This window comes from Falco rusticolus, chromosome 17 (genome assembly GCF_015220075.1).
Source record: "Falco rusticolus isolate bFalRus1 chromosome 17, bFalRus1.pri, whole genome shotgun sequence".
NCBI classification, from domain to species: domain Eukaryota; kingdom Metazoa; phylum Chordata; class Aves; order Falconiformes; family Falconidae; genus Falco; species Falco rusticolus.
This window is the reverse complement of record NC_051203.1, coordinates 6,848,279-6,899,759: the sequence shown is the minus strand read 5'-3', so window position 1 is coordinate 6,899,759 and position 51,481 is coordinate 6,848,279. Positions and strand designations below refer to the sequence as shown.

At 50.8% G+C, this 51,481-nt stretch overlaps 1 protein-coding gene across 2 annotated transcripts; it reads right to left on the bottom strand.

Moving 5' to 3' along the window:
- Positions 1-5,763: 5,763 nt before the first annotated feature.
- LRIG2 (leucine rich repeats and immunoglobulin like domains 2) lies at positions 5,764-31,305 on the bottom strand. 2 transcript variants are annotated; one of them, XM_037410282.1, is made up of 18 exons: positions 31,074-31,305; positions 24,601-24,672; positions 24,058-24,132; positions 23,414-23,548; positions 22,758-22,901; positions 22,485-22,628; positions 21,736-21,879; positions 21,334-21,477; positions 18,499-18,579; positions 17,571-17,642; positions 17,371-17,439; positions 15,869-16,032; positions 14,346-14,666; positions 13,148-13,429; positions 12,074-12,523; positions 11,437-11,586; positions 9,863-10,144; positions 5,764-9,207 (listed from the first exon to the last, which is right to left on the bottom strand). In XM_037410282.1, the coding sequence occupies exons 3-18, from the start codon at positions 24,126-24,128 to the stop codon at positions 8,978-8,980; spliced, it is 2,883 nt and encodes a 960-aa protein (XP_037266179.1). In that variant the 5' UTR covers positions 24,129-24,132; positions 24,601-24,672; positions 31,074-31,305; the 3' UTR covers positions 5,764-8,977. The 2 variants fall into 2 exon arrangements, with proteins under 2 accessions (XP_037266179.1, XP_037266180.1); XM_037410283.1 differs by lacking the exon at positions 21,334-21,477.
- Positions 31,306-51,481: the final 20,176 nt, after the last annotated feature.

Below are 51,481 nucleotides of genomic sequence, written 5' to 3'. Positions count from 1 at the left end.
AGTTCAAATCCCATAAATGCCGCTGGCAGGGAGAAACCTGTCCAGCACAGCCGAAGCTCCCAGCTCCTCACTGGAGGGGAGCCGGGCAGCACTGGTGCCATTCGGGGGAATGCCAGTGCGTGGGCACCAGCGGCACAGAGCACAGCGCGGGTCTCTTTAACAGTCTGTTCTGCTTCAACACTTACAATTAAAAAATGCGGGTAAGACAGAGGCCCCAGTGAAGACCAGATCCCCTTCTGAATATAGGCTGCATGCTATGAACCACATTAATACAAGGAACAGAAACATGGCTCGGAGCCCCTGGGTACGGGCTTGCCCGGGAAGAGGCAGCGCTGCCGCAGCGTTTCCACACGCTATGGGCCTCTGCCGAGCGAAGGGTTCCCAGCGACCAGCACCGGCGCTAGAAATGCTTCCGTCCCCATCCCCTCGCAAGGACCCTCACCTCCAGAGCAGGCACTCCCGTGCCGCGCGAAAGCCCTGCCAGGGCCTGGCAGCCGTCGGGCTGAGGGTCTCACCAACAGCGGGGAGGGGGGTGTTGTCCTTCGGGGCACTGGGGCGGTGGGAAATGGCTCGCCACGAGGTGCTGGGGGTGTGCTGTGCGAAGCCCCTGTACCCAGCACCTCCTCACCAGGAAAGGCACTGTGAAGCGTGCGGGAACAACACGTCCTGCTGTCCGTCCGAGGACCCCCACGGCATCCCTGCTGTGCTGAGGCCCACAGGATGGCGTGTGCATCGTGCAAACACACGAAACCCCTGCCCTTGTGCAACCAGGCCCCTGCAGAGATGCTGCTGCTCTGCAGGACGGACAGACAGACCGTCCTCCTCCCGCTTCCTCCAGCTGCGGGCACTCGGTTTAGCATAATTCACTGCCGGGCCATGACACCTGTTACCCAACCTTCTCCTTACGTTGCAGCAGCAGGCCAGGCAAGGCTTGGGACAGCCACAGTGGCCAGGCGGGCGCCACATTCTGGGAGCAGTGGAGGGAAAAACCTCCCTGTAAAATCACTGGTGCAGCCACAGCCCTAGCACCACGAGGGAAGTGCAGCCTCTGCGGCTGGTGCTGCTCCTGTAGGTAACGACACCACAGCGAGGAAAAACACCAGTGTCCTGGTGGGAAGTAGCCGAGAGCCCCTCACCGCCCGAAGCACCATCCCAAGGATGAACAGCCCAGATGGGGACGCCGGGGCAGAGCTCATCACATGGCGTGAGAGCAGAGGCTCCACCAAAAACTCCTCCGGACTGGGCCACGTCAGAGCATTGAAGGGCAGAGAGGACAGGGAGGGCCTGCACCCACCTGTGCCACCCTCGAGCTGCTGCCAGTCCAAAAGCCCGTCCATAAAAATCAGTGAAGGGTTTGACAACGTGTGCACCTGGAAAGACAAACAGACAGGGCTTAACGAAACCTTTATTTTAAAAATATGTTTTTTAATTTAAATGCAAATTGGATGCTGTGTTATCTGTAGGTCACTTGCACTGACACACTGCTTAATTAGCAGGGATGAGTCTCAGGAAGCAAAGGCAGCTAATGGCTGGCCCTTTCCTGTGCATTTGTTTTACGTTAATTAAAATTTTTCAGAAAGGGATCTGTCCTGCTCTGCAGAACAGCTCCTTACTCTGTTCAGCCAGTCCTTTCCTAAGCCAAGCATGCTGCCAGGGACGCTCTCAGCAGGCTATTAGCTATTAGTCGAGTAGGGCACATTTATTTCTGCATCCTGAAATCCCCTTTGGCGAGTCACAAATCACAGCCCACTGTTCAATAGATGTGCCTGCAACATTCAGCATCAGGTAAAATGGTACCAACAATAAATCTGAGCAAGGACGTGCGAGATTTTTCTAAACTCTGGGGTGAATTACATATATAAGTCTTCCAACGAGACATTAAACCTAATGTGAAATTGAACCTTCAAAGTGATGAGCGGAGCAGTTATCCCCTCTGTTACATGCAAGTTATGCGCAAGAGCGTCTCATTTAGAGAAAATCTGCCTTTGCCAGGAGAGATGAGCCGGAATAGAGCTCTGTGATCCGTGTCTGGGGATGGAGCTTTAACCCTTCCCTCGGCCCAGCTCTGCCTCATGCTGCTGCCACCCACAGCATGCAGACCCCCAGCCCAGGCACCCCACTGCATGCAGACCCCCAGCCTGGGCATGGAGCCGGTCCCTGCCAGCCGCAGGCAGCTGCAGGTCACTGAACCAGGGCTCGGCCGCCTGGACTTGCGCTCATGCAGGGGGTGACATCCCCGGGACAGTGAGAGCAGCGGGGGGACAGTGCCAGCTCAGAGGCCACAGTGCTGCTCGCCTCCCCCAGCCCAGTGCAGCGCCAGGGTCTCACCCCAGGACACGGTGTGGTGCCAGGGGGGAGGAAGGCTCTCCCAGCCCTGCTCGGGGGGGGACAGGCTGCGCTTCCCCACTACAGGGTGGAGCAGCTGCCGGCTGGCGAGATAAACCCCGAGACGTTATTGGGGGGGGGGGGGGCAGCAGAAGCAGAGCAGGGATGACCCTGCAGCAGCTGCCCGGACCCATCAGGGGCTGTCAATAAACACTCACAGTTTAATCAGCCTGCGTCCCTCCACAAAGCAAATCGATGCCATCTATTCGGGAGAAAATGAGATAAACAGTAGCTTTAATAGTGCTCCATTTCCCTGCAAATCGGAACCCCAACCCTGGCGTGCCTCCCAGATGCAGGAGGAAAAGGCCCTCGATTAAAGGACACGCTCCGAGGTTGCCCCTTCTCTGCTGTGCTGCGTTCGTCCCGTGTCCCAGCCAGACCGGCTCAGTGCAGCGAGGACGAGCAGACCCAGAAAGAGCCAGGCCAGCCCCGGGAAGGAAAAGTGGCAGCAGCTACATGGGATGGCAGGAGGCCAGGGCCCAGCTCTGCCCAGCGTGTGCCAGGTCTCCGGGGGCTGTTCCCCTCCTCCCTCGGTACCTGTAACCTGGAGGGTACGAGCTTCACCCACCTTCCTAAAAAGCGTGGGAACCCCCACCTCCTGCACGCAGGCAGGCACACAAGGGGAGTCAGGAGCCACCTCGCTCACCTGGGGATGGATGCACAGGCAGCCAAGGCACGTCCACACGCTCGAGCCTGCCCACACCGGCAGGTGCCCACGCGTGGCCTGTGCCATCCAGCTCCGGTACACCCACACCGCAGCGCCTGGGCTCTCCAGGGGGAGGTGACCGGCTCCCTGCCGCCAGCTCTCCTGGTTAGCTACTTCAGGGCAAGAGCCATAAAAATTAGGGTTTGGATGTATTTGTCCCTTATGCTTCGGTCTGCCTACAAATGCCTAGTTTCATTCTGAAAAATGATCCTGTGTCCCTTCCAGCTTCCTCCGTGTGGGGAACATCCAAGTTTTCAGGGTGCAGGTGACAGCCGCGACCACCCTGGCACGGGAGCCTGCCCGGCCACGGCTGGCGCTCCCGCAGGCCGCAGGGATCCTTCTCCTTCCGCCTCCGCTACCCGCCCGCTCCCTCGCTAAGCCCCTCCATACCCGGCAGGACTTGAAACGCTGGGCTCCATTTGGCAGAGGGTGAAGCTGTCACCCCACGAGGAGAGGCGGTGACTTTTCCAAGCAGGAGCCTGGAGAGACCCCAGGGGCAGATGAAGCTGCTGCCGAGGGGGAGCCCCTCACCGGTGCCGCACCCAGGCACAGCCCCCTGCCCACATCCCGGGACACACACCCTGACTGCCACGCCGGGTCACCGGAGCCGTCACATCCACGTGCCCATCGGCTCAGATGCTCCGAGGTGCCCGGAGGGACATGTGCGGGGCAGGCACTCAGGGCACCGGCCAGTGCCGCCACACCTGAGCCCGGAGCCTCATCTGAAGGGGCAGCAAACTCCTGCGGGACGGGAGGAGGAAAGGAGAACCTAGCAGGCAGGAGGTGGTTTAACGAAGTATCCAGTATTTTAAACCACTGAAGGATTGAAGTAAGGAAGAGATAGGACCTTCCACGAAAACGCAGTCATTAGCGAAGCCCGAGGGTAGATGCAATTGTTTTCTGGTTTTTTTCCTCTCTTTGATGACCCATTTTTTAATCTCATCAGCACCAGGCTTGTGTTAATTTTTAAATATGCTTGGGTAACTGAGAACATTAACTATTCATGATCTTATCTTCAATAGCTGGTTCCCTGACACTGTGCCAGGGTTGAGATGTACATAATGAACCGGGGCGAGCTGAACTTACCAGGGAAGGCAATAGCCGTTTTTTCCTGAGCCTCTTGTTGAAATGATCACAGGACAGGGCAGGGTTTCACAACACTTGTGCTTCTGAATAAATCAAGGCTCGCGGGGCAGGCTCGTGTCACTGAGGCCATCCCCCCACAACTGCGGCGGCTTGAAAAGATTTAAGAGCATGAAAAAGGCTGGGGTCTGGGAAACACTGCGGACACTCAGCGAATGCTCCAGCTCCGGTCCCAGCACAATTTATGAACAGGAGGGAAGCCTCCGGAGCTGGCTGGAGGCTCTGCTGTGCCCTGCCCAGCCAGGTATCGGCACCAGGAACCCCTGGTTTTCAGGCACATAGCTGACAAATACGGAAGTCGAGAGCCTGCACGCAGAGGAAGGGCAGCCCTTTAGCCCGTGCTACGAAGGGAGGTAACAGCAGCAGTGACATTTACTTACAGCCTGGCTTTGCTTTCTGGATGCTTCAGCGTAGGTCCTGCGGACAGGACACGCTCCCCTGCGCATGGGAGCAGACGCAGGCCATGAGGAATTGGGCAGCGCTGCCAAGCGCATCGCATGTTGCCACATAAAACCGGGCAGGGACCCAACGCGAGGCTGCCAGCGGCTGCCCTGGCCTCCGCTGCAGAGCCTGCTCCTACAGCTGCCGGCAAGGCCGGAGCCCCTGCGCGGGCTGCCTGGCGCTCCTGGGAGCTGCATCTGGGGATGCTCCCTGCCAAACTGGTCCCTGGGCAGGCCATAGTGGCCGGGAGAGGAGAGCCCTGCACCGCAGGCTGCCACGCGCTGTGCTGCAGCAGCAGCGTGCCAAGCCGGCTGACTAACTCTCACTTGTCAGGCTGCGCGTGCACCCAGCTCTTGCGGACACTTTCCTTGGGTGCAAACTTCACTTGGCAGCAAGAACCCAGGATGAGGCAGCTACAGGAGCTCGGGTTAACTTGGTAAAAGCTACACAGTGTCGAGAGCTGTGAACAGGTAAAATGGCGAGGCATACCAAACAGAGCACAGGAGAGCAAAGGTGGTTAATTAGCAGAACATGAACCAGCACAAGAACACAGTGATAGAAACAGAGTAAGTTATTCAAAGGAATAAAAAACTTACCCTGGATTTTATGAGGGAGGGTGGCAAGTAGGGTGGGAGGCACACACCCCTCCCCTCCTGCAGCAGGGATGTGGCGGCACACTCTCACCAACGAGTTTATGCTGACAGTTTGTTGCTGGAAAGAAAATCTCTTATTACTTCAAAGGATCCGAATAGCAGGATGACAGCGTTGGGAGCACAGTGATCTGCGAGTCTCCTGGCCCAGAGTCAACAGCGCCACGGAAGAAGTACCTGCACATTTTCAGAAAAGGGTACAGGGTGTTTCCTACTAGAAAACTGAAATAAAAATCACAGAATCAGATAATGGCCGAGGCAGGAAGGGACCTCTGGAGGTCACCTCCAAAGCCTCTGCTCAAGCAGGGGCACCTGGAGCCAGCTGCCCAGGAACACCTCCAGATGGCAGTTTACTGTACTTTTTTCCCTTGGAAAATTAAGTATCACAGAACAAAAATAAATTACTTGATTTGCAAACTAACAAAGCTACACCGGATGCTCAATGTATATAGCATTTTATTGAATGAAGGTATATTACAATAGACAAACATATATTACACATGCTATACAAAATATACATTCTTATGTGAAAAAAATATAAATAGACACTAGGAAATAGCAACAGAGAACAAGAGCAGCTTTGCTCACGCTCTTATGAACCCCCAGTTCCTGCACTGTTAATACTTTGGCATTGATTGTGTTTTGTGAAAACAGAATGGCCACTCTGTCCTGTCTGCACCTCCTGGAGGAAAGGGCAAAGAAAAGAGACTTGATTTTTTCTGCAAGTCTACCTAGGAAGTTGTTCCACAATGCTAAGCACAGCAAGGTGTTCACCTACTTACAAGCTTCAGCTATTTCCAACCAGCTTACGGACTTTAACAAGATACCGTTGCTCACGGAAGGATGCAAGTGTCCTAATTCATATCAGCAGCTTTTCTAGGCCACTATCTCACAGAAATCAGTGCAGCTTGAGCTCCTAAATGGCTTCAAGAGCTAGCACTTCAGTTTGCTCTGGTGCAGATGGCATTACTTTTAAAGCCTTGGTCCTGGCCGAGCACGTCTTGCCTACCTAAAGGGAATTCAATCGCACTAGGGAGTTGTGCTCAAAGTACACCTGAGATCTGGACATCCACAACTGTATGGCGGCAGATCTCTATTAGCTCAACTCCACAGGAGAGAGGGATGAAAGAAAAAGTAAGAGGCATTTGCCAAACAGCGATGGGAGGCAGAGCAGCAAGGGGGCTGTTTTCCCACTATTGGGAAATGGTGGCCCCACACATGCCAAGCAGCACTCCGCCACAGCAGCCTCTGCGAGGATCTGGAGAAAGCAGCAAGCTGCCCAAAAGAATGAGGCTTCTCTGCTGCTGTAGTTTCATGACATGACCTTTCTCATCTGGATTTAAACTGACAGTACTGGGCTCCTGCAACAGAGAGAACTCTGGATTGAAAACAGGCACCATGTCTTAAATTCAGTCTGGAGAGGAAAAGCCTGGAGGAAGTTAAGTTCATTCCTTTCTGGTTTTAAGATTCTTCTTTTAGCATGTATGTTATTAAAACATTTTGGATGTCAGCACCCAGAAGAGTTTAACACACCTGTGTTTCTCTCTACTTTATCCAAAGGTCAAGGACAATCGGATCATCTTCCTACTACAGCTACTGACTATCAAAGCAACCACAGCTGCTTTGAGAGTGTGCAAAGAGCGCTTGATAATATTTGCTCATTTCCATAGGTCTGAGTATTATTCATGTCCAAAGAGCTGTGAGAAAATAATAGTTATTCTCAGTGTTTCCTCACTTGTTTACTCAAGTAATCCAGTCTCAAAAGTTTCAGCTGTGATTCTGCATCACTGCATCCGATACTTCAGTCACACACCCTTCTATCCAGGAATGGATCAATGGGAAGTCTTACATGCCTCCCTTGGGCTGGTCCAGAAAGGTTTTCCTGTCTTTATAAAAATACACTGCGCACCTGTTTTCATTTTAGTATACATCCTATGGCTTGGAAAAAAATGCAACAATGACTAGGAAAAAAGCCCCTTGGCTCTTCAGGCATGAGTATACAGGATGACGCTGAAGCACTCTTAGCACTGAGCACAACATACTTGCTGAAAACTCACCACTGACGAGCCTTCAACAAAAAGATGCATCTTCCCAGAAGAACGAACTTGTCAGGAATGTCCTTCCTTTAATTTTGTCAGGCACATGCCACTGTAACTAATGAAGTCTGCGCTTCCTCTGTCTCAGCAAGTACTGGACTTTCAATATCGAGTGGTTCCCTGCATATTGTTTCATTTCTTACCTGCCAAATATTTAAACATTGTGGCCACACTGAAGTCTAGGGAATTTAATTAGAGAGTTCAACAGGGCAAAAATTTTGCCCGATACTTTACAACAGAAAAGGATACAAGTGTTTTAAGCTACATATGCCCCTTGGCTGTGCTGAGGAAACCGAAAATCCACCGTATAGTTCACTAAGTATTTATCAAATGCTCTCCCAATCTTTCTGATGCTTTTCATCACAACATTCTCTTCAAAAGCTCACTTAACTGTCAAGCTATAAAAAAATACACGAAGACCTCTCTGCAACATACACAACAGAAAGGCTTTTTTTAAAGATAAAAGGTTACATAAACTTCTGAAACAAACCACTGAAAACTCTCATCTTATAGCTGTTTTACCAGATGACCAGAAAGAAACATTCTGTTTACTGTTCTTTTTGTTTGCTATTTACAGAAACTTGTGGGAAGTTAGATACTACAGCATGGAACGCAGGTTAATACCACTCGTTAATGCAGGGCCTGCTGGGTTTATGCTGTAACGGACAAGATGGTGCCTGATAGAGAGATCTAAGGACTCTCTCAACACTCACGTGGGTGAAACTTGGCATTTTTCTCATGTCATGAAATGGATCAGCTTGCAGTCAGGTCAGCCCAGCTTAAGGCATATAGAACTGTACGTACAACGAAATTCATTAATATCACAGTTTCACCACATACCTATAGTAAATTCACCTCTTTCCGAAACGAAGACAGCCCTATCTTCTCAGAAACAAGCTTTCAGTCCCACCAAAAACACCCCATCCATATGGCTTGATATGCAGCTGTCAAGGCTAACAGTATGATACATACCTTTGGCATAATAGAAAATATATTTACATTACAGCCAACACATTTATATGCTTAGTGTATACAAAATATTTATAAATGCAAATTTATTTACAACTAGAGTCCATTATTCATAGGAGAAAAGAAGCTCCAAAGTTAGACTGGTAACAGACACCTGCCAACAGTCTAAGGAACAAAAAGCTGGCCAAGAGTTTTATGTTTACAGTTACTGGGGAATTCCACGAGGAGACCCTGAACATTTGTTTTCAAGCAGACAATGCAGCGTGAAATAGCTATGCATTCTTGAGAGATTTTCAAAGCATGCACCAACACAAAGGCTGCTTCCAACATCAGAAAATCCATGTTTTAATGCTATTCTTGTAGACATCACTAATCATCACCTGTTGCACATTCCCATTTTCCAATACACAGAAATCTAAGGAAAAAGGGCATGTGCCACCTCCTCCTAGAGAGTCCAACTCTACTTAGTCAGCCTGTAATTGCAGACACACATACACAAGCATCTTTGGCCTTGGGGTTAGTCCTGAGGTAGTAAATACAAAAAGTCAGTTGATAAGGATTTGCTTTCAAGACTTCATTTTAGTGTCTTACGTGGTTTCACTATAGTCATGAATGTTCCGTGTCCTATTAAAATCAAAGTTATGTTCACATAATCTGTGGCAAGGTCTGGGTGAAGCAGCTTGTTCCCGGTCACTGTCAATAATGCCCTCGCTTCGAAGAGGTCGTGGGGTCTCATGGGCTGACTGCTGATGCAGAAAGTGCGAGTGAGAGCACGCTAGGTCTTTGTTTATTCCCCATAAAGGAAGCTGAAAGGGTTCTGAGGAAGAAAAATTGGAAGAGGAACAGGACTGAGTTAATGATAAACACACTCAAATTTTAGACAGATTTTTTGAGTTGTGTGACTCAGCAATAACAGTCTTTCTGAGGTTATTTTTTCTATTTTTGCGAGCATATTTTACTGGACGCTGTCCCTTTTCAGCAGTCTGTTACAGTAACCAGAAAACAACACGCAGAGTTTCAGTGTGACTGTTTAAAAAGGCTACCTGGAAGAAAGTCAACATAAACCCAATCAATTTACAAAACCAAAATATTAAAAAAACCCAACTTTTGGAGTTCTTGGAAACTCAGGCCAGCTTAAACAGAAGGGCTATTGGAATTTTATTATATGAAGCTTTAACTCTTGGCTAATAGAGGTCCTTGGGAGTACATGCAAAGGATCACACTGCACAAGATTTAAGAGATGAACTGCAGATTAAGAAGCATCGTACTTTTAACATCACCCTCTTCGACTCTTGGGTACTGGATGCAAATCGAGGGCTAGTTCCGAGAACAGGTGGGTGGTAATGAACAGATGAGTTACCCCACAAACTACAGTCACTTGAAGAATTAGCTGTGTGTCAGCAACGAAGGGCAGCACAAGGAAGAACAGAGTTATCAGGGAATACAAAGCAACAAAAGGGGAAAGAGCTCACCATTAATCTGCTGGGAGGAGATTTTCTTTTCACTTATTTTGTCATGGTTGGTGAGGAAGACAGACATGTCTCTGTCTGCTAGGAGACTATCAAGAGCACTGGTTTCACGCTGGGTGCGTGCTGCATATGTTTCCTTAGGGATCTGCACCATGAGATTAGGGAGAGTTTGATCCAGGGGGTCCTCTTCTGTGATGTAGGCATAGGGACAGTACTCTCGTGTCCTGGAGTAGATGTTTGCATTGTCGTAACAGTCTGAGCAGATCACCAATGGCGTTGCACCACCTGGTAAATGCAAGGGAAAACAGAAACGCTCTCAAAGAGGATAAGGATGCTTCACTTCAATAGACTCTTTCCTGTCTCAGTATGATCAGATACTACAGTGGCACGGTTGGGAGGGCCTTTATGTAGTTAATGTGGTAACAGAGTACCCAGCTTAACGGTTTACTGAAGCAATGACATGAGCAATGCTCTAGGCTTCCCACCATCCAAATTCTCAATAGCACTGCCCTTCTGAGGCTGACCAGGGGAAAACCATGGACATGAGCAAAACAAAATCTCATGTTTGCTCTCCTGTTTCAAGGGCAAAAGGGTTCCATGCAGGTTCAATCAGCTTGGGCAGTGGGCTGAAACAGCCCTGGAATCAATCTGGGATACCTATCCATACTGGCTTATGCTCTTGTACCAGACTTGTACCCTGCAGGCCCACACGCCTCAAACCAGATGATAAAGTGGTCACTGATCTCAACTCCTTCTCCATACACACTCTAGTGTAGCAGGACTACAGACTAGAGGGAATGGATCATGGGAGAGATGTGAAAAACTTACACTGAAGGATCACTTTTGAAAGCCAGCCTATTTAAGGATTGGATGGCTTCTCGGCACTTGGATGGTAAAAAATAGCCTCCCTGTAGACTCAATGATGCAAATATCCTGAAAAGCATCCAAACAAGGCAGGGAAACAGTGCAGACCCTTTAGTTATGATTGTAGCAAGCAGACTATACGTCTGGCAGAGGCAGTAATTTTATGCCAAGGATGAAAGGTACAGCAAGTCACCTTCCAAGCAAAATATTTCCACCTCTATTGCCTGGCCTTTTGAGATGCCAAATGAAAGAAACAGCATAAAAATCTACCTTGGCATGTAACTTAGGAATTCTCTAATGGCATCCCCGCCTTGCTGAACAGATCACAAACCCTGAAGCAATGAGCCTCTGGAGGGACCTGTACTACTCTGGCACCTGAAGGACAGCAGTCACATCATCTACATGCAAAGGCACTCACAGAAGATGTGAGCCCAGACACTGTTGGACCAAAGATTAAACAACACGCACAGAAGGCAAAAACCTTGATAGCAGAATGTAAACAAACACTAGAAGAAAAACAGGGGATGCCTAAAACTCAGAATGATCAATGGAAATTTTCCGATCAGCACGAACTCTCACGTAGGAAAAGTCACCTTTGATGTTAATACACAGTACTGCGCTGCATTATGCAATACTGCTGCCAGTTATGAGGACTAGACTGCGCACTGGCATCCTGCTGAAACACAAGTAATACACGTGAGGGCTTTGCTTACCATCTGTGCCTTTATGCACGTAGCTACCGGCTGGAGGCATAAGCTGCTGATGGCTTCCCGCCTCCGAGTTACTGTAGCCTTCCTGAGGCTCCGACAGAGTTCCTTGGGAGGATAGATAGCTGGGAATGTCTGCAGGTAGGTTCATCTCCTCTGCAAGGCAGAATTAACATTGATGACATTAACAGCAAAGTCTGAAGATTTCAAGGTAGTACCAATAGTATTACCCACATTAACAAAAATGTTATCCAGAATTTCAACTCACATATAGTTATCTTTTTTTCTACCTCAGTGATTAGAAGTCCATATAGCTAGTTCAAAAGTAACAGGGCCTGAACAGAAATTTATACAGATTATTCCAGATCCTGAAAATGTTTGTATGTCTATTCAAATATTTATTTCCAAACTTTACTGTTTTCCCTCAATATAGAGCAAATCTAGTGCATAAGGGATAAAATTAATGCTTTTGATGTTTTAGAAAAAACTCTAAATTGAAGGAGTTTGAGCAAATCCCTGAAGAGCTTTTAGGAGGAAATATTCAGTGCTTCAATCTTACACACCTGTAATGAATCCAGAAATTTTACCACTCTTAAGTGTTTTGGATTAAAAACAGGGATGAGGACTTGCTTTTGCAGTTTACCTGTATTAGTGATGCTGTAATCTTCACTCTTCCTTCTCATGTGGTAGATCACGATAACCCACACCAGGGATGTTCCCACAACACAGCACACGACGACAATAATCACAATGCCTACTGTTGTCCAGCCATCCTCCTCATGGACAATGCCATTCTGGGAAGAATCACAATTTGGGGAAGCCAGGACATTCAGGTAAATATGGCCACGCTCGGTGCCCAGTGTGTTGGACATAATGCACGTGTACTTCCCAGCATCCTCCAGTCCAGCATCCACAATGATAAGGAGTTGATTTGCCGCAGCAAAAAAATGCCGTTCTGTGACTGTCAAAGGACCATCATCTTTAGTCCAGTTGAGGCGAGGGGCAGGACTGCCACCAGCTATGCACTGCAGGACAGCAGTTTCACCTCGGGTTACAGTTCTGTCTTCCAGGGGCCTAACAAAGGAAGGAGTTTCTGTGACAGTGGAGGAAAAAGAAAGGAAATTGTAAGATAATTTCACTGTGCAATACCAGAGCGTACTCCGTGGTATTTAAAAATCTGATCTTAAAACCCAAACCTAAAACTCCAGCAATGAAACACAGGATTCAGGAAATCCTATGAGTTCAGCTCTTCTATGGATCACTGCAGCAAATGCAGGTACAGCAAACATCCCCAGAATTACACTAGCCACAGTCTGCTTTAAGCATTCAGATTCTAAATTTGCCTATGACCATCATGTTAAAAGTCAGGGTCTTCAAAAAATACCACACTCTAGAAGGAACAAGCCTTCCATTACCACTCACCACAGTTCATGTTACCTGTGACTAAGTATGTTCTAAGGCAACAGAAATTACCTAGTCTACACTGCTGGATGGAGATACGCCCCTCAGTTCTCTCCTGCAAAGATCATACTAACTTCACAGGTCAGCGCTGTCGCTTAGCTTCTAAAGCTTCACTGTTCAAAAATCACTGCACGTGCCACTCTTTGTATTTTAACTTCTTTCTTCAGCACTTAAACTTGCTGCTTACAGATAAGCTACACTACCCCTGCAAAAGTGAAGGGATGCGTATGCAAGCATGTATTAGCACACCACTTACCTAACACAGTCAGCGTGGCATTTGCTGACAACCCCCCCGCAGTGTTTTGTGCCATACAGCTATAGATTCCCATGTCTTCTATTTTTACATTTGCAATAAAGAACACATCATCCTCAGGCATGACATGCATCCTCCTCTCTCTTGCAGCAGGGAAGTCTGTGCCACCATCTTTCTGCCAGGAGATCTGTGGAGTAGGGTGGCCCTCTGCAGCACACTCCAGCCGGGCCATTGCCCCAGTGCGGATAGTAAGATCCATGGGGGTTTTCAGGAAAGAAGGTAGCTCTGGATCAAAGGAGACAGTTTCAGTACCAGGGAAAAAGGTGCAAAAGCTCCACAGCACAGAGAGTATCTAAAACCAAAGAAATCTGAAACACACCTGCAGCTCTCCTTAAGAGAGAGGGACAGATTATTCTGAAGAATCGCACAGATTCTCAGGGATCATTTCTAAGAGCTTATCCGCGAAGTGTCAATACAGTATCTACAGTGCTTATTTAAGATGATCTGAAGGACATCGTTTCTCATGGGGAAAAGACAGGGAAAAGGTTTCGCCTTCTTCATAATCCCTTTGTCACACTTTTTCTTCCCTGGTAACAGGGAAGGTGAACTTCCATCTCATCAGTCCAGGTCTGATTATCTGTTCTGGACAAGCACAAGCAACACAGGCACCTCTGCTCTCAGATACAACAGGAATCAGTGGTTTACCGATGTGAACACTCTTCTTACCTCCCTTCCCTCAAGCCAAAATAAAGAGAGCCATGATGGATAAAAGCAAAGGACTTCACAATTGATTTTTCAGACTTTGCTTCCAGACCTACCTACTTTTAGCCGAGTCTTCCCAGCACTACAAACACATGGGAAGGTGCTTAGCTCTGAAGAAACAGCAGAGGGAGCTTTTAGTTTAAGACACTTCTACCTCCATTTAACTAGATGAACAACTAATTGTGTTTTAATGAAAGCATGGGAGATACCTGCCCCTTTTGGAAAGTGAGCAGAAGGCTCTTCACCCACAAAAAAACCCCATCAACAAACACCAAAAAACCCAAAACACTTCCTTCTGGCTTTATAAAAAGATGCTTGATACCAGTAAGACAGTCTTGCAACACTATTTTGGACCAGCTCTAGTGAAAAATAGACTTGTAGCTACTTAAATAAAGCTTTAGGTTAAAGGTGATTTTCCTTAATTATCATTATTGCTTACCATTGACAGTCAGCTTGGCTTTGTCAGAATAATTGGAACCAAAGTGATTGGTGACAATGCACTGATACTTTCCTTCATCAGTGAAATTCACATTGAAAAGATGCAGGACAGTGGTGTACTCAACCACCTCGCCACTTTGCTGCTGGTATCTGGCAAAATTCTTAATCTCTGCATCATACAATACTTCACTGTCTTTACGCCAGGCAGTGGACATGGGTGAATCACTGCTGCTCACAGCAGTGCAAGTCAGAGTCACGTTCATGCCTCGCAGAGCAACTGTGGTCTCAGGATGCACTCTTATCTGTGGTTTAGGGAAATTATCTGAAAATAAAAGCATCAAGATCAGTTACTTTCCTCTTCAACTTGCTAGTAATATTGCAAGAAAACTCACTGAAAAGACAATGTAAGCAGAAAGAAAGCTTTGGGAACAGATGTCCTGCTTGAGGTGCACATATTCAGCTGTTTTCAGTTGGAAATCAAGCTATGAAAGAGGATTAGAACCACAGGTAGGCATACAGAAAAAGCATTGAAAACAGTTCATGTAGAAGCATGGTCCTGAGCAGCGCCCTGCATTTTGTACAACTGTCTGGAACTTGCTATATTTAGATCACACACAAAAGTCATGCTAGCTGAAGAGCTAGGCTATTTAACGAAGGACTGAGACTTACTTTCAGATAGCATAAACATCTTGAAGAGCCTTTAAGCTCTACAAATACAAAGCATAGCAAGCTGGCAGTTCACTCTATCTCATCCCACTTGATGAGAGTTATTTCAATACCCGTTATTTCAGCAAAGACATTCTTGTAGGCACAGAGAACGTTCGGTATCAGGCTCCACAGTGGTGGTATTAGAATGGAGAAGTGGGTGCTTGCATCTACATGATGATTATTGTAGCCTTTACCACCAAAAGAATGAAAGAATTGCATACGCACAAGTAACACTTATCAGATTGCTCATCCAGAAAATGGAACACCAGACTATTTCCAGGCCTGCCACAGAATTCACACGTGACTCTGGACAAAGAACGTCTCAGTTTTCCATCTCACAGTTCAGTTACAAAAATAAACAGGCTTATGTCTGAAACCGTGGTGGCAGAGACCAGATAAACATTACAGATCCAGAGTGTCAGAATACGTGCCAGAGTATTAACTACTCTAGCCTTGCTGGTACGGACAAGAATTGGTAAGGAAGTGTCAAACAGTCCTTCCAAAGCTAAAGTCATTTATCAGCAGGGAGAAGGGAAGCATAACCAGTTTTTAACAGTAACCTACATGAAAAACAATGCAGTCTCACAGAATAACTCACTCAGGTTAACTTCAGTGCTCAAATACAACAAAACAAAGCAAAGAGAAACAGAATTAAATCCCAAACTCCAAAGCAGACCCAGTGATGTACACAGGCCCATGTGCGCATCATAGCCAAGACCGAGTATTTCCAGCAGTGCTTCAGCTTGATTTCCGAAAGGTACCTGCACAGATCTGTGTTACCATGTTTTTATATCAAAAGTCATTAAAAATACAAACCACAGACAAAGTCATCAGGGTCCACACTGAGAAGGCTTTGTCCTGCTAACCACTCAGGATGAGCACAGCTAACATTTACAGCCTGCTGTAAATGGCTGTCAGTGAGCCACTGGGGCAGCCATTTCAACTGGCAATCACAAAGCAAGCTGCTAGTGTTCAAAATTCTGCAGAAACAAGGCAAAACAAAAGCGTGATTAAAGTTTATGTATTTCACATACTTACATGTGATTTCATGCAACAGAACAAAGCATATAGACTCAGAAGTGTCAAGACTTACAGTATTCTTTTACGCCTATGGGTATTTATTATAAAATGTTAGCTATATACATGCTATAAACAATCTCGAAAAACCTTCCCTCTGTGTCAGCGTTAAAACCTTAGACTTCTTTTCAATTCTGAAGGAGACAGCCTCAGATTTTCAACTTTAAAAAAAGTTAAGCCTGTCTTTACAATTATCCCATCCCTCTTTAAAGCAATTAAAAGGAACATAACACTGCAGAGCAGCCCTATGTCTCAAACTAAACATACTTGCCATTATGAAATGAATGTAAGCCTCAACGCTCATTTTTGTGCCAGCTAATAAATATTTAAGAATGGAAGTGATTTGTTTCATACAGGTATCTACTGTAGCTTGTTTTCTCTGCTCCACAGAGAAAACTGCCAACAGGAAACAATAATGTGTCACTTTTCCCCCACCACCTGCTTTCAAAGTTTCCTAAATATTATGCATGACTATGACTGATGAGAGAAAGTCCACCACTTCAACAAGAAGTGATCTGCCACTAGATTAATCTAGTGATGAGAGAGGAGAGGTATGCCAACAAGCCAGGATTCATCCTACTGTTTTGCCCATACATACCAACAATTCCTCACTTTTAAGGTACATTAAAGAAGGCAATGAGCCTTCATCTTTAACACCTAAAACGTGTCTCCTCAAACTGGTAGAACTTGCAGACTAAGTCCATTTAGCCAAGATTAACCAATTGAATAACAGTTTTAAAACAGATTACATGATATTCAGAGGCTTTATCTCATAGAGATGACTGTGTTACATTAGGATTAGTCTTGGGTGTGAAGGTCACTTTACATTGTTATACTTTGAATGTCTGAAGATCACAAGAAGCTCTAGCAGCTTAAGCATCTGCTGAGCAAGTAAGAATTCTTGTCTAGCTGTGAATTTTAAAGCTCTTCCCTAGTCCCAAAAATGGGAAGACAAAATACAGGGTTTGCTAACTCCCCTGAAAAATTCCTGATAAATTATATAATTTTTCTTCTGTTCGCTGTCTACATGCTAGTGTGTGCCGAGCTTGCTGCAAAATCATCAGATATGAAAGACTTAACAGTTCAGCACTGCATGAAGAAATTATTTTTTACTAACTGCAACTAAGAAATGCAAAAAATGGAGGCACAGGTTTTATCAAACCTTAAATCTAAGTATACTGCTGCCAACTGTGAGTTGGTAGCACTTGTAAAGAATCTGTAAATAATTGTCATAAACTTACAGCTCCTTCAGGTGAGCCTGGGCAAATGCATTTTCTTGGATGGACATTACTGCATTGTTGCTTAAATCTCTGTAAGTTAAGCAAAGAGAACAATTATGGGCAAATATGATTTCATATGCTACCTTCAGTTAAATTATTGAAAATTTGACAGAGAATAGAAGACTGAAGTTGACAAATAGTAAGTTCTACAAAGCACTTACAGGTGTTCAAGTCCTTCAAGACCAGAGAATGCTTTCTTGGTAATTGACTTAATCTGGTTTCCTTGCAAGATTCTGAAAGACAAAGCCCCACAAACTCAGAAACCAGTCTGAATGTCAATGGGAGTGCACAAATAAGACCTAAAAGACTAGGGTTTTTCTAATTCTAGCTAAGCTAAAAGATCAAACAGAATTTTTTTGAGCTTAGAGGCTCAACTAATTTTCCCAAGAACAGTTCCTTTTCCATTCTTAACCCAGAGATTTGGGTTAGAGATGTGTCAGGAGGTAATTTAAGTCAGCAGAATAAGACATTGATAAGTAGAACTTGGGAGTGGAGCAATAACTTCCTCATACCAGTCTGCCACAATCACATCAGTTCCCAAGACTGCACCTTTATACCAAGCTATTCATTATAAGCAATGCCTGTAGCTCCAGAGGATGGAGCTTTCTACAAAGCACATGGCTCTGGATGAATCAAGTGTACAGTTTAACTACTGAAAAACTGTTAATTCTAGTGTTTCATGTTTGCTCAAAAATACTTTGTGGTGTGGTTTTGGTTCTGGGGTTTTTGTTGGTTTTTTTCTTCCAAGTGGTAACTTTTACCCAAACTAAAGCAGCACAAAAAGTGACAATCATCACACAGCAGGACTGGGCTATTCAATAATACGTACAGCCAAATACTTATGCTTAATTTCTTCAAATTGGTGCTGCAAGGTGATCTAGTGCTACACAGATCAAATGCTCCTGAACATGGAGCCCAAACCTGTATCAAGAGGTTGTAGCACACAAGTGGAAACACACCGAATACAGCTGCCAACTAGAAAGGCTTTCTGCCTTGTGTCATTGATTTACAATCACTTAATATTTTGCACTCTCCCTCTACTCTGTGTGCCTGGGAAGTACTGTCATTTTGATGGTTTCTAATACATACAGTTTATCCAGCCTGCCGAGTCCCACAAATGCTTCATTTGCATCTTCTATGGCCCAGGAGATCTCATTGTTCCGCAAGTCCCTGCAGAAGAAGAGCTTTCTTATACAGAAGCCTTGTAACATCATCATGACCACTGCTAGTGGCAAGCTGGGGATGAGAACTTTCTGTTGTACAGGCCAGCAACAGCGTTCTGGCACAGTGTCACCTGGAAGGTCTCAAATCTTTTAAAACAGTTTGTCAGAAGATGAATATCCCATTTCAGAGATGCCAGGGAAAATGGAATCGTTCAAGATCAGTGCCACAGACAGCACCACAAACAAATTCTGCAGTAAACTTCTTGATGTGGTATTTAAGCAAAGACCCAGTCTGACTAGCACTTGTCATGTGATGGACTATTTGCCAGAAGCTGGGAGAGGCTCCTGAAGCAAGTTGGTTCATGTAAGCGAATTAACCAATACACTAGCAGCATTAATCTTCCTGAGTAACAGGCTTATAATAGCATTAGCATATTAAGAGATTACACATAGGTTACAGTGTAAGGCTGCCAGGCACAAAGTAGTAGATTTTCAGAATGAAGTTGATACACTGCTCACAAATCTCGTTACCAGCTAATGGGATTTGTTTGACCTCTGCACAGCACTTTGGCCCCTCACATAGAAGAACCGACTAAACAGCAAAAGGAACAGAGCAATATGGTTCAGAGAGGATTACATGCTGTTTAGTGAGAAGGAGAAATAAATTCAGTTGCATTGTTAGCCTGAATGGCATGGACTGAGCCAAGAGTTTCCATCAAAGCCACGGTTTTTGTCTGTTTTGATACCACCATGCACAGAAGTCCCTGCAGGAAGGAGTGTGTTTAAAGGAAAATGCACCAATGAAAAAACAGTCTTTACTGCATTTTACCAGATACTTGCTTGATGGAGCTTCCAAACAAGTCAACTGACACAGATAGCTAGCTACTTATACAGGTAATTGTATACATCACCTCACACAAACACTTCCTTTCTTTCCTCACCTTAATGGTGGGAAAACAAAGTATCTACTTTCCCTTGGGTGAGACAGTAAATTGCATAGAATACCATCCTGGAAGAAAGAGTGATCAACCTCCAGGACGCTATCTGTGATAATACATTATTTTCTTACTTTTCCTACTTTGAAATATGGAAGCCTTGTTCTTAACACCACGCAGCAGTCATTTCCACAATAAATATATACACTTTAACATTTGGGACGAAAAGCAAAGAATTCCATGATTCACACATCAGAGGATCTTAACAAATATGGCCCTGATACTTCCTCACATTAAGTATTTTCCGCTTTGAAAATTATTCAGGCTAAGGCACTCAACATGGATGTGATCTAATGAGAAGAATGACTGATGAATAATATGCCAAATTTATTTCCAAGTTTCTAATTCCTGTGATCTGAAACTTGTTTCTAGAATTACCTCGCTGTCTGCTTTGGAATTTTAGATTGTGAATGCTGGAGGGGTATCAATGCCAAGCTACTCGCAGTATTATGAAGTAAATAATGTGTTAAGATGTAAAATTCCAGTGCTATTCTTCAATATACCTTTAATCCTACCTTGCTCTTATTACCTCGTAGTTAATATACCGTTTTACAGTTTATTCTTGTCAATTAAAGCTACATTGCAGAATAGTGACAGAGGCTGAACATACAGAGAAATATTAACGTCAGCCTTAGCACTGAAACAACCAGTATACAAACAATGGACAGTGACACGGTATCTCCTGTTGTTTGAAGTATTTTTACACTCCACTACTCAGACCATTTAGCAAAATGAGTGAGCAACGCAAAAGAAAAGCCCCTCATTGTGCGAGCTGAGGAGCTGCCTCCTCATGCTTGGCTGGCCACGAATGCTTGGAGCCTTGTTAATCACCACTGCCCTCTGTCCTGCACATTCCAACCCCGAAGCAAATGGCCAGCCTCTCAGCTGTTGACGCCCCTGAGGAGCCCAGGAAAACCTACTAATTAATCTGCTCTTGTTCTTTTTCATGCTACTCTAAATCTAAGAAATTAGTTTTAATTATTTCATTAAAAGGTTGCATTAAGGTTAACAGAATATGACTGCTTACATAAATCTCTCTGGTGAGTTTGCTTATTTAAGCATTTATTTAATGAACTGACAGAGGGGTTACAAACTTTCACTCCTTTCTCAACTACCATTGTTTAAGATGATTACAACTGTTCAGATCTACTTGGGACTTTTTTCCTTTTTTTTTTTTTTTATTAAGAGGCAAGATTGAGTCTTTTCTTGTCAGAGATACCAAACAGCTGCAGCTGCTACGAAAGGTCCTGGTGAGTGCAGAGCTGTGCCTCTACAACAGCAAGAAGTAACCCTACACCCTCCTATGCACTGTGCCTGCCTTCAGCACACAAGCAGGGTGGGCTTAAACCGTACCTTCTGCAACCAAAAGGGTTCACCGCTTGGTTTCTGAGGCTCCAACCCTAACAAAATGCTCTGGAATTAGGAGAGGTCCAGGCTGACCATTCATTCCACAACTGGCATTTATACAAGCTGACTATCCACACCTTCTTAGAACCAGTACGACATGCAGCTTGCACTCGAGGTCACCAAGCCACTGTTTCTTACCACCTCTAAACTGAAGTGGTTGGTTTGTTTTAGCTGCGGCAGAATTCTGTATCTCAACAGACCAAAAGATTATCAACTGCAGCACACCTGCAGGCAGGACAGCATGCAACAATGCCAACACGCTGATCTCAGGCTTGCATGGTGCAATATTCATTGTCTTTATTTCCAAAAGCTTCACTGCATTAAACTGAAATTTCGACTAGAAGTTTTTCTGTACTTACAAGGTTCGAAGATTTGTCAGACCTTTAAATACACCATCAGCAATGTGACTAATGCGATTGTCACCCAGGTTTAGTTTCTCCAATAAACCAAGTCCCACAAAGGCAGACTCCTTAAGGCGAGTTAGCTGGTTGTACGACAAGTCTCTAGAAACATTGAACATACACTTTAAAGGCAAGTAGGGGGGATTAATTATGAAGATACTATTGAACTTGATTAATTCTTCAGTTCTGCTTAATTTCTCTAACAGAACACTTGAAATATAAGTAAAATACACAGCATTACTATGGGCCTAACAAGAAAATGGAGTACTGCCTCGGCAATTCATTCTTGCTACATACCTGCTATCCAATCTGTTATTGCAACATTACAAAACCCCCAATGAAAAGCAGCCCAGGACTTACAGCTCAGAAAGTCTTTGGCAGAACTCCCATGCATCTGGACTGATCCTGTTAATGGCATTCTGGCTAACATAGAGTTGTTGCAATGTCCGCAGACCATACAACCAGCCCTTGTTTACTTCTGTTAAGTTATTATGTTCCAGTTCTCTGAGGAATTAAAAAGAAAAGCATTTGCCAAATAGATAATCAATGAAAAATATGTTTACAAAATTTGACCTTGTGGATCTCAAAATCATTTACTCACATTAAGCCTCAGGCAACCTGAAATGCATGATTATATTCATTCCATTGAAACCAGAAGAGCAAACTGAAGTACATGAAAACTGAGTAACTCAACAGCTGCACTGACCCAGTGGCAGAAACAAAACTATTCTCTGTTCTCAAAGATTACTTCTTTTTAAAAAAGTTTTTGCTAGCACTGCATGGCACACTCTTGTGCTATCTCTGCCAAACAGTCACACAGCAAAAAAACATTCCATGTTATGGGGAGTGCAAATGAAAACCAGCAAAAAGCAGCCTAAAGGGTCAAAGCACTCTTGATCAAGTGGGAGGAAGTTGGGGAGAGCCAAGATCCTTCCACCTCTGAAGTAACTGGACACGATATCAAAACAATGGGAAAATACAGATCTGAACTCATTTCCTGTGATGCTCACCAGTACCTCAGCACCACCCTGACGTAAGGCAAGCCATACAGGACACAACCCTCCACAGCTAGAGCCCCTAGAAGAAGTTCCACAACTAGGCGTACTCACAATTCTTCTATATTACCCAGGCCAAAGAATGCTCCATCCATTAGTCTGTTAATCCCATTGCGCTGCATTTTCAAGGATTTTAAGGATTCCAGTCCTTGGAATGTAAGGCTTTCCACTATTTTAATCCGGTTCCTTTTCAGCTCCCTTTCATAAAGATGACATCCAAATATTAAGACATCTTTCGAAAAGCACCACTTTGTTGAAAGTCAAGAACACAGATGAACACCACAGCTGTAAATGCCATGTTTTTAAGTTTTCAAGACTGCTACTTACAGAAACTGCACGTGAGGCAATTTGAAGATCTTTGGTGGAATCACACTAATCCTATTTCTATTCAGCTTTACCACCATCAGTGAGCTAGATAAGTTATCAAGACAGCCTGCTTCTAGAGTAGTAATTCTGTTGTTGCTCAGATTCCTAGGAAAGAAACAGGGAAAGAGGCCTTTCAAAGCATTTTATGAACACAACTGCACAAGCAATTCAGAGTGACCACTTATTTTTAGAACTCACGTTCCTTGTAAAGTCACATCACATCTGAATTCTGGCATACCAAACTAATTTTTTTCCAAAGAACTGGTGCTAGGAGCTGATTTTTACTGCATGCACATGCTTCAGTTAAACATAGTTAAGACAATGTCAACAGTCATCTACTCAAAATGGGCAGGAATCATTCCATGTCCCTGCTGGCTGAAGTACCTGCACTTTGACAACAGCAGTTATTGTTTTCCCTACTATTTGAGAAAACACAATACAGATTGGTATGAAAAGTGTTTTATTTCAAGCACATTTTTAGCTACGTTAAACGCTGCTACCAGTTCACAGCCATGCAAGGCTGCCTGCTTTAAGACAGTAACTTAAGAGTAGATGAGCTACTCAACGTTACTGTGCAGAGTCAGGAATCTCAGACATAACAGATCACTCATACTTACAGATACTTCAGTTGCATCCGAGGAAAAGAAGAAGCTTTAATTTCTGAGATCAGATTAGAACTAAGATCTAGATTTTCCAATGAAAGGTAAACTTGGAGTTGCTCAGCATTTATTTCTGGAATAGTATTGTGTACCCTGGAAAAAAAACCAACCAGCAACCAATATGGTTATCAAAACATCCTATTCTTCAAGTTGTACAGCTAAACCAGCTAAAGGATTCTTTCTGTATAGAAATATTATTAGCAAGCCTCTTAAATGGGACATGTACCACACACTTCAGAGTGTTAATTCCCAACGCAATACTGAAAATCCAAGAGCTATTTGCCACCTTGACATATGAATAGATTCAAATTCTGGGGCCTGTATTTGGGCTGCTCCTTGTGGGAACTGTCATTCCTAGACTGAATCCCTCCCCTTCAAAGCTGCCTGCCTTGGCTGACTGCATTTTATTGGTAATTTAGGGCGACTTGATTGCCTAACTGATTTGTATTTCTTTAAAGAGTGCTTACCACATTCCCTAAAGCACTTCAGATGAGCAGTATTCAAGACAAAAGAAGCTATGTTTTCCTGCAACTTGATAGCAGAACTCTAATACAATTCTCTCATTTGTTAAACAAGAAAAAGGCAGACAAGCTATTACTTACAATGAAAGAAGAGTTATATTAGAAGTTGTTTCTCCAAAATACGGAATTTCACTTAGCTCATTGTAATTCATTTTCCTTAAAAACAAAACAAAACACATTATTGGCACTGCAAAGAGAAGAAAAACCATTCTGTTTGCAGTGGAACTAACTTCTATCACAGAATGAATTTAACAATTTTGTTATCTTAATAGTACTTAGTAGTTGACAAAAAAGGTTCCCTAGCAGCTTAAATACTAATAATTTGAATAATTTAATAGTGGAGCATGCTAGTTTTTACCATTTTCATGGACACTATAACTTAGAACCACCTACAGTCAAAACAAACACATCTAATTTCTTTTTTGAAAATAATGGTCTTCTAATCTCTTATGAAAAAGTCTTCTGCTCACAAAGGATCACTTCTGTGCAAAATGTGCCACCATTTTTAATTAACTGGCAATGAATATTTCTACAAGTCAGACCAGACATCTAGACATGCAATGAAATGTACTAATTAGAATTAGGTACGATATCTTTAGTTTATCCTCATAAAAAACAACTTACACTTCTTGTAGTGTATGAACAGACAAATCAATGCTCCAGTTGGATGACAATAAGTGATTATGACTCAAATCCCTAGAGAACAGACAGAAAAGTTATTCTAGCTCCTGGAATAATAATTAAAAAACCCCAAAACACCATCATGTATCCTTTATGCAACCTAAAAGTTTTAAACCATATTTATGCTACATACAATTCTTCCTAGCTCATTCTAGTGGTCACTCACAATAGAAGTCTACAGTTCTATTTCTCTGCTTGAATCAAGTAACTTTTTTTCAAAAAGGTTTCTTGAAGGAAAGATCATACCTGACCTGAGCATTTTCCCCTCAAATCATAGCTTTATAGATCATACATGCCTATCACAAAAGAGAAAAACCTTCCAGGGACATGAAAATAATTTCTTACAAAACACCTGTTATTGAACTGATTTCTGTAGCAGCTACAAGCCCCATTTTCTCAGCGTGCCCAGCTTTTCAAAGATGTTGACTAGTCAAGGCGGGCTTGTTTTGGAGGAACAATGTACACACAATTACCAGACAAGCTGGAGGGGAGAGAAACATGAGGCTGGGAAGCTTATAGAAGGCATGCTTTAGTGCCAGCTGGTTTTGCTTATAAGAAACAAATGCAGGAATTGGATTGTTTCAATGGGCAGGAGAGTAATTAAATCTGTTTTTAATGCACATACTGGATGTTGATACTGTTCCCATTGCTTTTTAACTTTAAAGCAGTAATTTTTGCCTTGGACTTGGTGCAAAAAATGTTACTTGGGGAAAAAAAGCCCACAGGTCCGCTTTGGAGAGCTAACTCCTTGGACAGAAACTATCTCTATTTTGCGACATGAATCAAAGCATGACCAGAAAACGTCAGGTTTTGATGGAAGCCTAGTTCTAGCTATACCAGTGAGGACAGACATCGCTCCACATGGTGAAACCAACTCATCTTTTTGACGCCTTTCTGGCACAAGTCCAGAACGAAGATGAATCCCTGAAGCTTGTGCCAACAGCCCGAGTCGTTGTGCAAAGGAACAGGATTGGCACTGATGCCAAGCTCGTGAAACATAACTGACACCCCTGCCACAGTTGGAAAACTGTTGATAGGTGCATATATTATAACTGGACACTGCCTATTAATCAAGAAGTCTGTCTCTGCTGGCTAGTTGTGCCTGCCTGTCAGCAAGGTAAGATGCTTCTCACTCCATTTCCAATTCTGACACCGAAGACAGAGCTATAATGAAGTATCTTCAGCAGAAGCTGTTCACCTCCTGATGAATTCCTCTATTAAGGTCCTGTATCACTGATTCTCTTTCATGATTACAGAAGTAACACAGTATATATTTATTACAGCCAGTTTTAAGATTATCAGGCAGGCTGCAGCTATGCTGACACAGGAGACAAAATTATCCTTTACAAACAAAACTATCTGTTAAAAAGCTTATTGAAGTGTCACAGTTAAAAATAATTCCATTGACAACCAGGCTCAGGCAGTCACTGCACCCACATGCTCGTCTACTCCTGCAATAGCTTTGGGCTTGTGGTCAACTGAACTACACTGAGGGTCGAACTTGTACAGACACGAAGCTGCCCAAAAACACATGACTAGGGGAAGACAAGAAATTGTACTGGTGCTGCTGCTGAAGAAGGTGTTGCAGTACACATTTAACCCTCGCTGAGGACCTGTAAGCATCTGTCAGTGGGTGTTAATGCTGACACAAGAACCCTCCATGCAGGAGGGAAGACTTGCAGCTAACCAGAAGACAACCTGAGCAGGACCTGGTTTTTTTCACCCCAGCACGCATGTACCTATGTATTTTTGATCTGTAAGACCAGAACCTTCTGGGAGAGAGCAAGGACTTCACAGACTATTTGCTGTTAACGTCCACTCAGGCTCAGCAACAAAGATACCGTTCTAACAATGAATTATTAAAATCCTGGGTGTCGTGGCAAGTCAGACAGTTGTTAATGCATTCTTTTAATTACATCAAGATGTAAATTATACAGATACAGCAGCAGTCAGGTTTGCAAACAATTATTCATTCCTACAATTAAAAGAAAAAGAACCTGGAGAAAGAAAACAATGCACATGCAGCCACTGAACACTACTCTACAGGCCTGCTCCCTTGATATAAGCAGTAATTAAGCCAATCCTAAATGCCAATAACACATGAAAACAATCAAGTGTGAACTGCTCCAGGTCAGGGGAGGCTGAGCACTCAGGACACCCTCTCAGGCTGTCGGGATCCACCCTGCCCACCACTGCCGGAGCCTGGCTCAGCCTGGGGGCTCTGGCTGGACTTGGCAGAGGAGCCCAGCATGACCCGCAGGAGCCACCAGCCACGCTCGCAGAGTGGGCAGCACGGATCCCAACTCCCAGAGGCAGGCTCTTTCCTGGATCTTTCCAACACTCAGGCACCCAGCCAGCACTGAGGAGACTAATCTTGGTAGCAGTGGGTTTAACCAGAGCGGGGAGTACTAAGCCACGCTGTTTCCAAAGGACATAAGCGCAACCCATGGAGGAAGAATGAGACAATGGACACAGAAGATAACAACACACTCCTCAAGGTGGCCAGATACTACAATGATGAGCAAAACCATGCCACAGGTGCTGAGCCAGACCAACCTGTGTGTCAGGCATGGTTAGTGGGCACTGACAAAGATCTCACGAGTCAGATTAAAATGCAAAGAAAACAGAAACTTGATTTTCCTAAGGCTTTCAGGAAGAATATCATAGAATAGAATATTTCAGTTGGAAAGGACATACAATGATCAGCTAGCCCAACTGCCTAACCACTTCAGGACTGGCCAAAAGTTAAAGCAAATTATTAAGGGCATTGTCCAAACGCCTCTTAAACACTGACAGGCATGGGGCCTGGGTGATGAGGATTTGCTAACATGCAGGTCTCCCCCCCCCCGGAGACAGAAGCCTACTGTCTTACTAAATTAAGATTTTAATTTAGAAAGCCCAAAAAAGTTTTTTCTATTATTACTCAGATTTGGACTACAACACAGTTTTGATCAACAGTAACTCCTCTTTCAAGAAGTTGGTTATAGTTCATACTTAAAACAGTTCTGACATTACTTATGCCTAGTTACTGTTACTGACTTTTCTTTTGAAATAGAAGTGACCGATCACTAAATCCAAAGTGAAATATATTGGTCTGGTTTTCTATGTTTATAGATCATTCCATCACACAGCTTAGAGACTTCTGACTATTATGCAGAACCAGATATTACCCCTTGCTCTGAAAAAGCCAAACCAAGAAAATCCATTCATTTTAAAAGCACTTGCATTTTACTGTGAGGCCCATGTTATGCCAGATACAGAGCAACACACAAATTTGTATTTGGGAGTTTATTATCTGGTATTGTATGTAAAAATCATCTAAACATTCATTTTGAGCAGAAGTGGTATTCATCTCAAACAGAACACAAAGCACACACCAAACTGATTACTGTATACTGAGTCCTGGAGATGATCTTAATTCATCCCCAGCTGAGCGTACCAGCTCCCTCCCCACGGCACTGTGCTGGTACAGGTGCTGATGCAGCAATGCAGCCAGCCATGTGAGCTGAAAACACATAAGCTCACCCAAAAAACTGTTGCAAATGGAACCAGCTGAACTAATTAACTTCTATTCATTGTCTTCCTATTTACCAGGATATATAAACAAACTTTCAGGCCACTTGCGTAGGACTGAAAGGCAGCGACCACCAGCATCGTGCTTCCCTTTCCCACTACAAATGACTGCCCTACAAAACAGGGCTTGCATTCCTTGCTCTAAAGAACATAATGTTGAGATGCAGACATATAAAAAAATATTCACTACTTCTTGACTTCCCTACCCTTTCATCACCTGCCAAGTTACCCACAAAACATATGTAATTTAGCAGGGAAAAAATGAGATACAGTTGCCTGAATACTTCTGTCATGAAAACAAGTTCTGAAGGCGTCTCCTGGCCTTATTAAAAATGAAACCCAAAACAAAACCAAAAACCCCCTACACTGGAAGCATCACCTGCAAGTAGTTTGAAAGGGGATCGGAAAAACAAGAAATTTTAGTTCTCAAAGTTAGGTGAAATGTGTATCACAGAACTAAGAAGGAAAAGCATATCTGGGACTTCTTCATGCGAGAAAACTTAAGCTTTGATAATTTAAACAGCTTGTATGCATTATAGCTTGTTTAGATTGAGAGCTGCTAGAGTAGTCCTAGTGAAGAAAAAACGTCACCCACACACACACCACTTTGTGTGCCAAAATCCATGAAAGCCACAAGAGAGAACATATGCAGAATGAATTGGGAGCAGCCCTCAGAAGGACTGGGGATGGCTGGTTGACAAGAAGCTCAACAGGGCCAGCAACATGTGTTTCCAGCCAGAAAGCCAACTGTATCCTGGGCTGTATCAAAGAAGTGTGACCAGCGGGGTCAAGGGAGGAGATTCTCTTCTACTCTGCTGTGGTGAAATCCCACCTGCAGTACTGCATTCAGCTCTGGGGCCCCCAACACAAGAAGGACATGAACCTGTTGGAGTGAAACCCAGAGGCCATGAAGATGCTCAGGGGGCTGGAGCACCTCTCCTGTGGGAACAGGCTGAGAGTTAGTCTTCAGCCTAGAGAAGGCTCCAGGGAGACCTAGAGGAGCTTCCAGTACCTGAAGGGGCTGACAAGAAAGCTGGGGAGGGGCTTTTCACAAGAGCATGCAGCGACAGACAAGGGAATGGCTTTAAAACTGAAAGAGGGGAGATTTAGATTAGATATAGGGAAGAAATTCTTCACCATGAGGGCAGCGTGGTGCTGGCACAGGGTGCCCAGAGCAGCTGTTGATGCCCCATCCCTGGAAGGGTTCAAGGCCAGGTTGGACGGGGCTGGGAGCAAGCTGGGCTGGCGGAAGGTGTCCCTGCCCATGGCAGAGGGGTGGGAACTACATGATCTTTAATGTCCCCTTCCAACCCAAACCATCCTATGATACACTTATTTATTGCTTGCAGCATATGTCAGATTGCATAATGTAGTACAGTGCCAGCACTGCTTTTTCCCATTCCATTTTGTGCCAAGTAATTTTAAACACACCCTCTATCAGCTTGCAGAAAGATGCAAGTATATGTTGAAGCTTGAAAACTTGCTCTCCAAACAGCATGGATATCGTTTTGCTTATTAGCTACCTGATGAACTGCCAACTCACTGTTCCAAGCACTGACACCCTCCCTGGCAAGTGCTAAAGTTAAGATATCCTTGTACTTTTCTAAACACAAAAGGTTTCACAGACAACAATTTCTGTACTGAAATACACATTTACTCTTAAACATTTCCAATTGCTTACCATGCAGGGAAAGAAAACTACAGAACCACAAAGGGGTGAGAAGGTGACAAGCTTCCTCAGATATGCCCAGTTTTTAACACAGATCAGACTCTTTCAGTCCTGCTGGAGGAACTCCTGTAGTGAACTGAACAGTGGTTTGCATGTTTATACTATCTTCCAAACAGGCTTTTTTTCCCCCTTGGCCTGAAATAACGTTATTTCTATCAACTAGGAAACAGAATCACTCCAAGAGGGCTTGAAAACTGTTGCTTGAGCACAAAACTGGGTTTTGATATCCCTCATACTTCAGCAGCTCTTCCACCTGACTACACTGGAGCCAAAGGTGACAAATGCAACAGTGACTATTATGACAGTAATAGCCAAGGAAGAATAAAGGTGTACTGGGCTCAGCCCCACCTGAACACTGTTTCGCCCACTGTCTAATTAAACTCTTGGGGGCAGAGACTAAAGGTGCATTGTAAAATGTTCTGAGGGTTGCGTTTTTTTGAAAAACAATGGCAGCAAATGTTTAGGGGAGCCCACAGCGGTTTTCCTAGGGGAAAAGGAAGTCACTGAGTCGGCAAGGCAGCAAAGGGATGCAGGGGAAACCAGAAGCAGTAGGAGCTGCCACAGCACATAGCTGAAGCTGGGGCTGGAAAGAATATTTCCAAGCACAACTGTGAGGGACTGTGTCCTACAGCCTGACCCGAAAAAACGTTAAATCCTGGCTGGACGGGCATTACCATTCCAGCCTGCTTCTGCTTCACACTGCTCTCAAATGTTATCATCATGTAGCAAGCTAAGAAAAGCGTGACATCTGTGCCCTAGCGACCGCGAAGCACCAAGCTTCCTCCGGGCGGCTGCTGGAGCAGCGGGGCGCGACCGCCCCCCGGCCCAGCGGTGGCTCAGCCGCTGCCCCTGCCAGCCGCTGCCCCCCACCCCCCGCAGCACTGACCGCCCCGGGCCCGCGGCAACAACCCACGGGCCCCGGGGCCCAGCATCGCCGGGCCTCCCGCCGCTCCCACCCGAGAGCCACGCTGCGGCGGCCAGGAGGCCCGCCAGGCCCCGGCTCGTACCACCCTCCGCCGCCGGTACGCCGCTAGGCCCCGCACAACCGCCGCCCCGCCGCCCGTTAGGCCCCGCGGCCTCACGGCCGCCCGCCCGCCCGCCGCGCATCACTCACAGGCCCGTGGTGCCGGCGGGCAGCGGCGGGATCCTCCACGGGCCCGCCCGCCGGGCAGGCGGTGCCGGCTGCAGTCCAGCAGGCCGCGGCGGCAGGAGCAGGGCGCGGCGCAGGGCTCGGCGGCGGCGGCCCGCAGCCACGGCCACCCGCGCCCACAGCAGCGTCAGCAGCAGCACCACCGCCAGCAGCGCCAGCAGGGCCCGCGGCAGCGCCCCGCGGGCGGCCCGCACACCCGGCCCCGCTCCCCGCATGCCCCCGGCCCAGCGCGGCCCGGCCCGGCCCCGCCGCCCGCCCAGCCGCCGCGCCCCGCCCGCCCCGCCGCGCCACCCTCAGCGCGCAGGCGGCGCTGCGCGGGGTGGGGCCGCGCCCCCTGCCTGCCCTCAGCCTGCCGGCGGTGGGGCGGCTCCTCTGTCGCCTCACGCCCGCCGGCCCGGCCCCCCCAGCCCCGCCGGGGGGTCCCTGCGCCGGGGGGCAGCGCGGCTCGGGGCCTGCCGGCCTCCTCCGCGGGCCGTGGGGCTCTCGGAGCGCGCGGTGAGGGCCACGCTGTGTCACCCGTCGCCGGGTGCGGGCGCGCCCCCCGCACGCCGAGCTCGCCGGGGCTGGTGGGGCGATGAGGACTTAATTACACACGGCGCTGATCGCGCTCGGCGGAGGAGAGGTTGGTGTCTCACCGGGGTCTGTCAGCGGCTCCCGGGGCCTCCGCTCGGCGGCTGCTCGGCCGCGGTATGCTGGGCGGGGGGGGCGCTGCATGGAGACCCCCAGGCCCGCTCCGCGCCCGCGGCCCGGCGTGACCCCGAGTGCCGGAGCCGCTGGCACCCGGCCGAGCACCACCCAGCCCTGTCAACCGACGCCTGGGCGCAGCCTGCAGCACCCGAAACCCCCGGCCCCCGCAGGCCTGCTGCTGCGAGCCCTCCGCAACCCACCCATCCCGCGCGTCCTGCTGACGGGTGCGGGCGGCCCGCAGCCCCTACGCCAGGTCCCCGAGGGTGGCTCTGGGGAGCAGCGCTGCTGGCCCCCAGCCCTGCACCCCGAGAAGCCGCTTGGCTGCTGCGGGGAGGTCGCAGGGGTCTCTGTCAGGGCGGGAGCCCCCAGTGCCGCTCATGCTGTTCACGCACTGCCACCTCGTGGTCCCGGCCCCGAGTGGGAAGGGACACGGGTGGAGGACGGCCACGCTCCCCCAGGACCCGGCTGCCCACCGGGCCTGGCGTGGGCACCTGCGGCCACAGGGCTGGGGCGTGGGGCTGGTAGCTGGTGGCAAGGCCAGCCCGCCCTGTCAGCATGGGGCTGCCGGAGGCCCAGTCCCGAGCGGGCTCAAGAGAAAACACCCCCCTTCCCCTCGGGCCGGCATCTGCGGCTCAGTGGTACCCGCCAGCAGAGCAAGCCAGGGCTGGCACCTGCAGCACCTGCGGTCCTGGTGCAGCCCCAGCCTCCCCAGGCGGCTTGCAGGGAGGCTGGGCCGCAGCCAGGTCCTGCTGCCCGCGGTCTGGCTGCATGGCAAGGCGTGCTCTCCCCGGCTGAGGCAGCTGCACATATCCCTGCTCCCCAGAGCAGCTCAAGGCACGGCTTCTGCCGCAGAAACTGGAATCGGTTGCCAGTGGCAGGTGCAGTGAGGCCCAAGTGCCCTGCCTGTTGCTGCTGGTACATCAGCATCTGTGCAAATGGGGCCATGCTCTGTGTGGGGACAGGGCACGGCAGCGGTGCTGCCAGCTGGAGAACCTGCTGCCAATGTCACGGTGGCCGCTGGCAGTGCTGTCCCCGGCTGCCCAGGGCCACAGGCTGTGGGAAGAGCTCAGCTAGGAGCATCTGTGCTGCTCAGACAAAGTCCAGGGCCCAGCACCAATCTCTCCAACAATGGTTCCCACTGTAATTTGCATTTACAAGAATATTGCCATGGCAGCAGAAATTTGCATATTAATAGAAGCCAGTCCTAATTGTTGAGTTACTCCCAATGTCTGGAAGCAGAAGGAAGCCTGCTGTGTTTTACCAAGCTGCAACTGTGGCTGTTGGAGGCCCTGCCTTCCCAGCCAAGTTCCTTAAAGCTCTCCCTGCTGCCCGCCCCCGCCCAGCACAGCTCTCCTGAGGTCCTCGCAGTCACCCGCTGTGTCAATTTTGCGGTGCAAGCTGGGGCTGCCACCCTGCCTGCCGGCAGCCACCCATGCACACAGGACAGATGCTGTACGTGGTGCGTGTCCTGCGTGCCTGGTACTGCCGGTGCTTCCCTCCGGGCACCTCGAGCCCCAGCCCCGCTGAACTGGGCACAAACCCTTGCAGAGTTGGTAGAAGTGGCACGTGTGGGACCACCTGACACGGTCCCACTGTCATCGAAATCAGGAATATGAAACTCCTTAACAACAATGTAGTTAAGAAGCAGGCACGCTTTATTGCAGTGATGGATAAGCAATGGAGCGATCCGTGCATCCATCTCTGCAATAAAGCATGCCTGCTTCCTAGCGCTACTTGGTGTTAAGGAGTTCCATATTCCCGATGTCGGTGATGCCAGGAGGTACCACCAGCCCGACCAGCAGAGCCAGCGTGGTTTCTCATGGTGGGGGCACTGGGTGCTGTCCCTGGCTAGGACATGCGGTGTGGGTGGCCGGGGCTCGGCAGGGAAGGATGTGCACGGCTCCCTGTCCCTGAGATGAAGGCTCCCTCCTCCTCAGCACAGGGCGCTCCCCGATCCCCACGGCAGGGCCGGAGGCTCGGCTGCCTCCCAGCCCTGCCTGCCCCCCCCGGGACGCCCCCCTTCCGCAGCGCCTGAGCTGCTCTCCACCCCCTGAGCACCCGGGGGGGCCGGGCTCCGCCAGCCGCACTGCAGGCTCAGCGCGTCCCCTGCCGCCGGGGGGTGCCGGGGGTCCCCCGGGGGATGCCCCCGGGCTGGCGCCCGGCGCGACTGCCCCTGCCCGGCGCTGAGCGGCGCGGCGGGAGGGCGCAGCCTGCGCCGGGCCGCGGCCACTGGATGGCACACGAGCCCCGGCGGCGGAGCCGGGGGGCCCCGGCGGCTGCGCAAAGCCGCACTGCTCTGCGCGGGGCGGCCGGCCGGCTGGGGGGTGCTGGAGAGCGCTGTGGTGCCAGGGGGCTAGGGCTGCCGAGGGCTGCTGAAGGTGCTGGGGGGTGCCGGGGCGGACTGGAGGGGCTGGGGGGTGCTCGGGGGGCTGGGGGTGCCAGGGGATGCTGGGGGATGCCAGGGGTTGCTGGGGTGCCAGGGGATGCTGCAGAGTGCTGGGGGTGCCAGGGGCTATGGCTGTCCAGAGTGTGCCAAGGGGTGCTGAGGGTGCCGAAGAATGCTGCAATGCCAGGGGATGCCAGAGGTGCCAGGGGACTGCTGGGGGACTGCTGGGGGCTGCTGGGGGTTGCTGGGGGATACTGGAGGATGCGTGGGGTGCAGGAGGTGTCAAAGGATGCTGGGGGTGCTAGGGGGTGCCAGGAGACTGGGAGTGCTGAGGGGCTGGGGGGTTCTGTCAGTGCCGTGGGTGCTGGGGAGTGCCAGGGGGCTGGGGGCGTTGTGGGATGCTGAGGGATCTGGAGGGTGCAGGGGGAAGCTGGGGGAGGATGGAGGTGCTTGGGGGTACCAGGGGGTGCCAAGGGATGCTGGGGGGATGCCAGGTGTACCAGGAGGTGCCGGGCTCCCAGCCGCACAGCTCTACTCCCTCCTCGCAGCCCCTCAGAGCATCGGTGGCCCGATCAGAGGGGGACTGTGACCTTGGCTGGATGCTAGCTGCTGCACCTCCAGCTGGGCGCCCGGCTGCTCCGTGGGGGCAAGCAAGGCCATCGTGATCAGCACTCTCTCCAGATAAGAGCAAGCTCACCTCCCTGCTCCTCGCAGGCTGGAAAATCAGGGAAGGGCTTTACACCTGCCAGCCTTGACAGCATGGGCTGAAGTGAGCTCTTATTTAATATCGCCCTTCTTGCCAGCAACTCTAGTGGAAGGCGGAGGGTGTCAGCCTGGCCGATAACTCACAGTAAAAACCTCTGACCATCTCCATCTGCCCCTGTCATCCTCTCATCCAGGGGGCTCCTCACCAGCACAGAAAGTACCTCCACGTCCCTCCCCTCACTGGGACGGCTCCCACCAGCATCAGGTGGTGCAGCGTGGCCCCATGCTGGGGATGCCTGATGCTGCCTGCTGGGACCGAGGCAGCATCCGCCTGCCCAGGCTGTGGCTTCACCCTGGTGCCATCACCTTGTTGGCCGTGCCACAGGTCCTTGGGGCCTGCGTGCCCAGCTGTGCCCAGGAAGGTGAGCAGGCAGCCAGAGGAAGGGGCAGGGTGTCACTCCACCACCCTTGGCCTCCTTGTTCTCCTGCACCCACTGTGTCAACAAGAGCTGGGAGAAGAAACGGGGGCTAAGGAGGTACCAAGACCCCGCTGCTAAAGGAAAGATAAGGAGGGGGGGGGCATTTACTGGTTTTCCAGTGGCGGTGGATGCAGCAGGTTCCCCTGTGGTGCAGGAGATGGGGGGATTGTGTCCCCAGACAGCCTGCCATGCTACCATGCAGGCACTGGGCAGGGACTGGGCATCCGCAGAATGCTCAGGCAGTGGTTTATTTAGGCCAGACTTTGCAAAAGACGCAAGTGATTTGCCTGAGAAGCCTTGGAGAGATCTGGCACTGTGGGGGAGGACTCCCTCACCTGCAGACCCTCCCTCCCCAAGAAGTAAGGCTGGTGCCCAGCTGGGCTCTGGCTGGGGCTCGGTGGAGCAGCCTCCCCTCCTCCAGCCCATTCCCAAGGAGGCTGCACCCTCCCAGCCCCGAGGGGTGGGATGCAATCAGGCAACCCTGGCTGTGTGCATCCATGGCCTCTATGTCCAGGGCACTGCGCTTGGTTGGCAGGAAGGGGAAAGTGCTGGGGGGCTGGCGGCACTGCTGCCCTCCCCCCCCCCCTCCCCCCGCCCCCGAGATTCACTGGCATGCAGCAGTCTGCTACGCACCTGCTCTGGGATCTGGGCACCTTCCCACAGTCACCCTGCCTGCAAACAGCCCGCAAAGGGGTGGCAAAGCCTGAAGAACAGCAGCAGCCATGGGCCTGGCCAGGGCTCGTAGGTCTTGCTTGGAGCATGCACAGAGCCACCCCACCGCCATGGCCTCCTCCCCGGCCCCAGGTCCGTTTGGTTTGGTGCCTACAGGATCACAACCCCACAGCTGCTGATGTGCAGCAGCCGAGGAGCTGCTGTGCCTGTGTGAGCACTCATGTGCGTGCGCCCGCCCGAGTGCAGTGCCTGCACGTCCTCTGAAACACCCGTTGTTCGGCCGGGAGCCAGAGCCAAGCCCCAGCGCTGCTGGCCATCAGTGGTCCCACGGCATGTCTGCTGGAGCTGGGCACGGGCGCCTCATCCAGTGTGGCCACAGCGCAGCCAGGAGATGCAGAGCTGCCATTTGGCCATTGTGTCTGTTCACAGTAGCATTCACAGCAGCATCATAAAGTAACAGCAAAAGTCTCAAATGCTTCTGCAGCCTTTGGGCTGCCCTTGCCCTGAATCCACACCCTTCCAGTCACCAAGCGCTTCCCAGGAACAGTAAGGAGATCTCCAGGCCTGTTTTCCCTAGGAAATCACTGCAACACAATAGCATCTTCAGGTGGAGCTCAGCAGACACGTAGCCAACACCTACAGCCCTTCCTCTCCCTCCCCTCCCACAGTTTGTTTGTTTTCTTCAACATTTATGGGTCAGCTGGAGTCCGGAGAGCTAATGAGTGTGAGCATGGCCCCAGGCCCTTCCCAGGCCATTACAGATGGAATGCTGCATAGGGGATGGGGACTGAATGGGGACAGGGATGGGGACAGGGTGGCCAGGGGAAGGCTCCTGCAGCACACAGCTGAAGGCGGGTGACCTGCATTTCAATGGTGCTGCAGGCCCAGCCCAGAGACCTGTGAGATCAAGAGTTAACTGTCTCCCTAAAGTGGGTCTATGAGCAATAACTAGGAGCAATTTAACATTTATCCCAGCGTGGAGACCAAATACTGTGATAAACTGAACAATAAAAGAGCCGTTATTTTATAAACTTCAAGCTATATTTAAACTAAATGAAATTAATATTTTAAAATATCTGACTTTATCTAGATTTACATTTTCATCGTCAGACTAGATCAAAGCATTTCCCGGGGAAGTTTATTTTAGGAATGTTTTTGGGACATACACCTGTGATGTTGCTCTATTTGGGACACTCAGGATACAATTCTTCCCAGCTGCCACACGTCATTACTTCCAGCGACAGGCTAGGAGCCACCCTTCAGATCTGCTGTCTGGTGTGGAAAAGCACCGATCCAGGCAAGGAGACCATGACCATCGTCCCAGCATCTCTAGCAGACCACCGCACCGCACGCCACCCCAGCGGGGGGTGCCGGGTTCAGGGGAAGTGTCAAGCCAAAGGCTCTGGAAAGCCACCTCCTGGTCCCTTGCCGCTGGCCGGTCCTGCTCAGAGGAGGTCAGGGACAGAACAGGCTCAGGAACTGCGGTCAGGCAGCTGCGAAACCACCGGGCCTTCGCTGCTTCTCCACAGGGGCAGCCGTGTCCTGCCCAGCACCTCCAGACACCGCTGCCACGGGAGCTCCCAGAGCAGCGCAGGATCCAAAGAGCACGCCGCCGATGTCAGAGCCAGGGCAAAAGTCTGGCAGGACGCAGAGAGGTGTGAAAGCAGAGTGCCGTCACAATGTGCCCAATACACGTGACTGCCGGTGGAGGTCCAGCGCCTGCGCTGCCTGCCTGGTGCTCTGCACTGGCCCGCCGCATCCTGGCAATGTGCACAGGCGGGAGGAGAGTGGGGCCAGGGCAGGGATGCCTCCCCACCGTGCGTGTCTCCTGGAGCAGGCAGCAGGAGCAGGAGAAGCATCCTTTCCCATGGCTGTCATGTACCTGGGACATGCTGCACTGCAGCCATGCTGCCGGCACCTCACAGCTGCGCTGCACGGTGTGTCCCGGGATCGTCCCAGTCTGCGGGCATTGCCCTGGGATGACCGCGCCAGCCTGGGCCGGTGGTGGCCTTCTGCCGGTGGGGTGCAGGGACGAGCGGGTGCGTGTGAGGGTGTCTGCGCACCCCGGCCAGGGCATCGCCTTTCATGAGGCTTTGTCCACACCATCATTAATAATATCAAGGTGTTCTGCCAAGTTCCTTCCAGCAAACCTATGACTTCATTCAAAGTGACAGGGGACCTGATTTATTATACTAACGAGCCGGCGATAAATAAACATGACCTGAGAGAATCCCAATCCCACAATTCCATTCTTGTTCGGCTCCTTGGGGGAGATAAAAGGTTTCCTGCAATTTCCCAGTGCTACCCAGAATCTCCCCTACTTGATCTGCCAAAGCTTTCTCCTGCTGTCGAGCCTGGCATTTGATTGAATTGACAGGAGCGGCTTATTAATTGTACTAATGAGGGGCTCAGCAATATGGAGCAGTGGAGAGAGTCCAGTGTGGCTAATAAAACGCTCAAAGCTGAGCAGAGCATAAGGTCACTGTGTTGCCAGGCTACTGGCTAAACTGCCTGGAAAACGACTATGTGAACCAGTAGGTGACTCTGGGAAAAATACTGCTCTGGAACTCACATAATTAATAGGACAGTGATGCTTTATTTTCTTAGGAAGAATATACACTAGGGACGGTGTGAGCACACAGGCATCGCAGCCATCCCTGCGCTCAGCAGCAGGCAGGGGCCGAGTGGCTGGGGCGGCTGGGGGCTGCGGCCGGCGCTGGGGCTCGCTGCATGTGGGGTCCTGCGGCTCTGCCGAGCAGGACCAGGACAGGGCCACCAGTGGCCATAGAAGCCGTGCCATGGCAGGGCTGATGGGGGCTGAGTGCAGCAGCCCACGCCAGGAGCAGCCTGCAGCTCTCCCTTGGCTGGCCCTTTCCCGGCAGCACGGTCTGAGCCTGAGCAGCAGGATGCTCGCTGGGTCCAGCCAGGCTCCAGGAGAAGGTGCGAGGAAGGTGTCCATGCTGGGAGGGATCCTGTGCAGCCTGAAGGGAGATTTCAGATATCTGGCAACCAGGGAACTGTCCCGTGTTTGACCTGTGCTAGTTTTCCAAATACCACCACAGGGAGAGATAAACAAGGCTGATTAGAGCGAACAGTAACTGTAAATTTGGCAAGGGGATGTTCTCGGGATCTCTGATCTCTTGAGACAGTAATTCCCACTAGGAGTTTACCATACAGCCCCCAAGGGTTTGTAGCAATAAACAGGAATATTTTTACTCTAGCAGGAAGGAAAAAAGAAAAAAAAAGACAAATACTGATCTTAATCTCTTTCTCTGCAACCAGTTTTGGAGCCCCCATTCAAGTTCTCCAAATTGCACCTCACCAGGGGAGCTCACTCTCATACCAGACCATTATCTGAAGGAAGCCCTGGAGCCCGAGCCCTCTGGTCTGCAATGATGGCTCTGCCTAAAGAAAACGCTGGAAAAAAGGTCATTCATCTTTCAGGCTTGTCTGGGACTCGGAGCCGTGGCACTGGGGGCTCCTGTGTACCCCTCTGCCTGGTACCCATGCTGTGTGTGAGGCTGCCCAGCCCGTGAGCTGCTGGCTCTGTGCTGGGAGTGTTAGTGCGGTCCCTGCACAGGGAGTGAGCTCCAGGGATCTGGACCATCCCCCCAGGAGTGAGCAGCAGGCCACTGCGCCGTCTGCTGCAGTGCTGACATCTTTCCCACTCCATTGGCTGGAGCCACCTTGCAACCAGTGATGCACAGTCATCGGACAGGCTTGGTTTGCCTTTTCAAAATGCACTGACGTGGCTGTGGTGGCCAGAGAGCGGCAGCTGATAAGCCACAGAAATAACTCTCAGACAACTCGGCAGAAAGGTGTCCTTACAAAATCCACCAGATTAATGTCAGGGGAATGTAGTAATGTGACAGAAATGGCTTTGACTGTGGATGGGATCACAGGGGCTTTATCCGTCTAAACAGAGAGGCCAAAGGGACACCAGGGGATGGCCAGAGCCCCTCCCTCCAACTGCTGTGAGCATCTCTGGCTGCATGGGGCTGCATCCTGTGCCCATTCCTGGCCTTGGGCTGGCTCCTGGGGAAGTGTTGGTGGCTGCCACCCTGTCCTGGGATGAGCCAGGTGCTGTTCCCCACAGCGGCTGGGTGTCGGGGCAGGCAGGAGGGAGGGCATCCCAGCCCCATGTCCCCGGGGAGCCAGTGGCGTGTGCCCTGGCGGCTGGGTACGGGCATTGCTGGCAAGGTGGTGGGTTGGGAGTGGAGGCAGGAGGGCAGGCGGGAGGCAGGGAGGGAGGGCAGCCGGTCTCCACACCGTGCCTCACCCCAGGGCTGCCGAACAATGGCAAGGAAGGCGGCGGGGAGCTGGGAAGTGTGGGGTGTCAACAGGACACGCTCCAGTCACCTGCACCCTGCTCCTGCCAGAGCCTGGCAGGCTCCCTCCTGCTGGCACTTGCCTTCCAGCTGTGGTCCCACGGCTCCCTGCCCCACGGCTCCCTGCCCTCCGAGGCAGCTGCCTGGCCCTTCCCTCCCAAAGCTTTTGTTTCCCTTCTCTGGAGGGAAATGGATCTGAGGCTCAGGTTTCCAAGGTGGAAAAGCAATTTCTTCCCCTGCAAATTGCTCCGGTTTTGTTTTGTTTCCTGATCCCCACTGACTCTGCTCACCCAGGCTGGGAGGCTGTGGTGGCTCCCAGGGCCACCCCGGTAGGTGTGAGCCCCCCGTGAGCACTGCCCGTGCCCCTGGGGCTGCGGAGCCGGGTGCGGGAGCCGGGTGGCTTTCCAGGGCTCAGCCAGCTGCTCAAAGCTGCAGCGGCACAGCAGACCCGTCCAGGACACAGATCTCCACCTTGCTATGGCCCCAGCCGTGGCTCGTGTGGGACACCAAGGTTTTTCAGACAGAAACGGGTGTTGCAAACCTCCTGCTCACCCTGGGGCTCCATGCCTGGGGTGGTAAGCCTCTGACACCTCATTGAGGCCCGTGTGGCCGTAGGGATCTGCAGAGGTGCAGACTGCTCCAGCCAGGCTGGTCCATGAACTCTGTCTCCTGCATGGGAGTTTCAGCTGAATTCTCTCCGCAACTGAGGTGAAATTCAAGGTTTCCTGGTGTGAGGGTTCTGCCAGCACCACCACAGCCCACTGCCCTGCTGCCTGGGGTGCCCGGGGCAGGGTGCATCATGCCACAGCATCCTGCCCTCGCCCCCGCTCCCCCGGCGGTGAGGATGCCAAGGGCCCCCTGCCAAGTTCCCTCTGCCCGTCTCCTCTCGCCAGCTTGAAATTCACTTGGGAAAAAAATACTTAGACTAACAAATAACAAACCTGGCAGCCAGCCAGTGATTCAAAGGCTCCAAAATGAAGCCGAAATTTGCAGCTGGCCACACTCCCTCACGGTTTGGCAGCAGTGCTGGTGTCTGAACACCTGCCAGGGCCAGGAGCGCCTGCGGCGCCTGCAGCAGAGCGCGCCGAACCAGCCGTGGGGCATCATGCGTGCCCTGGCACTGCTGCTGGGGCCAGGCAGCGCTGTGTACCTGTGCCCCAGGCTTTATTCTCACAGAAAGGGATATGCTGGCTGAAGCAAGCAGCTGCTGGGACAAGGAAAATGCCCTGGAAACTGTGCTGTGGGAGGCAGGGTGTGTGCTGGGGCTCTTTGCACAGCCGGGTTCAACAGGGCAGTGTTGCTCACCTCTCCCACATCCTGTGAACCTCCCAGCCGGCCAGGCTGGCTCCCTCCCCATCCCACGCAGGCTGGCATTGCTGTCCCAGAAGGCTGGCATCGCCATCCCAGGCAGGCTGGCATTGCCACCCAAGCCAGCTGAACACCAGCTCAACAGGTCCGGTGCTGCCAGGGCAGCGAGGAGCACGGGGCTGGCTGGGCAGGGAGGTCAGCGTGGTGCTGGGGAGCACGCAGCCGGGCGAGAAAACACAAAAGAGCCTGGCAGAGGGTCGGGGCTCCTGCAGCATAATGCATACTTTGCTAATCTTAAATGACACCGAGGCAGAGAGGTGCAGGGGAGCGGAGGAGCCAAGTGGGTGGCTGCTGGAGGGGCAGGGCGCTGGGTTGTGGCCCCCTGGCCTCCCCACGCCTGGGAAGGGGTGTCATGTGGAAGGGTAATTGGATCCTGGGATTTACTGAATGATACTGTGGATTATTTCACAGCCATCATGTCACAGGGTAATCTTGTTACGGCATTACACGGCCACGCGCACGCACAGCCCCAGCGTGCCCATGGCTGGTGACACATGAGGACCTACTTGGGAAGTCCCTTTGCTGAAGCTCGGTCTGAGACCAGATGGCAGAGGGGGGGGTGTCATTAGCCAAGGGTGGCTAGTCTTTTTGGGACCTGGGGCTATCCGAGGTACGTGAAAGGCTGGGACGTGGTGCCTGGCCTTTGCGGCAGGGCACAGAGCCCCCAGGGGTCTGTGAGGGGCCTTGGCAGGCGATGGCATGGCCACTCCTGCCCCAGTAGCACTGGGGCTGGGGTCTCGCCCCAGGGGTGGTCCTTGGGCAAAGGTGGCCGCACAGCAGGCAGGCAGCATCTCCTGGCTGGCACGCAGCGCTCAGCCCCCAGCTGCCCACCGCGTGCCCCTGTGCCGGGCTCCCCCTCTGCCGGGCTGGTTTTGGCAAAGCCCACACCCGGAGAGGGAAAATGCCCGTCCCGGGAGAGCTGAGCCCCAGGTCTGCTGGGGGGGCACAAGCAGGGCGTCCTGCGGAGGTAGGGGGGCTCGTGGCTGGGTTGCTGTGTGGGACCTGGATGCGGGGTCTGCAGCTGCTGCTGGCCCTGTGACAAACGCCTCCTGCAAGCCCAGACCAATGCGCCTCCCCCTCCGCTCCCTGCACAGTCAGCTGCTTTCCAAGGCGTAACGGAGGCAAATCCTGTCTCTGAGGCAGTGAAAATATGGCTCCCCCCCACCCCGAGGTGTGTAAGAATAGCAGATGAGCTAGGGCAGAAAACCAACCGCGACCGCAGCTTCCTGCCGTGGCCCTGCAGCCCAAGGAGATGGAGGTGATGGGGACCGCCCGCACTGGGGCACCCACCGCTGCACCAGGGTCTCGGGGCTGCTGCTGGGAGTGGAGCGCAGCCACCCAGCCCGTGTGCCAGTGCGAGACCCAACCCAACTGGGCACGGGTCATGGATCCCCCGAGGCCAGGGCTGCCAGAGGCAGTAGGAACCCCCACCACCCTCCTCCTCCCTTGTCCCTCTGGGTTGGGATGGGGAAGGGGAAATTGTGGGGCAGCACGAGAGCAGCTGCCAGCTAGAGTGGTGGCACTGGGCACACAGTCTGTGTTTTACTGGGAGATTAATGGTCTTCGGTGCTTGTGCCACAATGAACTCCCACCTAGAAAATAAATATTTGTACCTGGCAGCAACAGGTTTAATCAAAAACAAGCTTTAATAGCACTTTTTTTGTTTGTTTGTGCCCTGCTGAAACACTGAAATCTGAAACATTGTAGATGCAGCGAACGCTCCCACCGCAGCTTTCCAGCAGGTTAACTTTGGACTGGGATGATAACAGATTATCTTCTAAACACACATGTGAAGGGAGCTTAATGCCAGCATGTTTGACTTGTCTTTAGTTGCTCCTACTCTAGTTTTGTCTGACTTTTTTTTTTCCACTCAATACCTTTTGCTCTTTTAAGCCTGTAAATCAGGGAAAGGGTAGCAGCACCTTTATCCTAAGATGAAGCATGACCTCCTGCTTAAAAACAAGGGCTGGCTTTATTTATCTCAAAGCTGGGCTTGGGGAATAACAGAAATATCTGTTGTCCCACAAAAGACTAGCTTATCAGCTATTATTAGAGCAGGGATGATAATTCAAAAGGAACAGCTTATTAGGCACATTTAACCCCATTCTCTGTTTATGGAAGACCTGGGATTTGTTTAGATGGTAACTGTGGTTGTTGCAAGGATTTTCTTCTGAGGCTTTTTGGAGACAGTGTGCATGTGCCCCGTGCCTGTGCTGGCGTGCATGCCATGGGCTGTTGTGCCGCTGTGGCGGGTATGTAGGTAGGTAGGTCAAAAGACATTTCACGGGGCACCTGCCCAGGTGAGGAAGCAGTTCTAGCTTGCACATAAGACTCATTAAATTGCTTTATGCAACTTCTCCTGCCTGTACAGCTCAGCCAACAGAGTTTGTGTAAACCAAACACAAAAAGCGCATGAAAAAGCAGAACTGAATTTGCCAGTGAGAGCTAGTTTTGACGGACACTTTGCAGTGTTTACCCAAACCTTATCCCTGGTAACGTGGACTTGGAATGCAAGATTCAGGGCCTGTAAATGTGTCTTCTCCCTCACAACAGCCTTCTTACTGCTCACCATGGCAGACAGCACTATCTCCTGGAGTCCAGCCATGCAGCTGGCCATGTGGCACCACGAACGCTGAGGGTGTTTAGTGTGAGGGCTGTGGGGAAGAGGAGAGCACGGACCTGTGGAGCGGGAGAGGCCAGGGGCAGAGCCAGCAGAGCATCCCAGCAGGGCAAAGGCAGGAGGAGAGTGCAGCCGAGTGGGCGACATGGCAGCAGGCAGGTCCCTAATGAAGCAGCAGCCACTTCCCAGGCAAAAGCCGCCTGTATCCCGCCCCGACCCTTGCTGCTGGTAGGGCATGAAATCCCAGCCTCTGCGGCAGCAAAAAGCAAAGTCCCAAAAGCCTGTACCGGGGCCATGACTGCCTCCAGCTCCCAGTGTACTTTGGTGGTGTTGGACTTAGGCCGGCCTGTGTTTGCGCAGCAAAGGGACCTGACCCACTTCAGAAGGAGCTGGCTCCAGGTGAGCCTTTGGGACGAGCTCTGGCCAGCACCCAGGGCCCCACTGCCTCCTCTGCCTGCTCTGCTGGCCATGGGTGCTGCTCCCTGCTCCCTCCTTCCCAGGGCTGGGAATGATGCTGAGCTGGGCCCTGGGAAGGAGCCAAGCCCATGGGCTCCCCCTGCTCTGCCCACAAGCAGAGGCTGCTCCTCAGCAGCAGCAAGCCTGGGTCGGGGCATGCAGTGGCTGCGAGCTCCTCTCCGGGGATCTTTCCTCCAAACAAGCACGGTCAAACAAAGCTGGGGGGGGGGGGGGATGGAGGCTTTCCTGACATTGTCAGTCCTGGCTCTTTGGGAACGGAACAAGTGGGGTTTGGAACAAGCAGCACAAATGTGTATTACACGTGCACACAATAGGTGTGTGCTCCCCAGCGCTGGAATGGGAGGCAAACCACAGCCGTCCCGCTGCCAGGTCCTGCAGCAAGGGAAGGACTGAGGCAGCAGCACCACTAAGCGCAGCCATGCAGAAAACTGCCAGCATCCAGAGCTCTGCATTTGCTTTCCTTTGCCCCCATGCTTGCCTCCACGCAGCCGGTGGGGGTTGTGGGCAAATGGCAGGGTATTTAAAAAATGCACCTGCATTAGAGCAGCCTGACCGCTCCTCTGAGCTCTGCTCTGTTCTCCCTCATGCCCAGTAACCTCGGAGCAGAGCAGTGCTCAGCACTTGGCGTGCCCTGGGGCACTCTTGGTGCAGCGGTGCTTGGGATGCTGCTGTGAAAGCCAGTGTCTGCAGAGAAGGGGTCAGGCTCCAGCTGGGGTGTTGCTGGCACAGTGTGTCACAGGTATCTGGGGTGTTACTGGCATGGTGTGCCACAGGTGCTGCCTTTCTCTCCCTTTTTGTTCCCCAATGGGCTCTGGGAGGTTATTTTGGGGGAACTTTCAGGTGTCAAGCCAGCCCAGAAAGGGAGAGCAGGGCCTGGATGGTCCCAGGCTGCTGCCACCCCTGTGGGCAAGAGGCTCTGCAGGGTGCTGGATGGGGGCACCTGGGCAGGGCTGCCAAGGCCAGACACATGGAGTATTGTCTGCCCTTGCCTCCCCATGGCCCCACGAGCAGGGTCATGTTTGCTCCACAGACACAAATGTGTCTCCAGAGGTGAGCACCCAGTCTGAAGCATCAGGAGCCCACCCAAGGGCTCTGCATCCCCTTTATAGTGCAGGAGAAAGTGAGCACATTCCTGACCTCCTCCCTGCATCTTCTGGTTTCCTTCTTGACAGTCACCCAGACATGGAGCCGCGCAGGCTGGGCGGTCACAGGGCTCTGCACTGGTGCTGGCCTGGCAGAGGGAGAGGGCTTGGTGCCTGCTCCAGGAGCAGACGGGTGCTCAGTCCCCAGGGGCTGCACCCATGGAGCCCTGGGTCGGCACGCACGGCCCGCTCTGCAGGCACTGCCTTGCCCGGCACCTGCCGGCTTGGTCAGCCTGGTTCTGCCACGTGCTGGCAGCCAGGACTTCCCAGGTGGGGTGGCAGGAGCAGGCTCCTTGCCATCCACAACCTGTGTGTTCAAGCCAGGAAATCCCAGCCCTTTGGTACTTGCCAGGCTCCAGGTTTAAAAATACTTAAGGAAAATAATCCTCCAGTCTCATCGAGGCCAAAGCAGTTCTGGGCAGGTTTCAGAACAAATACTGGGGGCTGTGTTTTGTCTGTTCTCAGCAGGCGCTTGGCTCAGTGCACACTGCCTCTCTGGGGACTCACACAGACATGATGTCTCAGTGGCAGTCCTCGGCCACATCATGGCTTGGGAGGGGACCGCACGAGGCAAGCCATCCTCTGCACACTGTGGAGTGGGAGCACTCAGCCTCGCCAGCCAGGAGTTGCCCGATGGCGGCTGAAGCCATCCACGGGGTTCGGGAGTGTGGTGTTTCATGCCCAGGTCCGTGATGCTTGCTCTGACCAGTGCTCACTCTCCACTTCAGCCTCTTCCTCCATAAGGGATGCTTGGCAGAGCCCCAGAGTCTGCTGGCCCTGCTGCCCTGTCCCGCGGCTCCCCAGACACTACACAGTCATGTGCCGAAGCACCAAGTGCACTGGGGCTCCCCAGTGACTCCCCCCAGCTGGAGAATGCCCAGGGCTGGTACTCACCAAGGCAGCAGGAAAAACAGCTGCCCCATGCAACTGGGCAGTGGGAGCAGGGCACCAGGGGACCACAAGGCATCTCCACAGGCATCAGAGCCAGCTGGACAAGACCCATGCCTGGAGGAAGGCAGGCCACCTGCAATCCTCCTGGCTCTCAGGCTGCCTGCAGTCCTCTCCCTTCCTTTTCAGACCTCTGAGAGTGCCCCAAGCTGCCTGAAGCTGATGCAGGACCAAAAATGTCGGGTACTACAGAGAGGAGCTGGGTTTTGTGCAACATCTCAAGGAAACAGCTGCTACAGACGCTGCAAAGCAGGACCAGAGCTGGAAAGCAGCCGTGAGCTCTACCTTATCCCTGTGGTGATGCTACCCTGAGATCACTGAAGGTGCCGTCCTCCCAGAAGCAGATCAGTCACCAAAGCCACCAGCAGTGAGAACCAGTCCTAGAAATGCGTCATGTGGAGGAGAGGAGCTGCAGCTTGTCTGAAGACCACGAGACATGGTCATGAACGCCACTAGTCTCTGACAGCTGGGGATCTTGCAAGGCAGGCTGTGAAACAAGGTGGAAACAGGCTCTCCGGGCAGGGATACAAGGGCGATGCAGGTGAGGCAGGGTTATCAACGCACAGTTACTTGGTGCAGGATATGGTTAAATTATTTGCAAAGCCCCACCTTTCCTCCCCACCCCAAGAACAGGAATAGAGTCACTAAAACGGCATGTTCTGGGACAGGGCATGTTCTGGGACAGCGGTGATCCCACGGGAGAGCTGGACACGGTGAGAAGTACACCCACCACTGTGGCCTGACCCGGTACCCCTGTGTCTCTCGTCAGGGGTCCCCAGGTCTGCAAGAAAGCTTTACAAGGAAGATAATCCCAGCACCTGGTGTATGTAGCAGAACAGGATCTCGTGCTGGTCAGACTGGTTTGTGTGGCCCCAGCTTGAAGAGGACACCAGTGTGGCTGGGCTGCAGTTGGATGTTCATCCACCAGCATCACCCTGAGGACGAGGACGGTGCCTCTGTGTCACCTACAGCACATGATGATGCTCCATCCCAGCAGTCTGCACGCTTGTGAAGGCACACGGTGAGATTCACCTCCAAGCAGGGGACTGAGCCCCTCCTGCCAGGGAAGACATCAGTCCCCTCCTCTGCCTGCGTGGAGGCACTGACAGCACCCGCTATGGATCCTGTAGGATGGGCTGCTTACTTGAGCAGAGGACTGATGCTGCCAAGATGTGCTAGTCAGGCGGCCAGCACTTGGGAAACGAGGAAGGAGAGTGGAAGGAACGAGTCACTGCACTGGGAACATATGGGATGACAATCTGCAGGGAAGGACGGCAGCCCCCACACTCCCAGAGACCCTCCCAAGTCCTCGTGGAGCAGCAAATTAGCATTGGAAAGTACATCAGCATCACTTCCCTCTGGCTCCAGGGACAGCAAGGGAGGAGGAACAGAGATACTATCTCCTGTGTCAGATAAGCTCCTTGGCTAAAGGTGACAGGCTGGCGTACTCTGCAGCATGAGGGGCCCACAGAAAGGAGCCAGAGAGCACTCACACCAGAAGATGAGGCACAACGCAAGCATCGGGGGAAGACTACAGTGTGTGATGTCTCTTAACATTTGCTATCTGGTCTCCGTGTGGGCAAGGATCCCCCATTTCTAGGCAAGCTCACCAAGGAGAGCATCTCCCTCCTGGCAGCGAAGATCAGGTGTGACAGCTTGCCGGGATGCACGGGGGAGCCAGGCATGTGGCATGGAGCAGCCTTGTCTTTCCTAGTGGTGCAAGCCTACTTGCTCCCATGTGCCTCTGAGTACCGCCACCCCCTCCTTAGCTCCCACCACCCCCAGGGCTCGCATGGAGGTGGCAGTCACCCTTTGGCACAGCTTCTGGGAGAGACTACCTGAGATTATCTTCTTTCTGCTGGTCTCGCATCATCTCATGCCCCAACCCACTGTATTTGTCTCACCACTCACTGGTCACACTGTGTCCTGCAACTGATTTTGATAGGGAATGTGCTTCGCTACCATCAGGTAACATGTATTGGGTGCAACTAGCATGCTAAGCGAGTGTAAGAAAAACTTCAGCTCCTCTTTACGCTGGCGTGCCAGCAGATACAGGTCTCTGATGCAGCCACTGGTGTCTGGACCCAGCGCACTTGGGACCACTTTCCAGAGGCACGACCTTGCTGAGGGGTGGCCTGTATCCCCAGGGGGATACATGTGTGAGTCTTACGGCAGGCGGAGGACAGAGCAGCGAAAGGAGCCCAAACGGGTGAGAAGTATTGACCTAAATGAGTGTGAAGTCGACCACAACTGCAAAAAAGTTCTCTGTGGCATATTAATTGCCATTTTGAACATCTTATCAGCACTTTCCTCCTAAGAGATTATTTTCTAAACAATGACAGAGGCTGTTACACCAACACACCTCCAAACAATGTCATGCTGACCCAGGCAGAGCCCGCACATTCCCTGAGGGCAGAACTCCTCGCCTTCTCTTCCCCATCCATTGTCACCGGGTTGCTATGATGGGTAAACTCAAAGCCTGGAAGCTAGCTCAGTTGAAGTGAAGTGTGAATCCAAAAGTTGAGAAAACCTTTTCCCCAAGCCTAGTCAGGAAATGAGGATGGATATCTCAAAAGAACAGACTTTCCCAAGAGATTTCCAATAATTCCTGGATTTGGACTCATGTTACCTCTCTTACTAAGCAGGACATGCGTATTCATGACAGATGAGAGGGCTAGACTTTTAGACCTGCTAGAGACATTAATTCCAAGAAAAAACAGAGCTAGTGATTACATTTTAAGATTACTACAGGTACTTAGCGTTTACAACAGGACACAGAAATCCTGAACTTGAATTGCTGTGCTGTGGCCTCTCTCGCTGGAAGTAAAATGGTTCAGCTGTGCCCGACTTTGAACTCAATTAGTGCCCACAACAAATGCAGCCAGTAGCAAGACTGCAAGGCTGCTTAGAGTTGCTTTTCAAGGACAGCTTTGTTGCCCAATATCCTGAAACAATATCCTGTTTTCTTCACAAGAAAAAAATTCCTAATGGGATTAATATTAAATCCGTCTTTTAAAGGAGACAAAAATGCAGTGGCAAGAACAGGAAGGACTCCTTTACACAAGATGGAGAAACAGCAGCAGCAGCAGTGCTGTCCTATGGCTTCTTGCCTGCCCTTCCAGCCCATCACTGCTTTGGCAGCTCCCTGCTCACCTGAGCTCTGCCATCCCTGGCCTCTCCTTTTCTACATTTCTCTAGAGCATAGCCATGCTTGGGGCATCGTAGAGGAGCGCCAGGGAAAGGACACGCTCTCCAGCCGTCATACGGCTTCATTTGCCCCAGCGGTGTGGGGTCTCCTCAAAGGAAACTGGAAGGCCGTGTGCCGGCTGGGATCCCCTCGCAGCACCTCCCACCCACGGCTGGCAGCGCTTGGCCCCGGCACTGCAGAGAGCTTCACCTCAGATAGGCTGTCAAAGAATGGCAAAAGCTAAGCTCGATCCAAAATTGCCCCTTTTAATTATTATTCATGTTGTTGTCTAAGCAAAATAGAGTGCAGACCTCTCCCTGTTAGGTCATGCAGGAGCAGAGGTATCAAGAAAACCTCCCACGCACTCACTCTTGGGTTTACAGAGCCTTGCCTCAGAAGTGGGTGAAGGAGTTTGTTGTAGTCCCTGGCCTTTTATTGAGTGCACCTGGTCCATTAAGTGCCTTGACATGCACAGAGCACACCCGTGCACGCGCCCGCTGCGACGCGCCGAGCGGTGGTTTCCTTTGATATGAAAGCCCTCACACCTCCCCTGCAGCTGCTGCCATCTCCGTCTGTAGAGTGTCACCATTTTTTTCCCTTCTTTCCCTCTCTTGGCTCTGAGTCGAACTACATCACGCTCCTTTCGGCTCTAAAACAAATTAGCACATTAGACATGCGACCCAGAAGACAATTAGCATCATTAGGCTGCGGGAGAGAGCAGCTCAAGGAAAAGATGGGCAGGTAACAGTGCTTTTGTGCGGTGCTTGGTACACGTGGGGAAGGAAAAGCGCTGGCTGCATGGCTGCCACAGGCAGTTCTGCATCTGGAGGGTGAGAAGCTCTGCTTGGGATGGGGACACGCATCCAGCAGGGGCCTGTCCTGCACCCCACGGCATTGCGCACACCAAGTCCGGGACCATTTTCTCCCACAAAACCCAACCGTGGGGGGAATGTCAGCAGCCCCCAGCTCTGGGCACCCGGCTGCTGGGCGCAGGGAGCAGCAGCCACCTGCAGCAGGGCGGCGTGGGGCTGGCTGCGGCTGAGGTAGCGGCAGACACACCAGAAGCATCCCCCACCGGCAGAGCGCGTCACGGCCATCGTGGGAAAGCAGGGGCCAGCTGGGGCGAGCCAGGGCCAGGAGGGCTGCAGCCGACACTAACGCGCACGGTCAGGCCACGGAGAGCCGGTGGGGTTTAATGGGGACACCGGAGCGAGCAAGGGCAGGGCACGGGCCGGGATGCGGCCGGGCCCGGCAGCGTGGGCAGCGGGTCCCGGGCCGAGCGAGGGCAGGGTAGAGTGGGGGGTCGCCCGGCTGCTCCTGCCCGGCCCCACGCGTGGGCCAGCCGCGCTTGCGGGACAGGCTCGGTGAGGTCC

What these genes read in the sequence shown, in the direction of transcription:
- LRIG2 (XM_037410282.1), bottom strand. Translation starts at nt 24,128, where the DNA reads ATGAATTACAATGAGCTAAGTGAAATTCCGTATTTTGGAGAAACAACT. An exon ending in CTGACAAATCTTCGAACCTT is followed by an intron (nt 18,580 to 21,333) that starts GTAAGTACAGAA and finishes CTTCTTCTGCAG; the next exon opens with GGACTTGCGGAACAATGAGA. An exon ending in TGCCACGCTGACTGTGTTAG is followed by an intron (nt 12,524 to 13,147) that starts GTAAGTGGTGTG and finishes CCACTGTCACAG; the next exon opens with AAACTCCTTCCTTTGTTAGG.